Here is a 71548-nt window from a genome sequence, read left to right as displayed (position 1 = left end):
TGATGGTAGAGCATGAAGCCCTGAGTTCAAATCCTAGGGCCACCAGAAGAAGATAAAAGGAGAAGGAGATGGAGGAGAGGAATAAGACGATGATGTTGGACTAGTGTGTAGTTTTTGTTGTGCCAGTATTGGGGCTTAAACTCGTGGCCTTGTGCTTTCATTCAACCTTCTTGTTTTCAGCTGGCACTCTACCACTTGGACAAATCATCCAGTGAAGCATTTTGCTGGTTAATTGAAGATGGAATCTCGAATTCAATGCCTGGACTAACTAAACTGAAGTCCTCTGGGTCTTAGCCTCCTGAGTAGCTAGGATAACTGATGCTTGCTCCTTTTCTTTTCTTCTTTGGTGTTTAGGTTTGAATCCAGGCATCACAGGCTAGTACATTCCAGTACTAAACTGTATCCCAGCCCTGAGCTTACAGTATGTACTTGCTGAATTCTTCCCTCTAAGAAAGTTTAAAGGATCAGAGCATGAGGTCCTAATGTAACTCCACAGGTGACTAGTGGGGTGTATCACGTACAAATTTTCACACTGAGTCTTACAAGAACTCAGCACTGAGGGAGGCAATCCCGTATACTTAATGGATGACCTCACTTCCTGTCCTTGCAGTGGTTATTGAAAATGGGACTCCTAAACACTGGATAGGAGCCCTACAGTTCCAAGGCTTCTCTTGTCTTTCATGTGCTCAGATTGAGGAGTGTTTGGTTTAGTGACGCACTATACTGTTTTTCTTAGGATATACTCACATAGGCTCAGGTATTTGGTTCCAGTGGAGACTAAAAGCAACAGGGAATTGGTTGGGGGTGGGGAATTTCCATGCCGGTGTTCTGAGGAGAGTTCAATCCAATGTAATATCCTTAGTCTGGGCACTGACAGTGGAAGCTGGTAAGAAATGACTCTGTAGATGGAGCCTAAATTGGTCTTGTGACTTAGGAGGTGTTTCCCATCTGTCACCCCAGACCTTCCCAGCCGTCCACTGATGAGGGGGACTTGGGTGCATGCACGAAGTTGATGGAGCTCCACATTGAGGACAACACAGGTGACCTTCAGTGTTGCACCTGCGCGGGGGCCTGCGCTTCAAGGTTGCCACTTGGGGACAGAAGCACAACCGTAAATGTACAGAGAAGCAGGTCAGGGTGACGCGGAGTGGCTGAGGTCACACGCACCAGCGTGGGCTTCCCTTTGTGAAGTGCTCCAGACTGTTGGTCTTGCTGCTCAGGAGCTGGGGGGCTTCCCTGTCGGGCTGCTGCGACCTCATCCTTGGCCTTGGCTGAGGGACCGGGGATGGGAACCTCTGACTTGCGCCCGTGAGTCTCTTCTTTAGATACGTTGGTTCTGGGATTGCAGACTTCTTGAGGTCAAGCCATCTTGCAAGACTCAAAAGCAACATGCACAGGGTCCACCGGAGCCCTGCTTCTCTCTGGTGGGAGGCAGGAGGAAGCTGATACCCAGAGAGGAATCAGCGATGGAGTTCTGGTGACTTTCAGGCCTCAGAGCCCCAGCTGAACCCCTTGCCCTGAACACTGTTTCCCCTAAGCTGACTGAGGTTAGATCTGTGCCAGCCCAGTGGACACCTGGGCCCCCTTTTGCCTACCCCTCATCATAGCTTGTGCCCTACAGGCTAGAAGGGGTTGCTTTAAGCGAGGCCCAAAGGACATGTCAGTTCTGGGGTTGGAACTCCCCAGCTTCTTTGGCCTTGACCACGGTTGCCCACACCCCCAAATTCCGCTTGTTCATCCACTTTGGTTCCCGATGGCCTCCATCAATCCTTCATCTCCAAGAAAATGGAAAGTTCCAGTTCTGTCTCCGTTGTCACAGAAACATGTCAGTGCGGGGCCCGGCGTGCATGCACGAGGTAAGGACTCTGCGTGCCCGGTGGAGCGCGTGGGTGAGCTGCGTGCAGGGCTGGATGCACAACCCGTGCTGGCTTCAGAAACCACAGATAGAGAGAGCCGGGGGGCCGGGGTGTCGCCGAGGCGCAAAGGTGGGGGGGGGGGGGACGGAAGCGGAGCCCTGGAAGGCAGCAGCAATTAGAAGACGACGTCGGCTCGGCCTTCGGAGCTGCCTGCAGGTCAGGGGTGCTGGGCTGGCGGGGTGGGGCGGGGTGAGCAGGAAATGAGGATGGAGGTCCTGCGGTGCAGAGCCAGGGTAATTGGACGGAGACCAGCTGCTGGTTGCCCTGGTAACAGCCAATCAGTGAGAGCCTGCGAGGAGTGAAGGCTTCTAAAGAAGGGGCTAAAAATGCTGCCTTTGTTCCCACGTTGAGCAAGTCGCCCTCAAACTTCTGTGGGGGTAATGCAGCTTGGGGACAGATCCACCACCGTGAACCGGCCACTGTGGCCGGGAGGAAGCCCCATGAGGGCCCCCTATCCCCCCATTCCCCCTACCCCACCCCACCCCCCCGGAATGGCTGGGACTGGAGATGGGGAACCTCCAGATTTCACCCTGGGTAGCAAATGTGTGTGCCTCGGCCTACGGAGCAGAGGCTGATGGCTTGAGTTTTAGCATGGACACTTGCAGGGTTCAGATTATGGGGGGGGGTGTTGGGGGGGTGTCTCCGGCTGTGTGGCCCCCAGGAATGATCAAGCCTCAGTTTCTTCACACGTTAGCAGGCATTAGTAATAGGCTAGATATACAAATCGACAGAAAAGATGCATGGCAGACGTTCACTTAGCAATAAGTAGATGCTGTTGTCATCATTTTGACAAATGACGGTAGTTGTCCCAAGGGTTCTAGGCTTCTGGGGAAAAAAGCTAGATTTTGCTTCTTTAGAGTCACCAAAAAAAAAAAAAAAAAAAAGTAGTTCAGAGAGGCTCAACAGCTCCAAGAAGTGAAGCGGTAAGAGTAAGAAAGTAAAAAATCTAAAAAGAAGCTAGCCCCAGGCCGCCTTGAGAGTTGTGAGGGACCAGAGAGTCCTTTCACTCTTCTGCTGGGTTAGTGCCCCTGGACAGAACACAGAGACCAAGCCGTCCCTCCCCTCCCCTCCCCTCCCTTCCACGGGCAGAGCAAAAGCAGAGAAAAGCCCGAAGCCAGTGCTTGCTCAGCTCTTCCAGGAGGAGGTGAGGCGGGGTGGAAGGGCGGGGGGGGGGGGGCACTTAGCGACAAGGAGCGACGAGGACAGGCCCTCGGCACGAAGGGCACTCTCGCCCTCCCCAGCCAGAACCACCAAGAGATACAGGCGTCTCTATTTGGACTCTGGTGCCATTCTCTGTTGCTATGGCAACGCAGTGGGCTGTGTAGTGGGCAGAAGAAGGCTGCATCTGGGTAGAAATCAGCCTAGGAGGCCGCAGCTCTGCCCTTTGCGGGGGCCATCAAAGCTTTTCTTTCTTTCTTTCTTTTTTTTTTTTTTTTTGGTTCTGGGCCTTGACACTCGGCTTGGGCACGGTCCCTAAGCTCCTTTTGCTCAAGGCTACACCTTGAGCTACAGCACCACTTCTGGCTTTTTTTTTGGGGGGGGGGGGAGAGTGATTAATTGAAGATAAGAGTCTCACAGACTTTCCTGTCCCGGCTGGCTTCAAACCACAATCTTTAGATGTCAGCCTCCTGAGTAGCTAGGATTCTAAGCGTGAGCCACCGGTACCCGGCCCATGAAAGCATTTCTGAAAGGGGTAGAGGCCTGAGGGGAGGTGTCCCTTTGACATCTCAGGAGTCCATACGGGAGGTCCCTGGGCTTCAGGGTCTTCTTGGCTCCTGGCTCAGATCTGCGTCCCATTCACGATGAGGAGATAGACTTCTGTACAGAGGAATGGCTTTGGGACCCCTATGTTGGAGTAGACCTTCAGTTCCCACGTTCACTTGGGGTCTGCTCTTCATTTTCCTCATTGACGCAGTCTTTTTTTTCTTTTTACTCAGTAGGTCCATGTGGTGCAAGGTCAGAGCAGTGAGGGAGACAGGTAAAGCTGTGCATTCCTGGGGGAGAAGGCAGTAAATGGATAAATCCACAGAGACTGAAGGAAACACAGAGGACTGGAGGGAGGGCCCAGCGGAAGTGGAGGGCCGGTTTGGATGGGTGGTCAGGGAGTGTTCTTCTGAGGGCAGAAGGGAGGCAGGGGAGGAGCGATGGGGAAGAGCAGTGTCAGGACCGTGTGCTGGCTAGCGGCCCTTGAGAGCAGCGGGAGCCGGAGCTGGAGCCGCGAGGGCGGGACCTGGAGAGCAGGGGCGGCCTCCCCGTGGAATCTGGCAAGACTCCCAGGCTGTCCAACTCAGGGAGAACTTGCAGAGATAGCAGCAGGGCTTGCTGGGGACCTGCCTGAGTGAAAGGACCATCGCCGAGCGTCTGGTGTGAACCTTGTGCGAGTGGAAGTGCCACCCGTGAAGGGAGACCAAGCTGTATTCCAGGAGGGCTTACTTATACTGTCTCTCAGCTCTGGCTTGGAAAACAAAACAAAACACCACCACATTAAGTTGGCCAAGAGCCTCTCCATGTTCACCAGGAAACCCCTGAGACCTGGAACCATTCTAAAGTGGTAAGCAGCATTTCCAAGGAGTTAAACCCAAAGGAAATTTCCATAAGCACGTGGCTCCTGTCTGCAAATCCCAGCCCTTCAGAGGCTGAGGCAGGAGGAGGAGGACGTGGAGGCCAGCATGGGCTATGTAGTGAGTGAGTTCCATAAGTAAATTAATAAACAGGAAAGGAAAGAAGGAAGGAAGGGTTGCAGGAAGGGACGGAGGGAGCGAGAAAGGGAAGGAGGGACAAAGGAGGAATGAGCCGGAGTTGCTGGGTTGTCTAGGCACAGCGGTGGGGAAGCTTTATTCTGCCAAGGGCTGTTTGGCACGTGATATTAGTGGATATGGAGGTTTATGTTGCTATGATAAAAAGCTCCCAGATTGGGCTGGGGATATGGCCTAGTGGCAAGAGTGCCTGCCTCATATACATGAGGCCCTGGGTTCAATTCCCCAGCACCACATATACAGAAAATGGCCAGAAGTGGCGCTGTGGCTCAAGTGGCAGAGTGCTAGCCTTGAGCAAAAAGAAGCCAGGGACAGTGCTCAGGCCCTGAGTCCAAGGCCCAGGACTGGCAAAAAAAAAAAAAAAAAGCTCCCAGATTATTGAATTTCAAGCCATTCTAGTGGTTGCCAAGGTCTGAAGGCCATTCCCATCCCTGGCAGCTGATAGCAGAACCCTCTTAGGTGACACATGGATGTATCTTTCCTAAGGTGAAAGTGGAGATCTCTAGGACATAAGAACTAACTTACTGAAATCATGGTTTTAGACCCCAAGACCTAAGTTTGGGAATCCCAAGTTAGGTCTAGACACTCATCCCCACGTGTCAAATAAAGAGACTTGATGAAATTCAGGGACAGGTGTTTTTTTGTTGTTGTTTTTTGTTTTTTTACTATAGCAGCCATGGGAAGACAGTACTTCAGTACATCTTTAGTTGTCTTCTGGGGATACAGACATTGGCTTCGCGTTAAATAGGAGGAATAGGGGTAGGGAGTGAGAAAAGGATGCATGGTTGAAACAGGCTCAAGTCAAAGGCACAGGCTGGTGAGTATTATTAGCTCAGTCTTTGTCTCCAGAGGAATTTCAGAGAATTTTTTAAACTGTTTTTATCATTGGAAATTGAATAGGAACAGGTTGCCTGGCAGGTGGTTTCTGAGTTTTGGGTTGTTACCTTTAAGATGATAAATAGATGGTATTGCTTGTTAGAGGGGGCAGTTTTCTCTGTTACAAGATGCTTATCCTGTTTTTCTTGGAGCCCAAGGTGGTTGCAGCAGACAATAACAGACAATAACCCAGACCAGAGGGCACAGATACCAAGCAGAGAGGGTGGGGGGAAGAGTCCAGATTTTAGGTAATTCACAAGGCCAAGGAAAGGCTTAGGTTCCCTTTTACATTACTCTCTGCCAGGCCCCGTGCTCGATGCTTTAAATACATTCAAACATAACTCCTGTTACATGGTAAAAACTGGAGCTTTGAGAGGTTGGCTTTCAAAGGTCACACAAGCAGCAAGCAGCTGAGCTCACATTCAAACAGATGGAGCTTGTTCAGAACTCTACAGTTCCAACGTAGTTAAATTGCTGGACAAAATAAAGCTATAGGAATTTAGGAACTGCTCACTGGGAAACGGCAAAGGGCTCTCAGGAGAGAGGTGACAATCCAGCAAGCTGCCACAGGCCAGGCCTTGCCAAGGCCCCTTCTTTTCCCACAAACCTCGTAAAACCGATAGGTAGCACTTAGCCACGAGTGATGTGCGATGCAAAGGGCACCTAAAATGGAGAACGAGGTGAAGGGAAAAGCCAGTTGCTGGCTGCTCACTCCTGTAGTCCTAGCCTCTTTTAGGAGGCTGAGATCTGAGGTTCAAAGCCAGCCCAGGCAGACAAATCTGAGAGACTCTTATTTCTAGTTAATCAGCAAAGGCTGGAAGAAGAGCTGGGGCTAGCCTTGAGTGAGAACGTGGAACAAGTGCAACCAGGGCTGCATGGAGCCCTCCTGGGGTGGTCCTTACAGGGACCAGGCTCTTAAGGGGTCTGAGCAAGGAGGCAGAGGTTAATGAAAGCGCCACTAGGTCTAGGAAGTTGGTGGCTTTGCTATTGGGCCCAGAAAGGACTGTTTACAGCTGGGCCTAGGTGAATTGCCCTGCCTGCACATCAAAGCAGGTTCCCCTGAGGTTTTGCCTGGTGTCTGGATGCTCCTGGGGCAATAGGGTGTGTATGGGGGGGGGGGGTCATTCCTTCAGAGAATATCCAAAAATCCATGTCACATCACCAATCCTCCAAGCAACAGGGAGCGACTTATCTCCTCTTCCCTCAAGGGATAAAGCAGTAACTTCTCCTGTATTCCTCCAGATGCAAGGACCACATCTGTGATGGGATTCTTTAATCACTGTACACACTTCTCTCTCCATGCCCTGAGTTCATGTCCGTACCCTGAAGATGACTGAAGATGTACTGAAGTACTGTCTTCCAGTGACAGCCCGTGACATGTAATCAACTCCCTTTCTCCTCGGCCTTTCACAAATATCTCTTTATTTGGAGTACAGGGTAATTGGCTGGACCAGACATGCAGAACTCCAGGAGTTTGGGCCTGAGGTCTAAAAACTCCAGTTGCAACACTACGGGAATGGCTCTTCTTTTCTTGCTTTCTTTCTTTTCTTTTTTTCAAGCTTTGAGCTTGGGTCTGGGTCTGGGCTTTGTCCCAGAATTCCTTTTGTTCAAGGCTAGTGCTCTACCACCGGAGCCACAGCGTCACTTTTGGCTTTTTCTGAGTGGTTTATTGGAGATAAGAGCTCCATGGACATTGTTACCTGGACTGGCTTCAAACCTTGATCCTCAGATCTCAGCCTTCTGAGTAGCTAGGATTACAGGCGTGAGCCACTGGCGCGCAGTCAAGACTGACTTTTCTAAAATGTAGCTGAGAAAGCTTCTTGCTGCCTGCCCAGGAAACATAATCTTCCATACTCAGCCACTCCAATTCCTTTGTGGCTAAGCCGGACCCAAATAAACATGCATAAATAAATAAACACAGCATGCTGTGTAGCAAGTAGAGCTTTCTTACGTCACATTCCAACTTAAATGCTGCAAATCATTGTGCGTTGCATGCACACACACACTTTGTCATTAGTAAGTGCTCTTCCCACCCATACTACAAGCTCTTGAAAGTTCTTGAAAGGTTTTTCGTGAGGGAGCGGCCTGGCCAGATCTGCATTGTTTAAAGCTCCGTGTGCAGTGTAGTCAGTCCATGGAAAGACTCCGGCTCTTCAGGATGATGCAGGAGAGTTGCTTACCACATAGATGCAATTAGACAGAGGGAGGTTATGGGTAATAAAAGGACTGCCCTTGTATTCTCTGTAGACTCTCTGTGACCACCTTCTTCCAGTGTCTGCCCTTGGCTTTGCCACCCTGTATGCTAGTCCTGGTAGAGATGACAGACTTTCCTTAGGAAGAGCCGAGGAACGAAGCGGAAAGGGTCATGCTCAAGTTGTTGCAAGTCTGGCAAAGCAACGTGGAAGAAGAAACTTGAGCCTACACTGGAGTCCTGCGCACTCAGGGTTACAGACCTCTACTGACTGTTAGAAATGATGTTGGGGAAGACGGGTGGAATGCAGACCAAGGGAGAGAAGAGCTATTCCTTTTTCCTTGGCAATCATTTCATCTCACTCTCTTCAGAAGCCTGTGTTCAGCCCGATAGTAAGCTCTGTGGAACTAGTGAGGTCCCAGCGGCTCCCTAGCCCAAGGAGGCCAGAGGACAGTTCTTGACATCACCGTTCATCTGTCGTGAGTCTGGGCCTCGTTGCTTCATCTCTTTGGGCCTGTTTCTGCATCTGGAAAATGGTGATTATCTTCCCTCTTGTGGCATGTCATATGCACAAGTGATCACTTGCTGTCCTTGACCCATGAAGAGCAACAATGTCACAAAGCAAAGATTTCCCTGGCAGGGTCCCTGGTGGTGTGGAGGAGGGTGAACTGGTAAGACACTAGGTCCCTCAGTTCCCTGATTGAACAAAGACAGCTGTACTCTTTCGTACATTGGAATTCTGAGGGAGACTGCGTGTGAACAGACGCGTCTGTTGATAAAATACTTTGAAAACCATTGCTACAGAGCATTTCTCCCTGGGCAGTTTTAGTAGCTGATCTTAACCCAGGAGTAGCAGGTAGTCAACCATCATATACTATACCTGGGGCAGACATCACTAACCAATCATAGGCCCTTTGTTGTTGAACCATAATAAAGTGGTCAGCATTATTAGCAACACAAGAATTCTAGTAGCTAGTTCTTCAGTGGCCATGTGTGATGAAACCAATTTTCTAGGAAGAAGGGAGAGTAATAGAGGGGGTGAGACTGATTAAAACATATTGTAAACACTTACAAATCTAGCAAGGAAATACCCCTTTGTGTAATATAAGATAAGGGGCTGGGGATATGGCCTAGAAGTGGAGCGCTTGCCTCGCATGCATGAAGCTCTGGGTTCGATTCCTCAGCACCACCTATGTAGAAAAAGCCAGCAGTGGCGCTGTGGCTCAAGTGGCAGAGTGCTAGCCTTGAGCAAAAAGAAGCCAGGGACAGTGCTCAGGCCCTGAGTTCAAGACCCAGGACTGGCAAAAAAAAATAATAATGTAAGATACTTTAAAAAAAAAACCCACAATATTCTACTCCTTTCCTACTCCCTTTTATTCTAAATAATTTTTTAAAATGTAGTCAAGGTTGGCCTGGAGCTCACTACAGTGCTTTGTGTTTCTGAAGGATAACAAAATATGTACCCAAAATAGGTCACTTTGGCATAGAGTTATTTTGAGCTGAAGGCTACTGAAAGAAGATACAAAGACAGCTCTCTGTTCTCCCCTTTTGCCTAAAAGCAAGATATAAGTTTATAAAATTCCTCCTCTCCTCTCTACTAGGAGGGACGGAAGTTAGTCACCAGAGACAGCTCTAGCCCTTTATCCCAGAAAAGCCACCAGAAAACCCTTTTTTTGTTGTTGTTGTTGCCAGTCCTGGGCCTTGGACTCAGGGCCTGAGCACTGTCCCTGGCTTCTTTTTGCTTAAGGCTAGCACTCTGCCACCTGAGCCACAGCGCCGCTTCTGGCTGTTTTCCATATAGGTGGTACTGGGGAATCGAAGCGAGAGCTTCATGTGTAGGAGGCAAGCACTCTTGCCACTAGGCCATATTCCCAGCCCACCAGAAAACTCTTGACAATAAATCTTACTAGGTAGTCCCTTTCTTTCCTTAGTTCCTCTACGTTAATCTTTCTTCAGTTTACTAGAAATTCAGAATCCTTTCCCTTTTCTTGTCATTTCTGAAAACATGCATTGTTCTTTCCTTAAGATTCTCTACTAGGACTGCCTAGCACTTGCCTAGCAAGCTCGAGGCCTTGATGTCAAGCCACAGTGTTGCCCCCAGCAAAGATACCCTAGCAGTCTAGGTTCTGACTCTTTCTCCCTCCCCAGGCCCTCATTGCTTAGCACTCCCGTGGCTATATGTTAATAAACTTCTGATTAATTTTCTCCTGATAATATGTCTTTTATCAGATGCAGGGCCTCCTGGTATTGAAGCAAGGGATTGGGGAGGGTGGAGGGAAAGAATTTTTCTCACCTACATTCTCTCCTTTACATTCCAATCTAGACAGTGAGTGCATGATACCCAGTACCTCCATATTACTCCAAAATAGCCCAAGAGTTATTCAGTAAATACTCGCTGACAGAATTATTCAACGTAAGTTAATCAATCTAAGAGCTATCCCAAATGGTTATTTCCTTTAACATTTTTATGTGTTAGCAGTACTGTGGTTAGAACTCAGGGTCTTGAGCTTGCTAGGTATGTGTTCTGCCTCTTGAGCCACGCCTCCAGCCCAGCTACTTCCTTTTGTCTAGCTAGAACGGGAGACCTGTTCCGTTGAGGTGGTTCTCTTGGTGAATCGAATCACTCACATTTAGATTCTAGGAAGGCAGGTGATATTTGTTTTGTTCATACTTCATGCTTCAATAATGCCTAGAACAATGCCTGGCACAGAGTAGACCCTCCTTTTGTTTCAGTTACAGGAATGGAAGAATGAACGGGTGAATCACAACATGAGAAAATAACCATCGGCTGGAAAGGACTTCTGGTGGATCCTGTGAGGTTAAAGCACTAAATGATTAAAGGCTCAGCCAGATTTGAAATCAGCTGGACAATTCCCTCAACATGTGTACAGAGACCGCCACATGTCATGTTTGCACACAGGTCAGCACTGGTGGGGACAGTGACACAGTGACATGTGACTTTGCCATCTGACTGGTAGGTGGTTCACTTACTCTTGCTTGCGGAGACTTGAGTGGATAGGGCCCATGGAGAAATGAAAATATTCTGCAACACTTTTCTATCTGTATTTGTGATAAAAAATATCTCTCAAAACTGTTATTCACCTTGCATTTGGCAACTGAAGATTCCTATCTTCCATGGTCATTCTGTTCAGCAATTGTTGAAGTTTTGATCCCTCTTTGCTGTGAGCCGCGTAGTTTGCTGTAGGCAGAATTTTTCGGTCACTTGGTGGTTGGTCTTACAGCTCCTTGTGCCCTCGTAGGTGGAGAAATCTACATTCAGAGTGTGTGGTAGCATCCATAATATGCCTTGAAGCCAAATATTGATACCGGAGAGGCGGCTCAATAACGTACCCACTACGTGCCACTGTCTGGTATGTAGTAAGTGCTGAAGCAAACATCCAATTCTTACATTTAGCCATTCAACAAATATTTATTTACTGGCTACTCTCTACAATTTAACAAGATGAAATTCAGGTTCTAACAGCCTCACTGGTGCTTCCTCCTAGAGTCAAGTTGGCTAATTAATGTGGCGTGCTGTTATTTATTTATTTATTTATTTTGTCTGGCCTAAACTGCCAAATAGCTCAAAGAGAAAAGTTATCATTCACAATCAACAGGAGGTCAGTTTATTTAAGGCCTAGGTAGAGGTTTTATGGGACCCCCTGCCTTATCAAGCGAGTATTAACCATTGACCGGTTAATCTAAATAAGCCCGTAGGGAGGCTTGGCCAGTTTTTACTGTGCTGGCAGTCAGGGCTGGTTCGCAGCTGCTCAGTGATATCAGAGCTGGTTTACCATGAACTTGAGTCCAGCCCTGCTGTGCCAGGATTGATCAACCGCTTCCCTCCCCTTCTCAGGCACCTGAACATCGATCTATATTTTTCTAATGAGGAGCCCCATTTTGCTGCTTTCCAGCCATTTTCACTGGTAAACTGCTTCCCTCTCTCTTCTCTTCTCAGACACTCTGCTCCTTCCAGAAGCCCTCTGGAGGAAAAGCTAGTCCTGGAAAGCTACGCTTGATGGCCTTAGATTTCAGCACTTATCCCAACTTTCATGCAAACCTTAGCAAACAATGCTTTGGACTCAGACAAATCTTGGTTCGGTTGCTTAGTCCATGTGATTTGGAATGTATCAGTTAATCTTTTGCCAACCTCAGTTTCCTTCTCTGGGAAATGGGGGTGCTAGCCATCATTTTTACCATGGCATTGTTGCAAGAGTTAAGTGACATGATATATGTAATCATTTTGTGTCATTCTGAGGTACAATAGGTGCTCAATGAACAGTGGCTATCAAACCATTAGGCAATTATTACAGCTTTCCAGCAGAAGGAAAATGAAGAGGCTTCTAAACCAATTACATATGACATTTGCAATAAAATTCGTCTGAAAAATCTATAGGCATTCTATGACTTCTGCTCTCAAAATGAGAGAGATTTTTGTTGTTGTTTTGTTATGCAGCTCAGGCTAGTCTTGAACTCATAACTCTCCTACCTCCATCTGCTGAGTTCTAGGATTACAGGTGTGCACCGCCATGTCCAGTGGAGGGCTGTCAAACTTGGAGGCAGGGGGAATGTATGCATGTATATATAAACAAATCCATGCAATTATGCACACATTCTCTCTATTCCTACGAGAAAGGAGTATGTCTCCTAGAACATATTTGCCCGAAAGCAGCTAGCTGAAGAGAAAGAAGATATACTTTGTAGAAATGCATTTGGGAGACAGAGCTGAAGTACAACTGAGCAACTAGTACTTAAACATTTTTTTTTTCCTAGTGCTTTACGGGCTCCATATAAAGCCAGTCTAATGACCTTTCCTCCAAGCTTGAACAGTTTGCTGATGGAACTGTAAGTTCCCGTGGTCTTTGTGTATCCGGCCTTAATTTCATTTCTGGGATAAAGGAAGTGCATGTTAACGCTGAATCCATCAAAAGAAGAAGTCCGTAATTGCAATTTGGCATTAAGTGTGCTTATACTGTGTGCCTTGTGAAAGCCAACGATGATTAATTCTGTGCATTTACCTGAGTCCAGGAGCAGATGCACAATAATGACAACTGCATTAGGCAAGAGAATTGTATCTGATCACTGCAAGCTAGCCTGCTGTTTTGCACACTGGTAGCACTATCAAGCAGATTCCAGCCAAGAAATCTGCATATTCACTGTAATAACCACCAGCTAGCTGCATGTGGCCACTGAGCACTTGAAATATGGTTAGCCCAAATTGAGACATGCTGCAGGTACAAAACACACTGCATTTAAAGTATACAAAAAAATGAATGCAACATATCTAAGTTTTGGACCAAGTGTGGAGATATATGTCTATAATCCCAGACTTGAAGCAGCAGGATTGAATTTGAGACCAGCCTGGGCTACATAGCAAGCAAGGGCTTCATCTCAAACAACAAGCAATTCAGTTTTGTATTGAGAATATGTTGAAAATACTGATATTTTTGATAGGTTAGGAATAATAAAGCATCATTAAAATTAATCTCACCACACTGGGTGTCAGTGGCTATAACTCTTAGCTACTCAGGAGGCTGAGAATCATGTTTTGGAGCCCGTCCAGGAAGACAAGTCTGTGACTCTCTAATTAGTGCTGGTTAAAAGCTGGAAGTGGAGATGTGATTCAAGTGGTAGAGTGCCAGTCTTGAGTGAAAAAGAAAAACACAGAGGAAGAGCTTGTGTCTGTGAGTTCAAGCTCCAATAAGGGCACACATAAAGATAATAATCTCTCTGGCGGTGCACACCCATGGTTCTACTAGCTATTTGTGAAGAATAGGGAGACTGAGGTCTGCGGCCTGCCCAGGGAAATTGCAAGACCCTGTTCCAAATATAGTTTAAACCAAGGCTGGAGGTGTGACTTAAGAGGTATAGAGCCTGCCTACCAAGCATGAGGCCCAGAGTTCAAACCCCAGTACCGCTTTACCTCCACAAATTAATCTTGTTTCTACTTCCTTGTCTGACAGAATTTTTAAAGTGACATGAAGGGCACACATCTCATTTCTCTTTGGCAAACCTCAGATATAGTAGGAAGCTGACAGGTAAGACAGACAATTCCTGGGTGTGCACCCTGGAGTACAAGGATTCCTTTTATCTGTGCGTCTGCCTTTCTTCTGATACTAAGGTTAACTGGCCTCCTGGTTGCTATGGTGATGGCCTCTTGGTTGCCATGGTACTGGCTTTTGACCGGGGAATGGACTTACGACTTAGGCTTGTCAATCAGAGTGCTTCCTCTGGTATTTGCACTAGTGATTGGAGTGGTAACCTGCTCTCCCTGGCTGGGGCTTTCTGTCCAGGGCACAGGAAAACACATGGAGCTGATTTACAAAGAGAGACAAGAAGGAAACACATGTGTAGGTTTAAAGAGCAGGGATGGAAGACGGCGGGGGGGGGGGGGTCCTGGAGGTGTTTGAATCTCTGGTTGCAGTATGTATTATAGTTAGTTCTTATCCTCAGATCTTATAGGTCTTATGAAATCACACACACACACACACACACACACACACACACACAGAGGCATGCCCTATGTATATTATTCAATCTAACTCCTCTAGGGCTACTGAAAAAGGCTGTAATTAGTACTTCAAATTTCTCTTTATCACTGTAAATGTAACAGCAGAACATTTTCTCTGAAGTTCTTGAAGCTTAGGCTTAAAGGCCATTACTTGCAAGGGCTCCTTAATCCCCTATCGCATTTTGTGTTTGTAATTTTGTGGGACTCTTCTCTCCTACCCTTTCCCCGCTTCTCTCTCCCTCTCCCCGCTCTTTTCTATACTAGTCCTGGAGCTTAAACTCAGGGACTCGTGCTCATGCCCTCACTGGGCTTTTTTCATTCACAGCGATGCCACCTGCACTACACTTCCACTTCTGGCTTATTGCTGGCTCATTGGAGATAAAAATCACTTGTCACATGTTTGCCTGGGTTGACTTTGAACCTGGATCCTTCAATCTCAGACCTCTGAGTAGCTACGGTTCTAGGGATGAGCAAAAAGAAGCCAGGGACAGTGCCCAGGCCCTGAGTCCAACCAAGCCCCAGGACTGGCAGAAAGAAATCAGGAAGGAGTAGCAAATAGTGTCATGGCTTTCACTGGCTGTGACTGTGTTAAGAAAAACCCAAAGGCCCTCTTGGGCTCAGCTGGATTGCTGAACCCCAGCTGCCATGGGAGAGAGTGGATTTCCCTGGTGTGGAAGGCAAGCACCGCGTGGGTGGCGGCTGCCGGGGACAAGTTCTTGGGAGTCAGTTAGAGCCTCCCTCGTTTCAGTGTGCCATCCCACTGTCCTGACTCAACATCTGAGGCGGGGGGAGGTGCGGGGAAGCAAAGCCTAACGGAAACAAGAGAGAACAGGAAACCCAACAGTGCGTGAAATGAGCAGTGCACGCTGGGAAACGGGTCACAGTTCTGTTCTGGAGAGGGTGGAAATCGCAATCATTTTATCAGGACAGAAGCTAAACGGGAGGGCAACGATGGGCAGCTGGGCACAAGCAGTGCCATCACCCTTTCAAGGGGTGGCCCTGCCACCTGTCACCTTGGAGGTCTCAGGACGGTGAGGGGAAGGGGACTCTCCTCTCATTCTTCTGGTACAACCACGGTAGCGCTAACGAGATATCATCTTTTTCCTCTTTTCAATTTTTGTGTGTTACTGGGGCTTGAACTCAGGGCCTTGAGCTCTCGTTTAGCTTTTATGCTCAAAGCTGCCATTCTGTTACTGGAACTACATCTCTTGTGGCTTGAGCAAATGAACTCCGTTCTCCATGACCACCCCACGGCGCCTAGGGTTCTTCACATCTCAGCCTCCTGAGTAGCCAGGGTCACAGGCGTGAGCCCTGGCGCCACACAATATCTTTTTGTACCTAGATGAAGTCTGTCCGCCGTCAGACTAGACTTCGTATGTGGACAGAAGCGGAAGGCTATTTTGTTTTGTCTAGGAGACGGGAACGTTCGAGGATGAACTAAAGGCCTTCGGAAAGCTAAACGCTTTGAAAGTGGCGTTTTTAAACAGAGGAAACTGCTTGTCGAGTAAGGATTAAATATCTATTTGTTGAACATGGGAATCCAAAAGAACTGCAAGCCCCCCTAACGGAACAAGGTTCCACAAGCGGAGGCGCTGCAAGGTCGTGGTAAGGAAGCCAACAGAGAAGCCCCAGTACAGCGTGGCCATAGCCTCCTTCCACGGCTGAGCCAGGTCCGGATCCTAGCTGCTCAAGCCCGTGGCTTGCTCGAAACCCCTTTTAGCTGGCGTGAGCTCCGTGTAGGGCTGAGTTCTGGATTGCTGCTCATCTCAGTACAGCAGGAGTTATCCACAGAAGGCCCTGGCCAGGGAGAGTCCCTAGGATGGATGCCTGGGAAATGGGCGTCATGTGAGAAATCACTAGTGGCATTTCCTGCTCACGATGACTTTGCCCCCCAGGGTTGGGTACGGAACCCGGCGTCTTGCACGTACTCTGCCCTCTACCTAGCTGTATAACGGAGCCACACTCCCGGCCCAACTCACTAACATTTTGGAAATGAAGAAAACACCTGAGATTTTCAGTTTTATAGAGGCTGTCCCTTTTAGGTGATTGTATATGAGGGAAAAGACTGGATTGGAGACTCAGGCCATTCTCTTTGAAGTCATTCTGCTTTAGAAGGAGCAGATCCCAACCCCCCCCACCCCCCACCCGCCTTTCTGCCTGGAAAGAAATATTTTTCTCCTTAGCCCAAGAAGGAAGTGGAAGGAAGCCCGAGGAGATGGTGGACCCAAGAAGGAGCGCTTTTAGGTTACAAATCTCTCCTGGGAGTGTTAGTGATGAATCTACTTTTAGATATGTCCTCCAACATCTGCAAAGAATTCCAAAGGTAACTGAGCGCCCAGCGGCTCCTGGAGAGCAGCATTGTTGTTAGGGGCCCGGGAGCCTCTGCTTGTTCTGAGTCATGGCATTTGAATTTGCCAGCCTGATGCAGAGTAAGCATAATGCCTTTTGCTTTGATTTTTTGTTGTTTTGTTTTTTTGCCAGTCCTGGGGCTTGAACTCAGGGCCTGAGCACTGTCCCTGGCTTCTTTTTTTTTTGCTCAAGGCTAGCACTCTAGCACTTGAGCCACAGCGCCACTTTCGGCTTTTTCTGTATATGTGGTGCTGAGGAATTGAACCCAGGGCTTCATGTATACGAGGCGAGCACGTTACCACTAGGCCATATTCCCAGCTTTGATTTGATTTTTTTTTTAATCAAGGGCACAATCCTCAAATTATAAAAAGCTAGTCTATTCTCTGTGGGCCGGTGGTGCAAACTAACCTTTAGTGACTTCCAAGTGTATGGTTATGGTATGGTATGGGTTAGCCTCTCTGAACTGAATTTGCTTATCTATAAATGGAAGCTCAAACCCAATCATTTACGTTTCCCTCCCGTCTTCCTTCCCTTCCTCCTTCTTATCTTTATGAATATTACCACTATCATTATCATTATTATAAGATAGAATCTCACTATGTAGCCCAGGCTGATCCTAAACAAGAGATCCGAGTTTCTTAAATTTTAGAATTATAGGTGTGCTCTACCACTTTGCTCACTTACTTTTTTTTTTTTGCCCGTCCTGGGCTTGGACTCAGGGCCTGAGCACTGTCCCTGGCTTCTCTTTGCTCAAGGCTAGCACTCTGCCAACTTGAGCCACAGCACCACTTCTGGCCGTTTTCTATATATGTGGTGCTGGGGAATTGAACCCAGGGCTTCGTGTATATGAGTCAAGCACTCTTCCCACTAGGCCATATTCCCTGCCCTTCAAATACTTCTTTAAAGTTCATTTAAGCCTAACCTCTCTCTCTCTCTCTATCTCTCTCTCTCTCTCTCTTCCTCTTACACACACACACTTCCATATTACCTGCTTCCCGAGACATAGGATGAGATAGAAAATAGACTTTCTCTTTTAGGTTATTATGAGTAGTTAAAAACAAAGAGGGGGGGGTACCATGTGTATGAAAACTGCCCTGCAGAGTCCTTGGTATAAAGTCAGTGTTGTCTTCATGTCTTATTAAAGCAGTGCTCTTGGGGCAGTGACATCAAGGCACTTTTTCTAGGTCAGTGGACAATAAAAATGTGCCTTCAAGCTTTTGATGGAGGAACCTGGGGGCAATGGGCTCCTGGATGAGCTGTGAACTGGCATCTTGATCTTATCTATTTATGGGGTTATGACGGTCCACCACACAAAGGAGAGATGGCCAGAGGGCTTTGGTATTCCCAAAGCCAAGAACGCGCCCCCATGCAGCCACTAGGCAGGTGACAGTGGCCCCATCTGGTGATGACACCAGGGGTTTGTGACATGGTTTGTCATAACCAACTCTGGAAAGGCCTTATTTCCAGGGTGCTAGCCCCCCTTGTACTATCACCTACGTTAGTCCACTTTCGTTACCGTAACCGATAGCTGAGATATCTCAAAAGGAGAAAACACGTATGGTGGCTCACCATTTTAGAAGTTTTCAGCTCATTTTTGGTTGGTTCTGTAGCTTCTAGGCCTGCGGAATAAGGCAGCATGCCATGGTAGAAGCACATAATAAAGCAAAGCTTCTAATTTTGTGACTGAGACTCAAGAGAAAGAGGAAGAGATCAGGGTCCCCTAATTTCCTTCAGCAGCACATCTCCAATGACCTAAAACCTTCCACGAAACCCCATCTCTTTTTATATTTGGGAACTGAGCCTCGCTACGTTGCCCAGTCTGGTCTTGAACTCTTGGACTCAAATGGTTCTCTAGACAGCCTTCTATGTGTCTGGAACTGTAGGTGTATGCCATTTTGCTTAGCTGGTTTTTGGGTGGTGGTGGTGGTGGTGGTGATGGTTCCTAAGGCCCTGCCCCTTCAAGGCTTGACTACCTCCTAATGGTGCTGCACTGGGGACCGTGCCTTTTCCACATGGGCTTCTGGGGGACAGTTAAGATCCAAACTACAGCACCGCTGCTTACTCCAAAGGGGCCATGTGACATGGAAGGGACCGTCTTTGGGGGTCTATGTTTGGACTTTGGTTATTGAATCTTTTGGTGGATAATTTGATTCCAACACCACCTTAAAAAACTAAGGTATTATTTCCTAGCCCTCATGTATTATTTAGAGCTGAGGAATCTATTATTATTGTGTGTGTGTGTGTGTGCACACGCACACACACACTGGTCATGGGGCTTGAACACATAGGCTGGGCACTGCCTCTGAGCTTTTTCACTCCAGGCTAGTGCACTGCCACCTGAGCCACAGCTCCACTTCTGGCGTTTCGGTAGTTAATTGGAGATACGAGTTTCGTAGACTTTACTGATAGGGCTGGCTTCAAGCTATGATCCTCAGATCTCAGCCTCCTGAGAAGCTGGGAGGACAGGTGTGAGCCACGGGTGCCCAGCTGGCTCTGTTATTATCTTCCAAGTAGCTATACAAAGGAATCTCCCTTGTACTTTGCTCGAGGCCTGCTCTAAGTCACCTGGGCAGGCTTCCCTGGAGACCTACAGGAACCAGTGAATCCCCACAAGCTGCTGCTACGTTCACGCCAACATTAGCTCCTTCCGTTGGGGGCCCCCGCAGGTGGCTTCCCTATGTGTCATAATTAGCACGTATTGCTTGTCCCCTGACACACCCCAGGCAGAGTTCCTAGCTTTATCATATCCCTTGTGTAACTGTGTTTCTTATAATACTCTCTAAACAGAACAAGAAAACTACCATCCTGGGAAATGTGAGAAGCCCTTGATTTACCCTAACAGTCAGCCTGAGGGCTTGGAGAATTAATCATCTCTCCTACTCTTGGTTCTTTATTCAGGGCACTTAGTTAGCTGATTGGAACAGTGTGTTCCAAGATGAGGTTCAGAGACTTGATTTCCTTGTAGATGGACATTTTGCTCTTCTCTAATTTTCTGGTTGCCCACAACCACTAGTAGGGAAGTGGAAAATAAGTTTCCCTATATGCTGCCAAGTTCTTCACTAAGATCCCTGAAATGAAAGAGTAAACAGTATCAATGTGTATACCTCATGTATAAGATACCCAGGTGAATGAGTAACCCTCACAGAGGTTTAGAATTCAGGTGGAAATATCATCTTCAGCTAACTCAATAAAGAAAAGAATTAGAGAGGAAGATGATGAAGTGAATAGGAAAAGTAAAGGAAGGAAAGGTTTGTTAGGTAGTTGGTAAGAACCTCTTGTCACTTAGAACATTCTTCTCTTGCTGGTATAGAGAGAAATACTCTTACAAATCGACATTTCCTTTTGTCTGAATGAAGTCATGTCATCAACACGGGTGTGTTTTTGTATTACCACAATGACAAATATATTTAACAATAAATAAGCTATGTCAATGTTACCATCTTTTAAGGTACCAAGCATCCTTGATTTCATTTTGAATTCATGACCATTGTGGCACACAAGTTCTTTTATTCCATTGAAGTCTTAACTATTGTATTAACGTTCAGGTTGCTCATACTTCCCACAATGACATCTGAGTTAACAGAGCAGGAAGTGTTCAAGTGGCTGGCTATCCCCATCGGCAGGAAAGGCTCATAGGGGCCTGCTGAAGACAAGGACAGAAAGCTGACCCAAAGGCAAAGCAAGAGTTGTTGTGGTGATTGAATGTGAATACAACGAACCCAGTCACAGAGATGTTCCGAAATAGGGCTACTACAGCATAGCTGGGTTTGAGACATGGGGCTGGATCAAGGCGCAGAGAGTTCAGACAGATGGCACGTTGAGCAGGTGTCAAGAGGGAAGATCATGCTGAGCTCAAGTCTCTGGGACAAATCTGGGACTCTGTCCCCCGGGGATCCCATGACATAGACACGGAATGGCCAGCTGGTGGACCGGAGGACGTCACTGTACCCCGGTGCTCGGTGCTCTTCTGTATTCATTATCCAGGTAAGGGGGCAGAAGCAATCCTCCCTCTTTGTCTTCCCCCCTCCTGTCTACAAGCTCACAAGCCTGGCTTATCTGAAATGGTGCGCGCACACGCGCACACATGTGTGCTTGTACGTGTGTGTGTTTGTCTGTGTTGGTACTGGTGCTTGAATCAGGGCCTGGGCACTGTCCTTGAGCTTCTTTTTGCTCAAGGCTAGCACTCTACCACTTGAGCCACAGTGCCACTTCCTGCTTTTCCTGTGTATGTGGTACCGAGGAATTGAACCCAGGGCTTCAGGCATGCTAGGCGAGCACTCTACCACGAAGCCACATTCCCAGCCCTGGTTTTTGTTTTTTGCTATGTCTATCAGGTTTGCCTTGAAACTTGGTACTACGCAGTTTTAATGTACTTCTGTAGCCTGCTTCAAGGAAGTGAAGTTGGGGAACAGACTCAGACTCTAGCAATACCATGCCAATTTAGTATCGTTTATGGCTGATTTGCAATACAATGGCAATGTAGAGTGATGGAGAGCTCATGGTTTACAAATTCTAAAATATTTATCGTATATCCCTTTACATAAAGGTTTGCCTGTGCTAAGCTTTATCCAAACCCACAACTTGATATGCTTTCCCCTCTTTCCATCACAGCAAAGCCTCATTAAAAACTCACTCTCCCGATTATTCCATCTGGCAACTTAATTCTCATTATCTCTCAGCATTAGATAATACAGGAACCTAGGGAACTTAGGGTCAACCTCATGCTAGGCAAGTGCTCTGCCACTAAGTTACGGTCCCAACCCCACTTGAAAAAATTTTTTAAAAATGATTATCTTCAAGTGGTTGTACAAAAGGACTTTAAAATGTCCCGTATATGTCGACAGTGCATTTTGATCAGTGTCAGCCCTTCCACAACCATTTTTATATTAAAAAATCTTGACCATATGTGTCTGTATTCTCTGTTTCATAGTGAAGACCCAACGATTGGCCCTTTTATAGTCCTGTATTTCCACACAGATAGTAGTGCTTGCATTTTTGAATTTGCATCCAAGTTGGGGCTCTGTCATTCCCTAGCAGTATGGGATTCCGAGCATTAAGGAGATGCTCTATGACAGATTCCAAGGCCCCAAAGGGGCCTTACCACAATAGTGATTACCAGTGGATCATTCCTTCTTTGTGACCTGAGGAAATTACCTGTTGCCCTTAATAAAACCTCGGGTAATAGAATGAGAATTAAAAGAAGCGGTAAGACAATAGAAATGAAATTGCATGGCTTAGTTGGGGCTCTGTAAATATTAACTGAGACATTCACGGTTTCAGACGAGAGGTTAGACTAATGGGACTTCGAACACACTTTGAAGACACTTGTTGGTTACCAAGTACCACCTAGGTCAAGGCTGGTAAGGGTCAGAAAGACAGAAGACCACATTGACTCTGAAGATTCTTCTCTAAATTCAAGGAAAAAAGTTATGTTCTTACTTGTCCACAGTGTTTCCCTTCTCTCTCAGAATGGATAATTCAGCGTCAGCAGTTCACATAAAAAGTATTACACATGGAAAGTATTACTGTTACTCTGTGGGGAAATAAGTTTCTAAGTGCGGCAATCTGAGATTAATAACTTTCTCAGTGGAAACTCTCTTGACAACAACTCAAGATGAAGCCAGAGGGTAATTTTTACAGTCTCAGCTTGATTATCTTCCCTGTCTGCTTGATTTGTACCAGGCATGGATCCACAGGACAAGAAATTCAGTTTCCACTTTCCTTGTACACTTGATTTGCCAACGAGAGGCTTTAGACAGTGGTGACTCAAATGTTCAATTTCTAATCTATCCACTTATTAAATCCAGACAAATAATCTCTATTTATTTATTACAGGATTTGGGGAAGAGAGAGGGGGTAGAGAGAGGGAGAAATAGAGGGAAAAAAGAACAATGAAGAGGAGGAGAGATAACCCCTTAAATCTTTACTATTAATAGAAAACATTTTTATTGAGGATATCAGAAAAGGAATAGGAAAAAGATATTGGAAGTTGTAGATCAACTTTCTTTTTGCTTTTGAGAGACAAGATTCCTGTAAGAAAGGATTTTATTTATGTTGCACTAAAGACTTGTGTCCACATGCAAGCAGTCTATAGCTATCAAGAGAAAAGGTAATTTAAGAAATAAGTAGGCAGAAAGGAGAGCAATTATCTTTGCCAGAGAAAGCCACAGTGCAGCAGACATGCAGAAAGATAACAGATGTTCCAGCAGCCATATCTGGCAGGATCGATATATTATTTTTCATTCCTTCCATGTAAATTTAGATAACATAGCCCGATTTTCTATTTTCCACCAGTGATTTTTTTTATAATTTTAAATTAGACTTTTTCCCCTTTCTTATATAAGGCATTATGTTTGTTCGATTCACAGTACCTTATTACATTAAAAGGCATAGACTTTCTGAGCTGGGGATGAAGATGGGTGGGTGGGTGCTTGCCTTCCACATATGAGGCCTTCCAGGTATAAGGCCACACAAAAAGCAATGCCAAATAGGAAACAACGGAGGGAAAGTAGACCTTCTAGCTTGGCTGAATTTGTTGGCTCTCCAAACAAGACTATAGGAGGCTAACACAGAACAGGGACAGATAAGATGAAGTTTGGAGGGTGATAGAGATCTCAAGGTGAGAAAGATAAATATCTAGAACTTTTAAAAGTGGATTTCAATTTGATCCTTTATAGGACCATTTCAAAACATGGCTATGTTGATGGAGTGCCTGCCTGGGCAAGTGTAATGTACCCCGAGTTCCACCGTAAACATAATAATAATGAATTTAACCAAACTTAACAAATGAGGAGCTCAGATGTTCTTACTGAGAGTATCAAGAAGATCCGGGAAATGCAACAAGCTTCAAAGACCGAGGCTGTCCCTCTTGCACTGACTGGTCAGGTAGAGAGACCCAACTCCAGATAGCGGCTGGCTGTGATCTAAAGAAACAGACTTGGAGTAGCTGCCGTGGGAGATAGATTTACAAGTTAAATTCCCTCGCCTTCACCAAGCTTCCTTTTCCGTTGTGTGGTAATCACTAAGCTGGCTTAGCTAGCCGGCTGGCACTGCAGATTTGCCTGGGCCCAGCTCTGTGTCACCGGGTCTCTCCAGGCACTAGGTTTCCATCTGTGAGACAAACCTGTCTCCCACACACTTCGATCATGGCCTTTGTGCATTTCCGGATGCCTCTGCTCCACCCGCATTTGGCTGTCACGTCACTTCCTCTGAGAGTGTTCTTGAGGAAATGGACATATCTAGTGTCTATATGTAGTGTCTATACATAGTGTCTCTCTCTATAGTGTCTATGTAGGGTCTATACATAGTGTATGTGTGTGTATATATACACTGCCTCAGTATCCACAGGCCAAGCTGTTAAAACACTAAGGAAATGTTTGCACGTGGAGCTGCTGTTACCCACCCGTGGGGAGGATAATCGGGTGAGCAAACCTTGTGTGTAGAAGGTCAGGAGCCAGCGCTCAGGGCTCGCAGGCCCTCACTGGCCGGTACGGCTGGGCTCCCCATAGAACTTTACTCGTGGCCCCTAGGATCTCGCCGAGCCCCGGTGGCGGCCCTACCACCGGCTGACCCCTGACCCCCGGGAGGGAATGGAGGAGAACCCCGATCGGGTGGTGGATGGGCCCGGGGAGCGGCCGGCTCTGGTTCCAGGGCCGGGCGGGGCGGCGCGGGCTGGGGGCGGGGCGTCGCAGGGCGGGGCGACGCGGGCTGGGGGCGGGGCGGCGCGGGCTGGGGGCGGGGCGTCGCAGGGCGGGGCGACGCGGGCTGGGGGCGGGGCGTTGCAGGGCGTCGCGAGCTGGAGACGGGGCGTCGCAGGGCGGGGCGACGCGGGCTGGGGGCGGGGCGTCGCGAGCTGGGGGCGGGGCGTCGCGGGCTGGGGGCGGGGCGTCGCAGGGCGTCGCGGGCTGGGGGCGGGGCGTCGCGGGCTGGGGGCGGGGCGGCGCACCGCGTCGTCGCCGTCGTCCCCGCCTCCTCCCCCGGGGCCGCGGTGGAGCCTCGGCGGCGACGGTGCTGACGACCTGAGGAGAGCGTCTGTCTCTCCCCGAGCGGCGGCGGCCCCCGAGACCCCCCGCGCGGCGCGACCCCCGAGGCCCCCGCGCGCGCCCCGGCCGCAGCGCAGCGCCCGCGTCCCTCCGGCCCGTTCCCGCGCGCTCCCTCCCCGCTGCGGGCTGCACGATGGCGTTGGCCCTGGCGGCGCTGGCGGCGGTCGAGCCGGCCTGCGGCAGTCGGTACCAGCAGGTGAGTCGCGCCGAGCTCCGCGCCGCAGCCCGGACTGGGGACCCGGGCCCGGCCCGCCCCGTCAGGCCTCCGCGGGGCCGGCCCTCCGGGCAGCCCGACGCCGCGGCTGGGCAGGCCGCGCCGAGCCCGGGCCGTGTGGGGCCTCGGCCTCGGTTCCAGGCCGCGGCGGGCCCGGAGCGTCGTCCCCCACCCACCCCCACCTCGCGCCGGCGGGCGGGCCCCGCATTCCCCCGGGCGGGCGGGCGGGCGGGCTCGCGGGAGGCAGCGACCTGGGGGCCTTTCTTTCTCTCCCTTCCACCTTGGCTTTGATGTCACTGGAAAAAGACGGGGGGGGGGGGGAGGACCGTGAAATGCGAAAGGAAACTGGGTGCGGGGTGGGGGGGGGGTTGGGGGAAGCCGCGGGCGCTGCGGCGGAGGCGGCGGCGGCTCCTCCGGGCTCCGAGCGCCGCCCGCCCCGCCCCCAGCCTCGCTTCCCACCCCGGGCCGGCGGGCGGGCGGGCGCGGCGCCGGGGCCCGGGGGCCGAGCCGCCCGCCGACTGCGGCCGGGCGGGGGGGGGGGGCGAGGGGGAGCAGGCCCGGGGCGGCCTCGGGGGCGCGCTCATCCCCGGGAAGTGACGTCTTAGGAGCTTTAATAACGTGTCTGGGGAGGAAATGTATGGGGGCTGATTGCATGAGCATCTCCGGGGCGATCTGTAAATCGAGGCCCTCGGGGGGGGGTGGGGGGAGGGAGGGAGGGAAGGGCTGGACGGTTCCTACTCGGGGTCGGTAGCTGTTTGTCTTGGGGAACGTGGAGACTTTCGGCCGAGGTTGTTGCTTTTTTGGGGGTGGTGGGGGTGCTTTTTGTTGTTGTTGTTTTAAGAGATACGGATCTAACATCATGATTGTGGGAATGGAACCCGGTAGTAACTGATGTTCATTGGAACCGCAGATCGCTGTATTTTTTTGTTCTGTTTCCTAGTGCCTTGGGCCTAATTCTCAAACGAACGTCCCGCCTGCCTTTATGAGATTAAAATATTGCGGTTTACAATAGTCTACCTCTTCTGTATTTTACAAATAAGGAAAAGCCCGACACCTCTGAAATAAATGCATAAGGTTAAAACCCAGGTGCGGTCAGTTCCGGGTTTGTTTGGCCGTCTTTTGTTGGGTGTTGTCACCGGCTCCTCCACCCCACCCCACCCTCCACCTCTGAGCATGACGAGGAAGAATTTAGCTTCGTGGCTTCCTAAATATCCCCCAAATTGTGGCCTTGTAATCTAACCCACGAATCTCTTTAACAGCCTGGAGTCTAATAAGTGCATTTTGGTATGACCTTGGACCAGAGTCTAGATTCTTCTCTGCATTAATAAAATTCGAGTTCCCAGATGTCACTGTCACCAAAATGTGTTTGCAAATCACCTGTGTCCTATAGTGTCATCTGATCCATTATCTTCATCCTGACTTGGATAAGGCAAACAAGCAGAAATGCCTTGGGTTTTCCTTCTACTTCCATCTTCTTGGGTAATGCTGATAGAGTGCTGGTAATAAGAAAATTTATTGGAGTATCAAAGTTATTCATTGCCCAGTCTAATGCTCAATAACTTTTAATTAGGCAAGATTGAGATGTGTCAGAGAGGGGCCATCTTATTTCATTCTTTAAAAAAACAAACCCTCAGTAAAAACGTAAAAATATTCTTCCTAGTCCTAGAAACATTGTAAAATATAAACATAAACCTTACCCTAACAAAAATCTTGCACATAGATAACCAGAGTCAATATATTGAAGTGTATTCTGTGATCTTAGAGCTGTATAAATATGCACAATGTTAGACCAGCATACCTGTGTAAAGATAAGGGACACTAATATTGATTTACTGCGCATCAATCAGCACTAAGTGGTTTGCATCCATTTTACAAAACCTTTGAGTCAGTGCGTTCTCACAGTGTAGATGAAGAAGTCAAGTCTCAAAGAGGCCCAGGAACATGCTCAAGGTCATGTGGTGGCTAAGTTGTGATTATGAGGCTATATACGTACATACTTACTTAAATGGGGCTCACTGCCAAAAATAGGTCATATACATTAGCAGATATGCACAGTATGTGTGTGTATCTGCTCTCTTAAGCACTTATACAGATGTTTCCTAGCACATCTTTATATACATGCAGTTCTTCCGTGGACACATTTTGCTCACACATTCATGTGTATTATGTCAAGCATCTGCATTCACAAATTTATGTATCCTTGCACATACAATGTGCAAAGGCATTCAGTCTGGATATGCAATGAAATGATACATATTCTAATGCTATTGTTTTTTCACATGATTGTGTTTGGGATATCACCTGTATCCCTTTCTCTTTATCGTGTGTAGGACTTGAACACAGGCCTTGTGTTCTTGTTTATTAGTTTTTTTTTTTTGCTCAAGGCTGGCATTCTTTTTTTCTTTTGCCAGTCCTGGGCCTTGAACTCAGGGCCTGAGCACTGTCCCTGGCTTCCTTTTGCTCAAGGCTAGCACTCTGCCACTTGAGCCACAGCGCCCCTTCTGGCCATTTTCTATATATGTGGTGCTCAGTAATGGAACCTAGGGCTTCATGTATAGGAGGCGAGCATGTTTGCCACTAGGCCCTATCCCCAGCCCAGGACTGGCATTCTTGAGCTGTCCTTCCACTTCCAGCTTTTTGCTGGTTAATTGGAGCTATGTGTTGTGGATTTCTCTGCCCTGGCTAGCTTCACACCTCTATCCCCAGATCTCAGCCTCTTCAATAGGGAGGCTCCCCCCCCCCCCAGAGATATATTGCCTACTAGGCAAGCATTTGCCATATCCATAGCCCATATCAAATATTTTTGGTGTCTACAGATCACATACATATTTAAAAGACTTTTGAATTATAGAATGTTAGTGAATTGTCCCGGTAACTTGATAGGTGCATAATACTCTTAGGTTTTTTTCAAAAGGCTATTCTGACTTCTCTTGGATCTGATTAATCAAAATGAGATGATTCTCTAGCTAATGCAATGAAAACTATGATTCATAAATGCAAACATTTTTTCCGTTTTTTTTTTTGTACTAGGGATTGAATTCAGAACCTCACTCTTGGAAGGCATTTGGTTTGCCCCCTGAGTCATGTCTCTAGCCCTTTTATGCATTGATTATTTTTGAGGTAGGGTTTTGCTTTATGCCAGGGTCATCCTGAGCTTTGATCCTGTTAGTTGTGGTTCCTATGTAGCTGAGATAATGAATGCACACTACTGTGCTCAACCATTGGTTGAGATGGAGTCTTAACATATTTTTCCTAGCCCTCTGCCTTCCAATCGGTAGTATTACAAGCTTGAGCTACCATACCCAGCTGCCTTTATGGTTTTTATTGATGTGTACAACTTGAATTTGGCATAGTGACAGAGCTTCTAGAAGGGTGGGGCCTGATACTGGTAGCTGGTGTCTGTATAATTCTAGCTACTAAAGAGACAAATGTGAGGATCTGGATTGAGTCTCTAGCTGAGGGAGACAAATCAGAGACTGTTTATCTCCGGTTAACTAGCAAAAAGCCAGAAGTGGAGACATGGCTCAAGAGTGGAGAAAGTCAAGCTAGAGCCTCAGGCTCTGGGTTCCAGCCCCTGAGGTATCTTCCCTCCATGGCTGAACAAAAATAAAAGGCTGGGCTCACAGTTTCTCTGTGTTATGATTTTATTTACTCTTTTCCTTTTTGCAGTTTTGGGACTGAATTTGTGTATCCAAACATGGAAACTGTTTCAAGACAGGTCTAGGTGAGTCCATGCCCAGGGTTGAGAAACATGTCGTGTGTAACACTCAGACAGGTCTAGGTGAATCTATACCACTGTTGAGAAACCTTGTCATGGGCAACACTCAGGGACCCTCATTGTCTTTCTGCAATAGATCTTTGCTTACATCATGGATTTTTCCACTATATGCCGGATGTTTTGAGACATTTGGATCTTAACTATGATGTGAGTGGATAGTAGTATTGTCATGTAGGTAGAAAAACTCCAAACTGTTCAATTACCTAACTTCCTGCTATTTGTAAGCAACACCAGTGAGAGCACATCTGAGAATAATATTTTCCTAGATCAGAGAAATAATGTCTTTTAACAGGTAAAACTTTATTCATATTTAAGTGTTAGATGGAATCATTATGGAAGAAGGTCCATATCATTTATTTGTTTCTTAGTTTCAGAAGCTACATTACATTATGTCATATTACAGGCCTTTAATGTTAGTACTGGGAAAGATGTGGCAGGAGGTTTGTGAGTTCAAGACCAGCCTGAGCACTACATAGTGAGGCCCTGTTTTAACAACTGAATATATATCATTCATATATTGTGTATGTTGGTCGGTTCTACGGCTTGAACTCAAGGCTGTCCCTGAGCTCTTTTGCTCTTGAGTCATACTCTACTTCCAGCTTTTTGTGGTTAATTGGACTTTACTTCCTGGGCTGCTTTGAACCATGATCCTCAGAGCTCAGCCTTCTGAGCAGCTAGGATGACAGGCCTGAGCCACTGGTTACCTGGCCTTATATATATAATGTTACACACACACACGCACACGCACGCATACATATATGTATATATACACATGTATGTATTTATAGAGAGATAAAATGGAGAAATTGTTTCTTTGAAAACTTCTTATAATTGTGAAAAATAACCGTATTCATCTTTGGCTTTGTTTTTTGCCTTACAAGTGGAATCAGTATTTGTCCTTTTTTTTTTTTAAGTTATACAAAATTGTACCACTTTAAGGCTTTTAGTTTACATTTGGCCACCTCAAAGTAGTTGTAACATTAGGTTGGTCAACTTAAATACCGTGGCTCCCTGTTGGATAGACACACAACCTTTACACCCAAACGTTAATGCACACAAAGCAACAAGGCATTGTTAAATAAAACAGCAATAGGTACTGCACATTGGGCCTTGTGACCAGTGTTTGTCCTTTTGTATGTTTGTGTACTCATGGGCTCGTGTGACTCCTGGGGCTTGAATTCGGGGCCTGGGCCCTATCCCTGAGCTTTTTTTTTGTTGTTGTTCAAGACATGATCTGTCACTTGAGCCTCTCCTCTGCTCCCAGCTTTTTGGTTTTTTTTTTTTTTTTTTTGTGATTGTCTTATATTGATAATATCCCTTGTATTTTGTATTTTGTTACACATATTTTGTATTTTGTTACATATATTGAAACAGTTTGTGAATGTCTGGAGCTATAGTCTATTAGTTCTTTGCTGGATTTATTGATTGATTGATTGATTGATTGATTGATTGATTGTCTTTTCTTTTGTGGTACTGGGGATCAAACCCAGGATGTTGTACTTGTTAAGTAAGCGCTTTGCCACTGAGCTATATCCCAGCCCTCTGTAACTCCTTTGTATTTGTTGATTCATGGCAAGCCTTGTGCTTCATGTAGTTTTCATGTAGCCCTAGTGGAGTCTTACTCTCTTGCCTGCTTGCTATGGAGATTTGTTTGGCTTAATCATTCTATCCATGTTCTGGAAACAGGTCAGGACTTGTTGATATGAGCAGAAACCCAAACCCAGATCCAGCTTCCCTCAGGAATTCCGCTGTGAGGACTTAGGACGGCCCTGCATGCGACTTCACAGTAACTTCACATTACTTCCCCCGCATAGCAAGTGGGAATCACTATGCATTTTTTTTTAAATTTAAAAAGTAGAAGAATGTTGAAAGAAATTCAAATTATATCATCTGATTTATTTGTTCTTAGGGTGTAAAAATGATTCCTCTGGTTTCTTTATATTATCATTAAGTGTAGTTGCTTAGTCAGAACCATATTTATGTAGTAGTGGACAGTGGCCATTTAGAGAAAACAATATACTGCAATTAGAGATTTATGTAGACACTCAAGTTGAGGGTCTTGTCTTTTTTTCCCTCAAATCATTGTTATAAGTAGGGTAGACAGTTGGTAAAACATCATGTATAGAAATTTTGGGGCTTTACAAACTTCTTAGTTATAATTGTTTCTAGTGGCTTGCCATGTGGAAGTACAGTATGTCTTGTCATCTGAAAGTATAATAATAAAGATAATCAAACATTTAGCACATCCTGCTGTTATAATTAGGCTGACTTATTTTTCTAAATAACCTAATTTGTAATGGAAGTCTCATGCTACATTTACTGATCAAGTTTAAAAACACTGCTAGTGAAGTGTTTTCTTAATGAGTAAGCAGTTCCTTTCACACATACTAATTTTTTACACAAGCTTTGACAGCCTTTCTGCTGTTGCCTTTAAATTAATGTAATATAATATTTGGAGATTTTTCTAGAGATCGAACTGTTTATGAATAGAAATATAAAAGTTCATGGGTTGTCTTTGTTCAGTAGTGATTTCACTTTGTTATTCAGTGCTTAAATGTAACATGAAAATTAAACATTTCATGTACCACATGATACATAGATATATTCTTTTTTTTTTTGGCCAGTCCTGGGGCTTGCACTCAGGGCCTGAGCACTGTCCCTGGCTTCTTTTTGCTCAAGGCTAGCACTCTGCCACTTGAGCCACAGCACCACTTCTGGCCGTTTCTGTATATGTGGTGCTGGGGAATTGAATCCAGGGCTTCTTGTGTACGAGGCAAGCACACTTGCCACTAGGCCACATTCCCAGCCCCAGATAAATTCTTTACTTTGTTGTTGGTTTTGAAGTTTTCAACTGGTGTCAGTGGCTCATTCCTGTAATCCTGCCTACTCTGAAGGCTGAGACCTGGTGGATCATGTTTCAGAGCCAGCCTGGGTAGAAAAGTCCTTGAGACTGCTGGTCTGAAGATGTGGCTTGAGTGGTAGAGTGCAAGCAATAAGCAAGAAAACTAAGCAAGAGCGTGAAGCCTTGAGTTCAAGTCTCAGAATTGGCCTCCCCCCAAAAAAAGAATTTGGAAGTCTTTGTTGGCTTTCAAACTTTCCATATAAAATTTTTGTGTTATTCAGTCTCTCCTTCCTCTTCCATTTCCTATCTCCCTCCGCTTTTCTTTCGTCTTCCTTTTCTTCCTCCCTTCCCTTTTTTTCTTCCTTTCCTTTCTTATGCTGAGGATCACAGCTAGGGCCTTAGCTCTACAATGCTGCTTCACTCTATGCCACTAGCTGCTTGAAGACAGAAATTTGTAGAATCACCCATTGCAGACTGTCGCAGACCAAATACATTCTCAAGAATTCATTTCAGTGGAAAAAGCTGGGGTTAGTGGTTTGAGCGTGAGTGTAAAGTAGGAAGATGGCCGTCTGGGCCAGCCTGGATTGGAGGTAAGAGTGTGACTCTCTTGCCCAGGCTGGCTTCAACCTTCCATCCTCAGACCTGGCTCTAGTATTCTTTCTTCTTTAAAGTTTTAGCAAGGATTTATTTTACCATAACACCATATTTTTAGCACCACAGCATCAATGTAGGGAGAAATAGAAAAAGAGAAACATTTCCTCCTCCCCAAACAGGAAATGGAGTTAAAGGCCTCTAATTTCTAGTCTTCTTATCCACGGTTGCTAACAGTTTTTAAAGGCAAGTTTAGACTACCTGTCTCTTTTCAAACAGCATGAAGTATGCTTAGAATCTACAGTGGTGGGGCTAGAGAGGGTTGATAAGAGATCATTGCTTCCATCTTCAGTCCTTTGGATCTCAGCCTCCTGAGTACTAGGATTACAGGTATGAACCACCACCACCCGGGTTACGCATGACTGTATCTGGCCAGCATTGAGCAAGCCAGCGGAGCAAGAACACATGCCCTGAATTGAAGGCTCAGTACTGGTGTGCGTGTGCATCACAAAAAAGATCATTTTCACCACTTTTGTCTTTGTGTAGCTGCATTACATTTTCAGACATTGTATTTTATTTAATTTTGTGTCTATACTGGAGTGAATTCTCAGTGTTGTGCCATTTGAGCTATGCCTCCATTCTGTTGAACATGAAAGGTAACCATTGGCGTACGTTACTAGCATCTGCTATTGTTTGGAAGATGAAGACACCCTTTCCCTCCCCCATTTTAGATAGAGTTAATATAGTCTAAATGCCAAATGCCCTTGTCTGTTTAACATTTTACATTTAATGAGATCTGTAATTATTCTTGAAAGGATCTCAACAGTTACTAGGTTATACATTGTAACACTGATTTTTCTTTTCTTTTTCATATACCAGTCATAATCATTGCTCTTAGTTAATGTAGTTTAGATTTTAAAACTTTCTAAGAAATGAGCTTTTTTCCTCTTAAAAATATATCCTGACTTTCAAATACTACATTAATATGACAAAAATATTTGATGGAAAATTTTACCATATGTTAAGTGGAAAATATATAAACTCTAAAAGTTAGGAAGGAGTTATGGTACTTTTCTCTATTTTACATATTTATATCAGATTTTCGTATTGTAAAATTGCAAATTTTATTAAGAAAAAATTTAAATCCCCGTTGACTGTTTGCATTGTTATAAAAATGTTATATTCATCTTGGAATATGTAAATAAGTATAACATTTTTTCATTTTGAGGCAGAGCCCTGCTCTGTGGCCTAGATTGGCCTTGAATGTGTGATAATCTTGACCTTGCGTTTTGAGTCCTGGAATTATAGGGGTATGCCACCAAGGCCAGTTTACAAAATATTTTTTATTTTAAAAATTTATACACATTATTGGCCTCTAAAATGTCTTCATGTATGGATCATTCATAATTTGATGGAAAAGAGACACTTAAGAAGTGCCTATTTGTTTCCTTAAATATATGAGAATTCAAAAGTATGTTCAGTAAAGCCTTCTGAGAGAGTGTACGGTTTTCCAGTGGACTTGTGCTTGTTTTTCTTAACCTCCTTCCCTATCTTTAGCAATAGGAAACTCAGAACAGCTTTATGCATCTATTAAGTCGTCACTAAATGCCTGTCAAATGACTCCAGTCAATGAGAGTGGGTTATGGTATGATCTGGTCTTTTTGTTGTTGTTGGTAGTAGGGCTTGAACTCGGCCTGGGTGCCATCCCTGAGCTCTTCATCTGAAGGCTAGCACTCTACCACTTTGAGCTACAGCACCACTTCTGGTTTTCTGGTGGTTAACTGGAGGTAAGAGTCTCATGGACTTTTCCTGCCTGGGCTGGCTTTGAACTGCACTCCTCAGATCTCAGCCTCCTGAGTAGCTAGGATTATAGGCGTGAGCTGCCCTATGCTGGCATAATCTAGTCTTATACTGATCAATTTAGAGAATGAATTAAAGGCATCATTTGCCGTTGGCTATAGAGGAGGAAAAGATCACCTGCTTCTAGAGAGTTTGAGGAAAACTTCTGAGATGAACTTGAGCCTGGCTTTAAGGATGGTAAAATGTAGATGGGGCAGAGGTAGAGTTGTGCTGTGGAGCTGGGTTGGGGGCAGGAGGTAATTAGAGGATGACTTGGAAAGGAGTTGACTGTCATAATTTGTAGTTTGTTCACACTTGTTTCAGTTCCTAGTATGCATTGCTCATTGGAGGACTACTCCTCTTCCTCTACCTGGAGCACTCTCTTCCTCTTATCCCTACATGTTAGTTTGTCTGCCCTCTGTCCCCGGTTTAGGATGGGTTTTCCTTGAGCACAATAGATTCCCCTTTTGTCACACATTTTGTAGTTACTGGCCCTTAGCTTTTTTGTTCAAGGCTGACTGCCACTTGCACAGTTCTACTTGAAGCTTTTTGGTGGTTGATTGGAGATGGAAAGTCTCAGAGACTTTCCTCCCTAGGCTGGCTTCAAACCACTGTCCTCAGAAGTCAGCCTCCTAAATAGCTAGAATTGCAAGCCATGAGCCACCAGCATCTGGCTTTACTTTTTACTGGTTAATTGAAGATAAGCTCTATAACTAGGCTGGCCTCAAACTTGTGAACTTTCTGCCTCTGCTTCCTAAGTGCTTGGATTACAGATCAGAATTACCATGATCATTTAAGGTTTTGTTTTTGTGTGCAAGGAATTAAACCTAAGGCCTGTACATGCTAGCAATCATTCCACACTGTGCTCTGTCCCCAGCAAATGGTATTTTATTTATTTATTTATTTATTTATTTTGCCAGTCCTGGGGCTTGAACTAAGGGCCTGAGCAGTATCCCTGGCTTCTTTTTGCTTAAGGCTAGCACTCTACCACTTGTGTCACAGCGCCACTTATGGCCTTTTCTGTGTATGTGGTGCTGAGGAATTGAACCCAGGGCTTCGTGTATATGAGGCAAGCACTCATACCCTCAACCCATATTCCCAGCCCCAGTGATATCTTTTGAATGAGTAGAAGTTCTTAATTTGAGGAGCAAATGTGGATAAACATGTTCATGTTGTTGGATATAAGAAAACTAAAAACCTTAAGGAGTACCCATTTTTAAAGATAGACATATGTACTTTCTACAGGAAGATGAACATACATTCTTTTTGATAAAAATATGCTGCTGTGATAATCCAGAGACTCAGCTGACCAGAGGTAAATAATTTAGATGTTCATGGCTTCGGTGGTTCACTCTTGTAATCAATCCTAGCTACTGCAGTTAGAGGCCAGGCTGGGCAGGAAAGTCCATGAAACTCATATATCTCCAATAAACTACTAAAAAAAAAAAAAAAAAAGCCAGAAGTAAAGCTGTGGCTCAAGTGGTAGAGTGGTAGCCTTGAACAAAAATAGTCAGGGACAGGGCCTAGGAGGATTTCAAGCCCCAGGACTGGCACCAAAAAAGAACTTAGATATATGAAAAACAAGCATAGCTCAACAGGATCCATTTATTGTACCCAGGAACCACTTTTGATAATTTAGTACAGTAGCATATAGGGATAGTACTTTGTCCATAGATTAAATGAACGAACTAGTCCTTAATGATTGATCCTAGTTAGTTATACATGAAACAAAAAATATTGAGGAGTTACTAGTTAGTTAGTGCCAGTCCTGGGCTTGTGCTTAGGCGCCGGCGCTCTCAGCCTTTCCTGCTGGGGCTCTGCCACTTGTATTAACTCCTAAACCTCTAAAGATGCCAGCCATATTATTAAAGCTTAAAACACAACCAGACTTTGAAGTAAATGACTGAGAAAGTAGAGATGTTCTTTAAGGGATATGAAGGGGAAAATGACAAAATAAAATTAGTCTGATTTGGGCATGTAACAGTATGGTAAAACTTAGTTGGATTTAATACTGAAAGTTGTGACTCCCCAGGAAAAAGGTGGTTATGGGCTGTGGAAGAAGAAAATGCATGAGGGTATGAAAGGCTTAAACAGCCTATTCACAGTTGATCCCATTCCTGCAGGTGACATGTCTGCATTAATAGACTTCCCATTTTAGCATATGTAGTACAGTTCTTTTTCATACAGCTTGCACAAATCAACAGATTTAAGTGTATTGATAGGCACGTAGTTTAACAAAACTCTACATTTGATTGGCTTTTTAAAAAAAGAGTTAATGCCATTTATAATATTATATAATTTACTTTAGAGTTAAAATTTAAGCATATATCTGTATTTGTTATATGTCTTAAATATATTCATCTTAACATGTATGTGTGTATATGTGTGTATTGTATGTGTATATAAATTTTAATGGAGGTTAGAATGTTTTGTATACCAAGTCAAGAAATCTTTCAGCTCTATTATGAGTTATTGGAACAAATAATTTTAAACATTGTTCTTGAAATCTAAATTCTTGAACGATGCTGGTGTAGTTCATGCTCTGTTGTATTTGTATGTCTTTTTAAATGGGGAATAATTAGGAGATTGCTTTTGCTTTCATGTTCCTATTAGAATTTTAATGTATCTTAGTAGAAAACTACATAGGTGGTTTAAAAAAATAGAATGTACTTACCTTCTCACATTTAAATTACACATAAGATGCTACATAGATTACTTAAATCAAGGGCTGGGAATATGGCCTAGTGGCAAGAGCACTTGCCTCCCATACATGAAGCCCTGGGTTTGGTTCCTCAGCACCACATATATAGAAAAGGCCAGAAGTGGCGCTGTGACTCAAGTGGCAGAGTGCTAGCCTTGAGCAAAAAGAAGCCAGGGACAGTGCTCAGGCCCTGAGTCCAAGGCCCAGGACTGGCCAAAAAAAAAAAAAAAAAATCTAGCTATTATTTCTAGTATTTTTATATTATAAACAGTTTATCCAGTTGAATTCAAAGGCAACAAGCTAGGGGGCTGGGGATATGGCCTAGTGGCTAGAGAGCTTGCCTTGTATACATGAGGCCCTGGGTTCGATTCCCCAGCACCAAATATACAGAAAACGGCCAGAAGTGGCGCTGTGGCTCAAGTGGCAGAGTGCTAGCCTTGAGCAAAAAGGAAGCCAGGGACAGTGCTCAAGCCCTGAGTCCAAGGCCCAGGACTGGCCAAAAAAACAAAAACAAAAAACAAAGGCAACAAGCTAGATGCTTGGTCTCAGTTTGAACTTAATTTTTTTTTCCACATTGAACTGAGCATGACTTTTCATATGGGATCAAGTGGAGAAGAGGTAAGATTTAGGACAGTGTAAAGGCATGGATTGGTTTTTATAAACGGTTGATGTTGTTTTTTTAAAAGCTAGTATATTTTAGGGCAGAGACCTGTTTTTATCTATTTGACAACATTGGCTGTCCCCCCTACTTCTCCAAGTCTTTATAAAATAATAACCCACTGAGCGCAAGCTGTTAATCCATTATGCTCTTGGCTGCAGATTTCCCAAAGCTGGGTGTCATAAACCATTGGGGACCATTTGTTTGACCAGGTCTTGGTACAGCCACCAACACTGTGGAGGCCCCAAAGGCTGGCAGGTTCTTGACAAATACCAGATGCCTCTCAAATGTTTGTACTATGGCTAGTCCTTTTTCCCCCTGTGGAAAAAGACTGACTTCTGCCAGTGACTTGATTTCTAGAGGAGCACTCACCGCTGCCACCTTTGCTCTTCTCTCTTTACATGGACCCCCCAAGAAAAGAATGGAAGTTAAGAAGAAAACCATCCAACTGTTGACCACAGTTCACATAGCTAAGAGCTTACATTAATTCTGAGACTATTTTATGTTCTGCAGAATCAAATATTACTCATCATCTGTATTTTTGTCCAGTGGCAACCTCAAAATCTGTAAACAGAGAGAGCTTTACAAATTGATGGCCTTTCCAGAGGGATTACTGCGGCATTAGAGTGATGTCTTCATCTGCCACTACCCTTGTCTTTAAAAAAGTCATTATTCTAATCACTTGCGTTGGTGAATTTTTATTCTTGTTTTCTGTTTTGATATTAAGAGGATTTGCACTTACCTTTTCCTTCTGGCGTGAGAGGCTCGCAAATGCCAGGCAAGTAACTGTATCCTCTGAGTCTCGCCCTCAGCCCTGGGCTGGCCCCCTGCCTCCTGAGTAGCTGGGATTCTAGGTGTATTCCACTATGCTCATCTTCATTGCAGCTCCTGCAGTAGAAAAAAAAATGCTGTGATTTATAAGGATATTTATTTTTGGCCCTTTGGGGGAGGGGGAGGATACTGGGGATATAACTTAAAGGACATTAGCCAGACTACCTTTTGATGCTGTTTTTCCCTTTAGGAAAGGGCAGTGTTAAGGACATTTTTGTTTACCTCATTGGTTGGCAGTTCAGTGTGTTTCTTGGTCAGTTCCATCTCTCTCATCTTGCTTTGGTAAGCTCTAGGAATATCTATGGGATGAGAATCCAGCACTTTGCCTTGAGGGACATTGATATTGGATTGCAAGATAATAGTGGCTTGGAGGTTAATGTTGCATTTTGTTGTAAATAAAATTTATATAACAGACTTGCAAAAAAAAAGAAAACACTACTATATTCTTTTGAGATAAAATTCACATGTTTAGTTTTTAAATATATAGTTAATTTTTTATTATTTCTACAAAATGTGGAAATACCAATTTCAAAACATTTTTTTTTTAACCATCCCCAAAAGAAGTTAACCATTGGCAGACCAAAGCTACTCTTCTTTTACCCTCTTCAGTAGTCCTTTGCAGGAGGTTAATCCTTCTAAAGTTTTAACTTTTCTTGGCGTGTGTGTGTGTGTGTGTGTGTGTGTGTGTGTGTATAAGACCAGGACTTAAACTCTTTACCTGCCACTTTTGCTCATTGGCTATCAGTCTGCCAACTGAGCCACGCCTTCAACCCTGCCAATTAAAAAAAAAAAAGAAAACATAAACTATTTGGTGTTTTATTAGTGGTTTCTTTATTTCTTTCTCTCTTTTATCTTGTCATACCAGAGTTTGAATTCAGGGTTTCATGCTTGCTAGGCAGGCCACTGCACTACTTCAACAATAGACTTTTTATTTTTATGTATTTTGGGTTGAAGTTTAAACTCAGGACCTCACACTGCTAGGTAGGCACTTGCCCTTAGGGCTCTTTAACTTAGTGCAATGTTTTGAAAGTTCTGTTTTGTAGCATGTATCATCCTTTTCTTGTAATTAAGTAATATTTCACTGGACAGATATATCACATGGAGTTTGTGAGCTAAAGAATATTTTGGTTTTTATGTTGTGAACATTCATATACAGATTTAAAAAAATTTTTTTATTGTCAGACTGATGTACAGAGAGGTTACAGTTTCATACGTTAGGCATTGGATACATTTCTTGTACTGTTTGTTACCTCCTCCCTCATTCCCCCCTCCCCCATATACAGGTTTTTATGCGACATATTTTTCAGCTTTTCTTGGTAACCTGGGGGAATTGCTTTGACAGTTTGAGAACCTCCAAGTTTTTCTATAGTAGCTATGCTGTTTACATTCCATGTATGTAGTAGCACTTGTTACTGTTTGTCCTTTTTAGTTTAGTCATTTAGTAGGTGGAAGTGGTATCTCATGGTTTTCCTTGACGATTTTGAGCACTGTCTACTCGTCATTTATGTATTGTTTTTGGAGACATATCCACTCAAATCTTTTTCCCATTTTATTTTTAAGTAGTGGTACAGAGGGAGTTACAATTCCATAAGTTCCCTTGGCCATTTTAAAAAGAATCAGCCTTTTACTGCCTATTCTCTCCACTGTATCAAAATTATTAAAACAGCAATGTTATAATTATAACAATTGAGTAGAAAATTCTTGCACTTGAAGTTAGTAATGTTAAAGAGACACAATTTAGTTAGGTTATATACAGTAACAGAATTTACAGTCCTCACAAACTTTCATGCTGTTTCTCAGTGGTAGAGCAATACTTAGTTGTTTCCCTAAAGAAATGTGCTTGTTTACTTCCTGGTAATTATACTGTCTCGTCTGGTAGAATTTAGTGTATGTAGAAGTAGTGGGCTGGTAATGAGAGGTTTGAAAATTGCATTTTAAGGAAAAAGTTTTAAAAGTTGACTCTAGAATTAAAAGCGGTAAATAACATTTAAAGCTAGAATTTAGGTACTGATTCAGTTTTTTAAGGCACTGAATCTGAAATGATTAGTAGATGCATAAAGAGTGACTTAAAATTTACAGAAGTGGGTGTAGTGGGGAAAGCTGTCTTATTCCAGTGTTGTAGAAACAGGCAGAGCGGGAAAGCACATTTCCAGGTCTCGGAGCCATCCTTGTATGTGGAGCCTGCCTGGTCAAGTAGATGTTTTAAAATTTTTCATTTGTTTTTCCTTCCCGCCCCCCCCCCTAATTTTTGGGCAGTCAGAAATATACTTACATGATTTTAAAGTGAATTCTTTATCTGGTAATGTTCCTTTTTTTCCTCATCAAAGAGAAAACTGGGGTTTCTGTGGAGGTTGGAATTTCTTTTCTCTGTTATCTGTTACTGTGGTAACAGAATTTGATCTAACTGATCAAATTTGAATTTCCAGGTTACTAGGAGACAAGCAGCCTGTCTTACAGATACTGGCACACAACACCTCTTTATTCTTTTGAGTGTCTGTATTTCTTAGAATCGCGAAGCTTCCTCTCTGAAACATGTGTTATGTAGAGTTTCAACCAAACTCTGGAAATATAAAATAAGTTAGGAATGTCAAGCTGGGTTTAAAAATTCACCTTTGCTCTTTCTTGCTGCCAACTCTTGTCCTCGCTGTCCTCCCTTCCCCCAGTTGTCCTTTGGCGGTTGTGAAGAGTCTTAAGAATGCCCTTTTTAAGGTGTCCCAGGAACATTCAACTTTCCTGTAGCTACTTATCCCAGACGCTTTCATTTACAAGAAAAAAACTGCCTTAGGTTACAATTCAGTTGTTTTAAGAGTACTTAAGATTAGATTGCTACATTCAGGAAATGTGCCTTTGTTGGTGGTTGCTTTTGAGACTGTGGTACCAGAATTCACTTGAAGTTGAGGTTTGAAATAATAACCAGCAAACATTTGTGGGGACCTGGTTTTGAATTAGCCAAGGGATTTGGAGACTTATATGGTCAGTTAAAATTTAATGGATTGGGGAGCTCTAGCTTCTGTTATGACCCATCAAGCCCTCTTTTGTTCTGTTCATGATAGGGTCTTTGCAGCAGCATGGTTTCAATGGTATATATTTTACAAGTACCTCAGTGGATAACTATGTTAATACTGAAGCTACAAAGTGACCCTTAAATTGGTTACATCACTACTTATGGATTATAGACTCTGATTCACCACCACTTCAACTTTTAAACACATATGGTCTCTTGTCACTGGAAAAATGAAATATGTCTGTTTTATGGCAGTGACTTGACTTGATAGTCTACAGCATTAATAGCAGGCAGACATAACAAAGGAAAGAGCATGAAATAACTGAAGCTGTGCCACTAAGAAAGTTGCTGAGCCAAGGAAGTGGTGTACTGACAGGTTTGAATCTTAGGCTTGTAAAACTCATTTATTTCAGATTTAGTTTCTGTATATGCACAGAATTCTGTGTGTAAGTCTCGATTTACCAGAAATTTGTTTTTGCTTTAACAGATTATAAGTGATATTCATTACAGAAATGAAAATTATAACACACGTATAAATAAATATTCCCTTATACCTCCTCCATTGCCTAGAGAGAACAGTGTTGACTTGTAGATATCTATCATTCTAGATCACCTTTCCAGTTTTTTCTTTTTTTTTTTAAGTTTATTTTTTTGCCAGTCCTGGGGCTTGGACTCTGGGCCTGAGCACTGTCCCTGGCTTCTTTTTGCTCAAGGCTAGCACTCTGCCACTTGAACCACAGCGCCCCTTCTGGCTGTTTTCTATATATGTGGTGCTGAGGAATCAAACCCAGGTTTTCATACATAACGAGGCAAGCGCTCTACCACTAGGCCATATTCCCAGCCTCACCTTTCCATTTTATGTCTTGTTAAAACAAAAAGTATATGATATATACTGTTTGTAAAATTCAGCTTTTTTCAATTGCCATTTCACCCAGAATATCTGTCCAAGTCATCATTTTTTTCATTTTTGTTATTATTTATTTTTGAGCCAAATTACATTTTTTTTTTGTAGCCCAGACTGGCCTTTAACTAGGTCCTCAGCCTCCCAGCTGCTGGGATTACAGGTGTGTGCCACAACACCCAGCTTTAAACAACATTTATATCTATTTTTTCTTTTTGTCTGATTATTTTTATAGAACAACTTCTTGGGAATAGGGTTGTTTTTTTTTTTAACAGGATTTAGGCATCTGAAGACTTTTAAAACATACTACCAAATAAGTACCTTTCCATAAAGGCTGTTCTAGTTTTCACATTCTCGCCTTTCTAATTGGCTTTTTTACATGCGTTAAGAGTGGAAACTTCTGTTTAGTTGCAGAATGAAGACGAGCCTGGGGAACCCGAGCAGGCAGCCGGCGATGCTCCTCCACCGTACAGCAGCATCTCTGCGGAGAGTGCAGGTAGGCCGGCAGCCCGCTGCCCTCCCAACCCCTTACCTCGCGCTCGCGGGCGTGCTCGTGGCTTATTGGTTATGAGTATCAGCTTCCATGAGCTGTCTTAGTTCTCATTTGTACTTACTGTTCTTCTGACCCGATCCCCATTTCCCTGTGACGTGTGTGTGTGTGTGTGTGTGTGTGCCAGTGAGCGCGCGTGCACGCACTTATGCCAACATGTGTGGGCACTCACACTCTGGTCCTGGCGCTTGAACTCGGGTCCCTAGTGCTCTGCCACTTGGAACCACAGCTCCATTTCTGGCTTCCTGGTAGTTGCTTGGACTCTCCTGGTCTCTCCGGCTCTGGCTGGCTTTGCACCATAGTCCTCAGATCTCAGTCTCTTCTGAGTAGCCAGGAGTGCCACCGGCAGCCAGCTTCCTTGCGACATTTAAGAGCTCACTTTCATTCCAGCCAACCCAATGTAAAGGAAGTTGAAATTCAGGAACCAGGCAATGACTTGAGTTTTCCTTTTTATAATTGTTTTATTTGATGTTGTGCCATTTATGACCCTGGGACCTATAACCAGGAATGTGGTAGGAAAGGTGAATAGAAATAGAACCCAGGATTTTTAAACATGCTAGGCAAAGTGTTCTACCACACAGCTATGTTCTAAGCCCTTTTTATTTCGAGACAGAGATTCTGTAGCCACAACTGTCTTCAAACTTGTCCTGTTGCCTCAACTTCTGAGTCGCTGGAATTAGTGTATACCACTATGCCCAGAGACGCTTACAAATTTTTAATTGAAAGAAAATCTCCCAACTCTTTAATCCTGTTCTTCATAGACTAAACTTTGGCCAGTCTCTTCTCTTCTCACTTTGTATCAGATTGCTTCATGGGGTTTTCATGAATATGTGTAGAAGGGATGGCGAAGAAGAAAGTAATGTCCGCAGAGTAACTTTTTTTTGGTTAGTCATGGGGCTTGAACTCTGGGCCTGGGTGCTGTCCTTGAGCTCTTCAGCTCTGCTACTTGAGCCACGGTGCCGCTTCCGGTTGTCTGGTGTTTAATTGAAGATAAGAGTCTCACAGACTTTCCTGCCCTGGCTGTTTTTGAACCAAGATCCTCAGATATCAACCTCCTGAGCAGCTAGGGTTATAGGCATGAGCCACTGGTGCCCAGCTCAGAGTAATTCTTTTTTTTTTTGGCCAGTCCTGGGCCTTGGACTCAGGGCCTGAGCACTGTCCCTGGCTTCCTTTTGCTCAAGGCTAGCACTCTGCCACTTGAGCCACAGCGCCACTTCTGGCCATTTTCTGTATATGTGGTGCTGGGGAATCGAACCCAGGGCCTCATGTATACGAGGCAAGCTCTCTTGCCACTAGGCCATATCCCCAGCCCCCAGAGTAATTCTTAATCACTAGAGTTTCCTCAAAGTGAACCAGTTTGCATAGAACCTCTTCTGTACCCTCTGAGTGGCATTACATGGCTACGTGCTGCTACTGAACTTGGCCTACTTCCAGGATAAACAGGCAAGCTGAAGCAATTATTTGTTGCTGGAGATCCCTAACAGCCTCCAAATCCTTTTCCAAGACAGCATATGTTCACTGATAGGAGATTGAGCCTATTGGTTGGTAGTCTTTGTCTGAGGCTGCCATTATAATTAAGTGGAATACAAATCAGAGTTTTTACCTCCATTTTGGCCTCTATTTACCTGAACTCTGCTATTAGTCTCCTTATATTTGTCTCACTATACTGGCTATGAATGCTTTATTAGGAATATCTGAAACTAAGTCTGCTAATATAAATAAGGTTTTGGAAGAATTCTAGGTCATCCGTTAGAATCTAAAACAAAACGTTTTCTAGCAAGTGTAAGGCCCTGGGGTTAATCTCTAGCACCAAGAAACAAAATACTTGAATACTAAGACTTGAAAAACAAATCACAATTTACTTATCTTTGTCCAGACTGTAATACTGGCCTTCCATTGAATGTACAAAGTGAAAATTACACCTCATTAGTAAGAATTTGGACTTTTTTGTCAGAAATGTTTGCTTGTATCTGTGATGAGTGATTGTGTATCAAACCAGCCCAGGCCAGAAGTTCTGAGCATTGGTGGTCCACACCTGTCATTCCAGCCAGGTGGGCAGTGTAAATAGGAGGGTGGGCGATGATCTTATTTGAAAAATAAGACCTTATTTAAAAAGTAACAAAAGTTAAAATGGTTAAGTGTATGACTTAAGTGCCCTGAGTTCAAACCCCAGTACTTTAAAAAAATTGGATTTCCTGATGAGTGATAAAAAGGTGTTGGTTTTGTTACATTCTTTGCTGTCCATTAGTATGTAATGTAATATTTTTCCTGGATAGTATCTTGAGTTTCTATTGTCTATAATTGTAAAACTTTTAATCATGTGAACAGAATTTTTTTTCAAACATTTTTCTGCCTTATGTACTTATATCTGATGCGCTTTTTTTCTTTTTGACTTAGGGATTACAGCTAGGAATAGTTTCTGGTAGATATCTTGTTCAAAGATTTACGAAGATGCCTTCATTCATTGAGATCTGCAGTGCTAGCTCAGTTTTCGTATCCATCCCACCCTTCCCCTGTCCTGGGGTTAGTGTACCCTGTTTCTGCCAACATGCTACCCTTTTACTTTTTCTTGGCTTTGTCTTGCTGTGGCCGGAACAACAAATATAAACTCATGAAAACAGATATGAATGTAAACTGTTGCTGGAATACAGGTCTAAGAATTGTCTCTTGGATAGAGTCTTTGGGATTTATAGTATTCCATCTTAATATTCAGAGGCCTTGGAACTAAAAAGAAAAAGCAGTTTACTTCCTAGTTCTCTATTGAGCTTTTAGCATTTGAAATAAGTGACATGCCAGGAAAATGGGTTTTTATGGATCATATATTACTGGCAACATGAGTGGCTCATCACTGTAACCCCAGCAACCTGGGAAGAGCAATTTGAGAACTACAAAGGCAAAAAGTTAAGTGAGATTTTTTTTCTTGTAATACAGATCAATGAGAGTGGAAACACAGTGATTAAAGAGGAAGTGAAAGATTAGAGATAAATAATTGTTCTGTAACTAAATCCGTTACCTTGAGTACATCAGATGAAAAAAATATATGGTAATAAAATGAGTTAAAATGTCAACACAAACCTGTAAGAAATTAATTTAAATGCCTTTACCCCTCTTAAAGTTGATTTCCATGTTTATTAATAGAAGAAAACTACAGTTCATATTTACATGAATACATATGAAATAGTTGTGGAGTTTTTTAAAATTGTTGTTGTTGTTTGAGATGAAATCTTACTATGTTGCTAGGCCTGAACTACTCCTCTAGCCTTAACTTCCCAAGCATCTGAATTACAGTTAAGAGCCACCATTCCCAATGTAAATGTGAAGTGGTTTTAGCTTAAATGCTTTGCATATCCCATTTTTAAAATTAAATGGATTTTTGAGAACTCACAGGATTTTTAAAGTATTAGTGTTTCAAAACAGGAGCAAGGATACAAAGTCTGGATTGTAAGTATCAAGAGCGTAAATTAGAAACAAATGGGTTTTAACTACCTTTCCTTCAGTTATTCTGTGTGTAGTTTCAGTTATTCTGTGTGTCTGGGTGTGTCACATTCAGCTACTCATCAAGTAATCATGACTTCGGTTTTTCTGCAGTATATTTTGACTACAAAGATGAGTCTGGGTTTCCAAAGCCCCCATCTTATAACGTGGCTACTACGCTGCCCAGTTACGATGAGGCCGAAAGAACCAAGGCCGAGGCCACGATCCCCTTGGTTCCTGGAAGGGTGAGTATAACTTGCCATCGGCAGACATCACTTCCAGTGCCCAGTCTGAGGTACTACGTAGGTTTGTATTGATTAGGAAAAGTACAGCTCGTTTTAAACAAATACATTTTCTTCTGTGAAATAAACATTTTCCCCCTGAAAAACGAAGAAAGGGTTATAAAGTGAACAGAAAATCGCTAGAGGAACCTGCTTGTTTACCCTATATTTTTACAACTACTACACCACTTTTTTTTTTTTTTTTTAACTTGGTGCCAATTCTAGGGCTTGGAATCGGGGCGTGGGTGCTATCGCTACGCTTTTTGTTTAAGACTACTACTTGCCACAGCTCCACTTGTGGATTTTTGGTCATTTTTTGAAAATAAGAGTCTCACTGAGTTGCCTGCCCAGACTGGCTTCGAAGTGTGATCCTCAGATCTCAGCCTCCAGAGCAGCTAGGGTTATAGGCGTGAGCCCCTGGCACCTGGTGATAGCCACTTTCTGAAGTCTTGGTTTGGCTGAAACATCTTGGGGGCTGAGTTAGGAAGCAGTGACCTTGTATTCATTCCGTACACTTAATACCGCGGTGTTAGGTGAGTAACTTCTAGAGAGGCCTGTGGAGAGAAGACCTATATATGTGACTTCATAGGATGAAACTTAGAAGAGAGACTTCAAATCTAGATGAGTCCCTTCAGCATAGTAAATTCAGATCCTATCTAGCCTTCTGCTAATTTGTGGGGCTGGGAGTGAGTGAGCCAGCCAGTAAATTTTAGGGAACTCTTGGCTCTTGGTGTTAGTCATAGATTTGATTTGAAAAATAATCACCCAGCTTAAGATTGGTGTAGTTAGGGCCTTGGGAGGTATTGAGAGAATACATGCAGGATGCAGTCTGCAGGAATGTGGAGGCAGTCAGAGCTTTTTGCTGTAGTCCTGGCAGGAAATGAAGTAAGTGATAAAAATGAGACCAGGCCGGGTGCCAGTAGCTTATGCCTGTAATCCTAGCTATTTAGGATGCTGACATCTGAGGATTGAGACTTGAAGCCCAGGGAAAAATTGTCTGTGAGACTCTCTATCTCCAGCTAGCCAGCAGAAAAGCCAGAAGTGGAGCTGTGCCTCAATTGGTAAAGTGCTAGCCTTGAGCAAAAAAAAGCTAAGAGTAAGAGACAGTGCCAAGCCCTGAGTCCAAGCCCCAGTACTGGCACCTTTTAAGACACTTAGTACTGTGTTCAATTGTTTGCTACATTTTGTATGTTTCCAATCCACAAATGTTGGGTCTCGTTCCAAGTTTTATATCTTCAGTATTCTGTTTTCAAATTAGGATGGAAATATCCTATCTACCAGTAAAATTGGAGGTGAATGTATTCCACACCGTTACCAATACAAATGCTTCCAGATCTGAGCCGTGGGCAGCTCTATAGATTGATATATAATCATGCAGTCCTTTCTTTGTGTGAGCTGGTTGACTATCTCAAGAGGTAGACCCTGGATTACATTCTAGAGTTTAAGCTATATTTTCCATATTATTTTTTTCTTTTATTGATAGAGCTTGTGCTTAATTAGTATGTGCAAGGTGCTGTATTTAATCCTGGCACCAAAAAAATTAAGTAGGTAGGTAGAAAGAAATGAATTCAGGTTATAAAATGAAAAATTCATTTAGAAGACTATAGATAGAAAAAATTATTTCTGGGCTGGGAATATGGCCTAGTGGCAAGAATGCTTGCCTCATATACATGAAGCCCTGGGTTCGATTCCCCAGCACCACATGTATAGAAAACGACCAGAAGTGGCTCAAGTTGTCAGAGTGCTAGCCTTGAGCAAAAAGAAGCCAGGGACAGTGCTCAGGCCCTGAGTCCAAGGCCCAGGACTGCCCCCCCCCCAAAAAAAAATATATATATTTCTGATTTTAGATTTTTTATATACAATGCGGAATGAAATTTTTAAAAATATTATTTGAACCCTTGATGCTCAGAGTTTTTTTTTTTTTTTTTTTTTTTTTTTGGCTAGTCCTGGGCCTTGGACTCAGGGCCTGAGTACTGTCCCTGGCTTCTTCCCGCTCAAGGCTAGCACTCTGCCACTTGAGCCACAGCGCCGCTTCTGGCCATTTTCTGTATATGTGGTGCTGGGGAATCGAACCTAGGGCCTCGTGTATCCGAGGCAGGCACTCTTGCCACTAGGCTATATCCCCAGCCCCAGATGCTCAGAGTTTTAAATTGAACCAAAGCAATAACTTTTCTCCTTGGTATTCCTATTTATTTCTTATTTTATTTTTCTTGATATCAGTTATTTGCCTAAAAGCCATTCGAACTTACCTTCCTCTTTTCCTTTTAATTTAGGATGAGGATTTTGTGGGTCGGGATGATTTTGACGATGCCGACCAGCTGAGGATAGGAAATGATGGGATTTTCATGTTAACTTTTTTCAGTAAGTATATATGTACACAGAGCAGAGTTGAGTGCTTTGGGTCTGTCTGGGGAGAGTACAGTTCAAGCAGTTGTGGGAATGCTGCATTGGCACACGAGCTAAGCCTTGTCTTCCAGATCTCCAGGACCCCTTGGCACACACAGTTCCTGCTTATGCTCAACCTGGACAACAGGAATGAATTGTCTTGTCTGATGAATTTTGTTCTGCAAGTTTCTATTTTCTGACATCTCAGAGTCAGCCAGGTTCTTCCCACTTGGATGTTTGACCCAATTATCTCACTTAGAGCTGAGCAACTACCTGGGCACTAGTGGCTCATACCTATAATTCAAGAGGTATGAGGATCACAGTTGAAAGGCCAACAGACTCTTACTTCCACTAAGTACCAGAAAACCAGCAGTGGTGCTGTGGCTCATAGCTCAGTGACGGCACCTAGGCCCTGAGTTCAAGTCTAAGACTGACCAAAAAAAAAAAGTGGCCAGCTATGTGCCGTATTGAAACATCAAGGAAAGTGGCCACGTATGGTGGCTCATACTCCTCACTACTTGGGAGGTAGAGACAGGAGGGTGGAGGTCTGGACAGCCTAGGAGGGGACCTTATCTGAAAAACAGACTAAAGCAAAAAGGATTTGGGATATGGTTCAAGTGGTCCTAATTCCAAACCCTAAAACCACCAAATAAAATAACCACCAATGACCAAGAACTATAAAGAAACTACAGTACTTATACAGACAATATTTATGTAAATTGTCAATTCATAGAGCAGGAGGACGAGTAACTTGAATCAATTTTTTAAAGAATGTCTGGTCTTTCTCTGAGCCTCTTTGTGCTCAGGGCTAGTGCTCTTCCACTTGAGCCACAGTGCTACATCCACCTTTTGTATGATTACTTGGAGAGAAGAGTCTCCTAGGGACCTTTCTGCCCAGACTGGCTTCAAACTGTGATCCTTAGATCTCAGCCTCCTGAGTGGCTAGATTACAGGTGGGAGTCACTGGTGCCTGGCCCCCAAGTCATTTACTGAATATGTTACTGAAATATGTCACAGCAAATAGCAGAGGTCATATGTCTACAGTTTGGTGATGGATAGAAGTAATGTAATAATGAAAAACATGATATTCACGGAGGACATTGTTGCTTCCAGGGAAGGCAGGAGGGAGGACTGTTTGGGGAGAGGTGCAGGAAGGGTCGTGAGGGCTGGCTATCTTTGATCCTAGTGAATGTCTTAAGCAGAGGCAGTGTAGAGCACTTGAGTTCTTTGACTAACGGCCTCCTTTTCCAATCTGTTTTTCTAGTGGCATTCCTCTTCAACTGGATTGGCTTTTTCCTGTCCTTTTGCCTGACCACCTCAGCTGCAGGAAGATATGGGGCCATCTCAGGATTTGGTCTCTCTCTAATTAAGTGGATCCTGATTGTCAGGGTAAGTGGTATGATGGAAATGATAGATTGCAAATGATTTCTGACTCCAGGGTATGTAGTCAAAGCTAGAGAATATTGGTCTGTAATGATCCCTCACCTATCACGGAGCTGCATTCCAGAGAACCCTCAATAGGTAAGAATGTGGAAATAGCAGCGTTGTATAGTTGTTCCTGGCTGTATTGCGGTTGACTTACTGCCACGTCAGGGATTTTCAGCTATCTCGAGGGTCTCTGGAACATAACTTCCACAACAGATGAGGGATCACTATTTATAACCTGTGATACAGTGAATCTATAGTGAGCCGAGACATCGCGAGGGATGACTGTATTCTACTGGATGTTCACCAGCTGCTTTCCCTGCTTCTAATGCTTAAGATTGACAGTGGGTACATTCTGGTTAGTTTTTATAATTAACGATTACCACCTCGCTGGCCTCATAAAAAAGCAAGCATCCTCTCACTAATTCTAAAGTTAGTCTAGATTTTTCTGTCCTTTCCTTTTTTCCGATTCCTTCCTCTCCCTTCCAGGATTGGTTATGCTGAAATAATACGCTTTAGGGGAGGCAGAAGTGTTTAACACACACCACTCCATTAGGGATCCACCTCCGAAATAAGTTACAGAAGAGTGTCTTCAGGGATGTGGAAGTCCCCAGTTAAAGTTGCTTGTAGTGATTTATGTTCTAACAGGTCTGGACCTCTTTGTCCAAGTATTCATTGATCTCAGGTTAATTTATTCCTATTGTTAACCATAATTATATACAAAACGAATGTGTCAGAAGTTAGTGTACTTTAACTATTTAAAGGATGTTGATTGGCCACTGCAGTTTTTCTAGTAGTTCTGCCTTATTTTTCAGAAGCACTTTTTAGGGTTCCCCAATCTTCTGATCATCTCATCAGATTTCCCCTAGACATCTAGTATGTATTTATCTAACACATAAAACTGTAGGCTAAGAAACCAAGCCCTTAAGAAATTTTTATTTCATCTGCAAATTTTAATTGTTACTGTATTAAGAAATAAAATACTATTTTGTAGTTTTCCCTTACCGTCTTTTTGTTTATTTGTTTTGTTTTTGTTGCCAGTCCTGGGGCGTGGACTCAGGGCCTGAGCACTGTCCCTGGCTTCTTTTTGCTCAAGGCTAGCACTCTGCCACTTGAGCCACAGCGCCACTTCCACCTTTTTTTTTTTTTTAATATGTGGTGCTGAGGAATTGAACCCAGGGCTTTATGTGTACGAGGCGAGCACTTTACCACTAGGCCATATTCCCAGCCCCTCCCTTATCGTTTTTTAAAGTTTCAGTTATTGTGAACTTGATTAATTTGAAAACATGGAAGTTTCAGAAATAAATTATAACTTTTAAATTATATTCTAATATGATGTATTATTATTATGCCAATCCTGGGCTTGCTCAGGACCTGGGCATTGAGAGTTATTTTTTCCCTAAGTCCTGGGGCATGGTACTCAAGGCCTGAGCCCTGTCCTTGGCTTTTTTTTTGCTCAGTCTGCCTCTTGAGCCACAGCTCCACTCCCAGCTTTTATTTTTAATTTTTAAAAATTGTTCTTGGTAGTTAATTGGAAATCAAAGTTTCATGGACTTTCCTGCCCTGGTTGGCTTTGAACTGCAGTCCTAAGATAAGCTTCTTGAATAGCTATGAATATAGACATGAACCATCAGCACACAGCTTCAAATAATTCTTATTTTACCTAATAGTGGTCCAAAGCAAAAAGATAGTTATCTTGGCAGTTTGGATATGCCAAAGAGAAGCTGTAGAGTACTTGCTTTTAGTGACACGGTGAAACTTTTGGCTTAATAAGGAAAGAAGAGAAATTTTATATTGAAGTGTGTGTTGTGGGGTTTTATTCTTTGTTTGTTTTGCAGTATTGAGGTTTGAATTCCGGACCATGATTTCTAAAATATATAGTACAGTAAGATATTCTGAGAGAACAACATATTTGTATAATTTAATGTAGTGTTACAATTATTTTATTTTAGTAGTATTGTTGTTGCTCTTTTATGCCTAGAGTTGTTTTGTTTTGTTTTTGCCAGTCCTGGGGCTTGGGACTCAGGGCCTGAGCACTGTCCCTGGCTTCTTTTTGCTCAAGGCTAACACTCTACCTTTTGAGCCACAGTGCCACTTCCAGCCTTTTCTGTTTATGTGGTGCTGAGGAATTGAACCTAGGGCTTCATGTATACCAGTCAAGCATTTCATCTCTAAGCCATATTCCCAGCCCTTATGCATAGTTTATAATTTAAATATTGTATTTACTTTAGTTACTAAATTTTATTCTAGGAAATAGATTGACCATCATAAAATATTGTGTTTAAATTATAAAAGTTTCTAGATTATCACATAAATTCATTAATATTTTTACCTTGTTTCATAATTATTCATGGCTTAGTCATACTGGGTCATCATTGGCCTTGTGTCCATATGACAATCCCTTAATATTTTAATTATAATAACAAACACTAAAATCACATGTACATATTTCACATTAAAAAGAAAAAAACCTCAGGTGAGCCCTGGTGGCTCATTCCTCAACCAAACCAAATACTCAGTGACAGTACTCAGGCTCAGACTCTGAATCAAGCCCCAGGACCAGCACAAAAATAAGTAAATTATACATACATACGTGCATATGTATGTGTATATATATATGAACAATTAATCATTGATGTCAAGCAATGTGGATTTTTTTTTCCTCCCAAGTAATTAAAATAGGATTTGGCATTGTCTGTAGTTTGTCATTGGAGATCTTGGAAGTTGCCCTCTGAACAAGGAAGGGCCACCATATTTTAATTCTCAAGCTGTGTTAAACTCTTGACAAGAGTTAAAAATTTCACAAAGTTGGCACTTTTTTTAAGTTGAATCATATGAATTATATTAGTTAGGAACTACCTTTTTTGTTTTTGTTGTTGGTGGGACTTGAACTCAGGGCCTTAGCACTGCACTATCCTGAGCTTCTTTGTGCTCAAGGCTACTCTCTACCACTTGAGCCACAGCGCCACGTCAGGTTTTCTGCCCAGGCTGGCTCTGAACCACATCTTCTTGAATAGCTAGGATTACAAGTGTGAGCCACTGTCACCTGGCAGGATATACTTTTGAATGTAACAAAAACATAAGTTGGCTAAGGGCTTAGAAAATTAGAAAAAACAGTGGGGGAAAGCCTATATCTCCCACGAGAACAAGTCCTGACTCAGAGGTTAACTGAATTCCTCAACATCATCAGAGACAGCGGACAGTGGATTCCTCTCAATCCTGTTCCCTCAGAGTTAAGAGTTGGTGTTTCAGGTATCACACTGAAACACAACAGCACTCCACAGAAAAGTGAAAACTACAGATGCTCCTTGATTTATGCAATGGGGCCATGACTTAGTAAATGCCTTGTCAGCTGAAAATATTGCATTGATCATGCAACCCACTGGGCATCCTAGCTAGTACTACTGTCCCCTGAGTGTACAAGTTGTTTCCTCTGGATTTGTATCACTGACTGCAGGCTGTGGTTCACTGTCGCCCAGCACCACGAGAGAACAGTCATACCACGTGGCACTATCCTGGGAAAAGGTCAAAATTCCAGGTATAGCTCCTGGAAAATGCACATTGCTTTTGTACTGTTGTAAAAAGAAAAAAATCCTGCCCGGGGCCATCTGTATTCCCCTTCCTCTTTAAGAGCAAAGAAGTGTCAGAGAAGCCTTCATTCAAATTGGTAGCATTGACACCTGGTACTCATTCCTAAGCCCAGATACTAGCATGGATTGCTGTGATGTACATGATAAAGTTTCCAGGTCAGGCCATGAACAAAATGGGGCCTTGTTAGAAAGGAGGTAGTGGTATCAGCCAAACAATTGTCTTATTCAGTTGTACTGAATAAGCAAAGTAGAACTCTTACACATACTTTTAGGAGAGCAAATACTACATGGTCAATCAAAAAAGGGGCCTAGGGATGTAGCTTGTGGTAAAGTATCTGCCCAGCATGCTCAAGGCCTTGGGTTTGATCCCCAGGACTGCAGAAGGAAAAAGAGAAAATGATTTGCATGTGTTTAGAACCAAGAATCCATAGCTACTCATAACGATCGCCTTTCTGTGAAGTATTCATATTTGTCATAACTTTAAAAACACTTTAACTTGTAGTTTAAAAAATTTTTTGTAGGGCGTAAGTAATAGTAATGGTATAACAACTCAAGCCTTGTAACATGTACTCCTTATTTTGTGAAATTATGCTTGTTAAGCTGCTATAAAGTGTTTGCCTTGTCTTTTCAGTTTTCAACCTATTTCCCTGGATACTTTGATGGTCAGTACTGGCTCTGGTGGGTGTTCTTGGTTTTAGGTAAGTGCTTTTAACATAAGAAAATGAGAGAGGTGGTTTTGTTAAATGTTACAATTAAAATTATTACAGTACACCTATTTCTCTTAACGTAATCATCAATTAAAAGTATAATTTTGGGGGCTGGGGATAAGGCCCGAGTGGTAGAGCACCCACCAATAAGTACAAAGTTCAAACCCCTGTACTACACCCAAAAAATATAATTTTTAAAATGTTTCTTTCTTGCAGAGTAAGGTATTGTCACCACCTGAGGACCATGCATGTTAACGAAGTCTGTTAGGTTTTACTAACCTATTTATATATAAGTATCTCCAGTTTGATCAGTTGGGCATACTGGTAAATTATTAGTAAGTTATTACTACAGACTCAGCCCTATATTGCTTATTGACATATTTCCAACAATTGAAGTAGCTCCTGAGTACCTAACCAGTCATCTCTGCTTAGATCTGTAGTAGATAACAGAAAAAGCAAAAGCTTTTGTTAGACTTAACTTCAAGTTATGCCTAAACCAGTTTAGTTTTGGAATTCTTGGAAAGAATAAGAATTTTATTTTGTGGGCTGCTTGCTTTTTTTCTGTACTGGGGATCAAACTCAGGAGCTAGCACACAACTAAGCAAGTACTTTACCACTCATACCCAGCCCTGAGATTAAATAAGAATTGTTTTAGGCTGGGAATGTGGCCTAGTGGTAGAGTGCTTGCCTCGTATACATGAAGCACCACATAAATAGAAAACGTCCAGAAGCGGCGCTGTGGCTCAAGTGGCAGAGTGCTAGCCTTGAGCAAAAAGAAGCCAGGGACAGTGCTCAGGCCCTGAGTCCAAGGTCCAGGACTTGGGGGGGGGGGGGAATTGTTTTATAGTGGGATAGGTTTAGAAAACAAAATACTCTCTCCCACTCCTCCTCTCTTTGTGTCTCTCTCCTCTCTGTCTGTCTGTCTTTCTCTGCATTTCAAGTTGTCAGTCTTCAGATTATTATTTTTTTTATCCTAAGTTGTAGTCTCTCTAGTAAGACAAAGAAATGGACAGTGGAGTAAATTGTTTTAATGTGGTGTCTTCGTTACTTAGAAAGACAAGCTATATGAAATAACAAGAGATCACTGCCCTAGCTCTCCAAAGCGATGCGCCAAGGATCCCTCCTGTATGGCGGTTACAGATGATGTGATGGCCTCACTGTGCATCTGTGGCACTGCTTCCTGTATGAAGGCGGTGACGCCCCCGCCGCGCAGGCGCCTGGCTGGCCCAGCCTGGGCCCATGCCCAGCAGAGGCTCAAGGCAGTCAGGACCTGCCTGGCTCAGCCCACAGAGTTCTGTGTTTCCCATCCTAAATTTGACTTAGAAATATAAACTCACTCATCACATCGTCTCTGCCCGCCTCCCCCAACCAGCATCGTCCGTCCATTCTGCTACAGGTCGTTGAAATGTCATTGGAGAAAGAGAATGTAATTACCTTCCTTGATTGATTATTCAGAAGTATAGCAATAAAAAGTACTGACAAGCATTATTTAGGGAGAGTAATTCCTCGCCTTGTTTATTTTCTGTGATGTATTTTAAGAGAGAAATCTGGGGTTCAGGGTTACCCCTGAGGTAGAACACTTCCTTAGCATGCTCATGGTACTAGCTTTGATTCTCAGCACCACCAGGGGAAAAAAAAGTGGGAGATGCTGAGCCTAAAGTTAAAAAAAAGTCCTAAATGAGCCCAAAAGGAGACAGTAAGCATATTTTCAGATTGTTTGTGGCATAGATTACTTAAAAAGTGAATGCATTGATTGCTGTTAGTATACTGTATGAATGTTTCGACTTAAAAGGTGAAATGCATAGCAAAATTGTCCTGAGCCGAGCTGGCTTATAGCTGATTCCACGTGCCCTCCATATCAGAAGGCTCCCCCTGATCCATTGTTTTTAGGGATAACCCTTGTTCTACAATTTGGTGTTTTTGCTGCAAAACAGAATGGTGTTAGGTGAGCTTGGCACTGTGACTCTTGGTTATTGCCCCCAATCCTTCCTCCTGTCTGGGTAGAGAGTTTTCACCCTGAGTATATTATAAAAAGCACCCAAAAGTGCCAAGGGTTGGAAAAGAAAGGAGGGAGCAGGTGAGTGGAGTTGACTGTTAAAGACTACAGGTGTTTTAGGGGGATTATTGTGGTTATCTGTAGCTATGCGGAGCTATAAATACATTGTTATTGTGCATGCTGTTTAAAGCTGCTGAGACTCTTGAGTCCATCTCTCAAGGAAGAGGGTCAGGCGTGCGTTTTCATTGGCGGGGCACATCATTACCCTCCAGACTTTTAAAAGGTGCAAGCTTCTGTAAATGTGTGCACTTATACAAAGTCAGCTTTAATTAAGAGGGCCTGTTTGCTGTACTAAGGTAGGGGGTGCTGACATCTAGTGGACAACATTATGTACTGTTGGCAGGAGAAGAACTCTCAAGAATGGCTAGGGGTTGTTTTTGTTGGTGGTGGTGGTGTTAAAGAAAACCATAGTTGCTAATTTGGCCTCTTTTCTGAAGTAATTGCACTGCTTTTCTGGACTCCATAAGACCTTCAAAGGTGAACATTTGTTCTCATTTAATTTTTACTTTGTTTTTAGACAGATTTGATTTTGAATAATCAAAAAAAAAAAAGGACATTGGCTCTTGAGATTATGCTTTCTTATTTAGGAATGGAAAGTTTAATACAGAGATGCCCTGGAGATTCTGGAGGAAATTGTTCATATTTTAGTAGCCTGTAGCGGAAAATGTAAAAACTATTGCTATCAAAAGGGTCATTTCTGGGGAGGGGACGTAATATGGAAATCATAAATTCATTCTTTTCTTTTTTTTTAGGTTTTCTCCTGTTTCTCAGAGGATTTATCAATTATGCAAAAGTTCGGAAGATGCCAGAAACTTTCTCAAATCTCCCCAGGACCAGAGTTCTCTTTATTTATTAAAGGTATGTAAAAAAAAGAAAAAAGCCTTCTGTTCCCAGTGTGCTCCCGTGATGCATTGCAGACTTCCATTCCGGTTTTGAGGAAGGACCTGTGGTGGGGTGTACAGGGAAGATAAGAAAGGCATCGTCTGCCTTTTTGCAGTTTTTAGTTTAGTAAGGGGAGAGAATTACAAAAGCTAGTTTATAAAGGCAAACGATTTCATGTTTCACAATGGGAGAGAGGCAAGGGTCCTAGTAGTCACCAGAAGGTCTAGTACCTTGATTGCTTGAATTAAATCTTGAACCTCCAGCCACGTTCACCATAATAACTGATCCAGCGGACAACATTCAGAAGGAACTCTCCAAGCCTATGTACTCTTCTGTCAGCACTCAGAGCCCTTTAACCCCTCCACGGTCAGAAGAGACTGCAAGTGTACTTTAGGAATTCCCTTTATTGGGCAGCCCATCAAGTCTTCATCTCTTAATTAATGGAGCCTTTCTTGGCACCTCTCTTCATGTTTATACCCAGGTAGTCACCCTGATGGTGAGGGAGGTCAAATCCAGGGGAAGGGAAGGGAGAAAGAAACTCTCCATGCCTGAGACAGGAAGAGTAAGCTCTGCCCAGGTTTCTCTGATTCACACATAGCTTTCCCTAGAGAGTGACTCCAGCTTAACGCCAATCCACAGCCAGAGTGCATCAGTTCTTTGGCAAGACAACTTAGGTCTTTTCATACCTGGTTCTTTGCTTCTTGTGCTTTTGGGGAGCCTCGAACACTTAAAAGACCAGTCCAGCAGAGTCCCAGACCAGGCTTTATGTTGCAGTTACACAGCAGTTAGGACAAACCTTAAAAGGTGGACTTTTTTGAGCAGGCCCTAAGCCACCCTACTACTAGAGGGAGAAAAAAAAGTAGAATTTTAACTAGTGGATTTCTGGACAGGTTTGTGGTGAGAAATTGGAGGCCAGATGAAGAGCAGAAATATAGAGGCGGGGAAGTACAAGGCCTTTGGGAGGGACTTAAGAACATAGGGAGTGTGGAAGATCAAGGCCAACACACCAGGTTGAATTCGTTCTTAAATGAGTACTGCTTAGCCCATTTGCAACGTGGCCATCGAGCTTATGGTGATGCCTTTTATCCTGGTGATATATATGTTGGCTCAAGGCTGCTAAAGCCCATGTGAGCTTTTTGCTGTTGGGCGTCATGATTTGTGTAGGTCATATATATATGAAGAGTACAGTTCTCAAGTTTGAAGACTGGTGGCCTCGGGATATATGATTCAAGAAGATAAAGCATATTTTATTTGCCAGGTAGTGGAGCAAGCGTTGAAAGCTTTTAAGCAACAGAATAATAGGATGACACCTTGAATTCAGCAAAAGTTTTTTTCAAGAAGGATATAATAAAAATAACACTAAAAGTTTTCCATGTGTCAGATACTGTATTAAACACTTTGTGTGTTTAATTAGATAACTAATTAGAAGGTGGTTTCTTCAAGAGAATTTATACTTTGTGCTTATGACTTTTCTACACTTTTTTTTTTTTGTTTTTGGCCAGTCCTGGTGCTTGAACTCAGGGCCTGAGCACTGTCCCTGGCTTCTTTTTGCTCAAGGCTAACACTCTACCACTTGAGCCACAGTGCCACTTCTGGCCTTTTCTATATACGTGGTGCTAGGGAATCGAACCCAGGGCTTCATGTATGGGAGGCAAGCACTCTACCACTAGGCCACATTCCCAGCCCCTTACGACTTTTTTAAAAAGTGGAGCTTACATGTTTAAACATGTGTGGCATGTCGTGAATTTGAGCTCAGTCACAGAGTCTGGACACAATGTACATCACCCCTGGTGTGGCTCCTAAGGCCTGCGGGTGTGTCTTTGTGTCAGAGACATACTGTCTTATCAAATGTTTTATGTAGATTTATTCACTTCTTGTCATGTTTCATCTGCATATCTGGTTACACTCAGGTGGGTAAGTAGCCTTAGGTTTCACTCTTAGTGACCAGTAATCAAAAGTTAATGCTTTGAGGTTACTGTGGATCCTCCTTACACGTCTCAAGATTTCCCCTAGCATTGCTGCTGCACAAAATATCCTGAGGGGACAGATAGCTTTCTTGTTACTCTATAGGGGAAGTAAATGGTAGCTCTGAACTTCTCAGTGGACTGAGAAAATCCCTTTGTCTATACTCTTCATTTTTAAGTTTGAAGGAAATTTGAGCCTTTACTAGGGGACTGTATACCATTTTCATTGTGCTTCTAATGCTTAACAAATAGTGGTCAAGTGAAGAAAAAGCCTGAGGGACTTGAATGGGAAATTTGTTTTGATTTCCTAAGGTCTTTTAAATATTTAAATGAGGGTTGTAAGTTTAAGACAATTCTGGGGCTGGGAACGTGGCTCAGAGGTAGGTAGAGTGCTAGCCTTGAGCAAAAAGAAGCCAGGGACAGGGCTCAGGCCCTGAGTCCAAGCCCCAGGACTGGCAAAAAAAACCAAAAAACAGAAACAAACAATCCAGTGCATTTATTTGTAGGACTATGATTTGAAGCCAGCAGTCCTTAGTAACAATTCTGTGGAAGCTGTTTGAAGTCAGGAGCCTGGTAACACAAATGCTGGGTCCTTTAGGTGTTGTAAAAAAAAAACATGTATGCACAGGTAAATCCCCTCAGTGGAGGGCATGATAGCATTTATTTGCTTTCCTGCTCAGTGTCCATACCCTCATTGATCTGGGACCATTCCTGATTTGCCCAGAGAGGATTTGGAGCTCCAGAATGAAGAGACTTGGGGGACTTCAAGCAGTCTTTACAACTCGAATGGCTTCCTTACCCATTCTCCAACGGGAACCTGATATAATTTCCATGGGATTGCATGTCCCTGGTCTGTTAAAGGGATGGATAAGACCTCTCCATCTAGATCCAGATGTAGAAGATTCGCTTCTGTGGTTCTAAGAACTTTAGTTCCGTTAGGAGAGGGGCCGGGTTTTGTAAGCTCACCCCTCAGCGCTTTCTTAGATTGACTCCTGCTTTCTTTGATTGTGATAGCCCTAGTGACAGCCTAACCATAAAGAAAGATCACAGGCAGGGGAGTTTTAAATTTATTTTTATGTATTTCTTTAAACAAAAAGCCAGAAGTAGAGCTGTGACTCAAGTGATAGAGTCCCAGCCTTTGAGCAGAAAAGCTCAGGGACAGCACCCAAGTCCTGAGTTCAAGCCCCCACACTGGCGCACAAAAAGTAAAAACACAACCAAACCAAAACAAACAAAAAGCTGGCAAGTACTGCAACTTTTTCTCCTCTGTGGAGGGAAAAGTTCCCTTAGGAATGCTGCCTTCCCTGACCTGCGAGGCGAGCGGGAGAGGTCACATCACTGCCTGTGAGGTGTGACGTGGCCGATCCCAGCACTGCTTGCCCTGGACCAAACGCTCTTGTAGATAGGAAGCAAAATGTATTTAGCCATATCTGAAATAGAAGGAAAAGATCTACTTAAAAGAAAGGTCTCTTGATGTAGTCTTAGTGTCACTTAGGCTCAAGACCCCATTGCTGCAGTACCTCCAGTGGCCGCAGGCGGCTCCACATGAGCCGCTCCTTGAAAAACAGTGTTCAGTAAGCTAGCACGGTTGTTTTTTGTTTGTTTGTTTTTCTTTTTTTGGCCAGTCCTGGGCCTTGGACTCAGGGCCTGAGCACTGTCCCTGGCTTCTTTTTGCTCAAGGCTAGCACTCTGCCACTTGAGCCACAGCACCACTTCTGGCCGTTTTCTATATATGTGGTGCTGAGGAATCAAACCCAGGGCTTCATGTATACGAGGCAAGGACTCTTGCCACTAAGCCATAGTCCCAGCCCCAAGCTAATAGTTCTAATCATTAAAATATGATCCTATATCCTAGTAAGCTTATTTTATTAAAGGAAGACATCCTGAAGGTAAAGCTTGATTTAGTGGACTGTGTTGTACGATAGCAAGACAGTTGAAATGGAATTTCCAGTGGACTTCTTAAATTAAAAAAAACAACAACCACAGTTTAAGAAAGATATCCACAGACTGTAAGTTCTATTAGTGGAAACTAGTAGAAATGAAATGTCTTGGGTTTGTTGGGATTCATTTGATAGCAGTCTACAGATCTTCTTTTTAATACATTAATTTTCTCCAGTATGATGGCTTCTCTGTATTTTGGCAGCCTTTAAAAAATATATGCAGTCGTCTTTAGAAGCCAAGTGCTAGTGGCTCACGCCTGTCATCCTAGCTACTCAGGAGGCTGAGATCTGAGGATCACAGTTTAAAGCCAGCCTGGGCAGGAAAGTCTGTGAGACTCTTGTCTCCAGTTAACCACCAGAAAACTGGAAGTGGAGCTGTGGCTCAAAGTGGTAGAGTGCTGTCCTTGAAGGAAAGAGCTCAGGGACAGCACCAGGCCCTGAGTTCAAGCCCCATAACCACCACCACCACCACCAACAAGAAGATGGAAAAAGGTTCTTGGTTCTAGTCATTTGCGGAGATGGGAATGTGAGGTAGCGGCCTAGAGAGGAGCCATGCAGCTGTAACTCAGAGCTGGGGATCACGAAGTCACCTCTTAGTAACACAGTCCATGTCTTTAGTGTTCTTTTTTGCATTATGGTAGAGAGTTACTTGTAATTTTTCCAAGGTATGTCTTTGAGAACTAAGAAAGTCATGTGTGTATAGGGTAAAGGATGTGTGTCAATGGTAGAGCACTTGCCTTAGCCTGATAGAGACCCTGATCCAGTTGCAGGCACTGTGGGGAGACGTATGGACATTACTTTGAGAGTATGTACTTAAGTCATGCGTATTAAAATTAGGGGCTAAATGTATTTGTTATTTTCAGAGAAACCTGCCCTCCACGTGCATTGGCTTTCAAAGAAAATTTTGTTCTAAAAATGTATGCATTTGTGGAATCTCTGAGCTTACAGTCATCTTTTTTCTTTAGTTTTTGGCCAGTCCTGGGGCTTGAACTCAGGGCCTCGGCACTGAGCTGCTTTTGCTCAAGGCTAGCACTCCACCACTTGTCTTAGCTCCACTTCTGGCTTTTTCTGTGTATGTGGTGCTGAGGAATCGAACCCAGGGCTTCATGGATGGTAGGCAAGCACTCCACCACTAAACCACATTCGCAGCCCCTTTTCTTTTTCTTAATCTTTGCTATGGTCTGTTAAGTACAGCATGAGATCATTTGCTTCCGCTGGATGTCTTGTCTGGTTGGTAAACAGTAGCAGAGTTGTCTGATTGGTAAACAGTAGCATCAGGTATATTTGGAAAATTACCTGTGCACTTGAGTTCTGCCCAAGTTTACAGGAGTTAAATGTAAGGTGAAGAATAGCTACTTCTATTCTTTTGTTAGAAGAGAGAACAGAGTGAACTTTGGGTCTCATGGGATTTGAGAGAGAGCATACCCATTCTTTCTATTTCTGGAGGCCTTGATAATGTTAAGAACTGAAAATGGAATGTTTATTCAGTACTATGAGGTCAGTGTATAGTAATCTTAAAACTATGTTAAATGCACTTCTCGTATCTCCAAACATCCTGTCTTCTTTTGTGACTACATCCTTCTCTTAGCCAAAATAACAAGCTAACTAGAATTTCACTACTCAATATCCTTTTCTGGCAGATGTTTTCTGGGAAGGGCCTTCCTGCGTTTATGAATTCCCTCTCGAGAAGCAAGAGAACACCTGCAGGAAGTGAATCAAGATGCAGAACACAGAGGAATAATCACCTAAAAAAAAAAAGTACTGTCAAAAAAGATCATTTCTCTCTATTTGTTCCTAGGTGTAAAATTTTAATAGTTAATGCAGAATTCTGTAATCATTGAATCATTAGTGGTTAATGTTTGAAAAAGCTCTTGCAATCAAGTCTGTGATATATTAATACTGCCTTCTATATTGTTTGTAGTCATTTTAAGTAGCATGAGCCATGTCCCTGTAGTCAGTAGGGGGCAATCTTGCTTTTTTAATTTTCCATTTCAAACTGAATTTGGGACTAAAGATTTTAGTGTAAGATATGTATAAGGCTGATTGTTTAAAGGGGTTTTCTCAAAAGTTAAGACTTCGGTTATGACTACATTTCTGCACATAATCCATGTTTAATGTTAATCTAGAAATGTATTCAGTTGTATTGTGTGTAAACACCTGAAAGCAAAATCATAGTGCAAAATACATTAAGGTGTGATCAAAAACATACATTCTTAATTGGTAAATAAGCATCCTTTTTTTTTATAGTCTGTATTCGAAACTTTGCAATACCTTTTTGTTCTGTGGTATGTACCTAAGGAATTTTAAAGTGTTGTCACTGTATAAAATAGAAAGAACAAAGGTAAGTGCAGCTTAAAGTATAATTCTTGACCTATGTATGATTAGAATTCCAGTGGATTAGGTACTAGGAGTAAAGAAGGAATTAGCTTGGAACTTTTGAGATGATCCCTAATATACTGTACTACTTGCTTTTACAATGTGTTAGCAGAAACCTATTTGTTATAAATGTAGAATGATGTGCTTTCTGCCCAAGTGGTAATTTACCTTGGTTTGCTATATTAAAACTGTAAATATAACAGAATATTAATAAATGTCTCTTGTGTAGCACCTTTTACTGTATATTAGTGCTTGATTTTTTGGTTTGCATTTGTTGATTGGTAATAACAATCGGGGCTACAGATTTCTCATTCCTCCTAATCTCTTGCTTGTCTTGGTTGTTTTAAATTTAGAAGCCACTGGTTTATTTTAAAAAATCATTTGATTTATTCCATTTTCTGCTTACTCAAATGAAATGTATTGACACAATATAGCAAGGCAGTCAAATTACTGCATAAACCAGCACTAGCACTTAGTACCATTTAAGTAAGAGCACTAAGACCTGTAATTGATCACTCATCTGCTGCCTGTGAACATCTGGAATCAGCCTAAGAATTCTGTTTGGAGTTATATACTACACAGAAAGGTAGCTTTCTTGGAAGCCAGACAGGAACACCAAGAGCCTCCTGCCTTGATAATAAGCATGCTGACCTGTTTATTGCTTTAAGGCTTTTTGTTTGTGGAGATGGCCTCACTGTGGCATTTAGGCTGACCTTGAACTTAACGATCGACCCCAAGTTCTGGGATAACTGGTATGTAAGCACACTGATTTGTGTATTGTTATTTAAAAGTTAACATGCTTTGCAATAAAGGAAAGGTGTTTATGAAAGTCTCAGAAAACTTTTTTGGGTCAGGTTATACCAGTAGGGTTTGAAATTTTTTAGTGGCTCATAATGGAATGAAAAGACCCCTAACAATCTGAATAAATCTGGAGACACCCCAGGGGCCGTAAGTTATCTGTAGAACAAAGTAGAAAGGTCCTAAATCTTACAACCTCCAATACTATAGACCAGTTTTGTGTTTATTCTTTAGGTCCTTGTGTCTTGGCTTTCTTACATTCGGAGAACTGAAATATTTAGAATTCCTGTTTGTACACATGTGGCTGACTTTGTCAAAGTAAACATACAGTTTGAAAGGCTTTTAAGACAGTCAAGGGGATGACTTCTCTTTATCCTTTTAAATATTTTTAAAAGTTGTTTAAGGTATGGGAAATTGGTGCCATGTGTTATCTAGAATCTTTACTGTTCCTGCAGTGTTTCTGCTCATTCATTCCCTCTCCTGTTGGTAGGTTCGCTGTTGTTGAGATAGGCTCTTACTTGCTGTGCAACCTGGCCTTAACTCAAGTGATTCTCCTTCCTCCACCTCCTTAGTAGCTGAGGCTCTTAACAGTTCAGCAGTGCACTTGGAATGATCCCTTATGAAGAACAACCCTTTTGGCTAACGAGTGGGTCTTTATAATTATCCTGCAAGAAGAAACAGAGGAACCACTGTGAATTGCCAAAGGTTTTAGACTAAACTGGCTGTCTGGACCCCCTGGGCCTCTCGTGTGTCTTTCCTTGTTGCACTTGTGTAATACATGCTTATATTTAATAGTTTATCTGTAGCCAATTGCTGTTGCTTTTTCCCCCAGAAAGCTATATAGATTGTTTTGTGTTGAAATAAAAAACATTAAGATGTGCTTATTAAAAAACAGTAAGAACAGGGCTGGGAATATGGCCTAGTGGCAAGAGTGCTTGCCTTATATATATGAAGCCCTGGGTTCGATTCCCCAGCACCACATATATAGAAAATGGAGACCAAGGCCCAGGACTGGCAAAAAAAAAAAAAAAAAAAACAGTAAGAACAAATATTTTTGCTATTTTTGAGTTTTTCTCTAAGAAAGGAATATTTTATTTTGTAGTGCTAGGGGTCGAGCCCAAGGCCTTAATAACCGTGCTAGTCAAACATTAGTACTGAGGTACAACTTAAACCCCAAGATTTTTAGTGAGGAAAACGATCCTTCTTTTCTTACTTTCTGTGCCTGTACTAGAGCTTGAACTCGGGAGTCTCGCACTCAGTTGTTTCTGCTCCTAGCTGGTGCCTTACCACTTGGGCCACACTTCCACACTTTGGCTTTCGCTGGTTAGTTGGAGCTTAAAGTCAGATTTGTCTGCTGGGACGGGCTCCTACCCATGATTCTCAGTTCTCAGACTCCTGAATAGCTAGAATGATAGGAGCGAATCAATGGTGCTTGGCTGTCTTTACTTTGTTGTGAAGTAAATCTGACTTGAGTTCTGGCCCACCACAAAGTAACACAGATGAAATCTCTTTGGCTTTACTGTGGTCTTACACTAAAAAATATTCTACTTAGCTATAGTAAGTTGTTTATACTTCATGATAAATGATAAATCAAGAAATAACTACTGACATGGAGTATCAGGGCCAATAAAAGTGATAATTCAATTGGTGTGGTTGCCTGAGGTGACAGGGTTCTAGGGTAAGAGTCATCAAAATTAGACCCCAGGAATAGAGCCTTGGCCTTAGCTTGGATCCAACGCTACCTATTTCCACCATCCCGATCTTCTTGAGGTTTGGCACAGTAGATATTGACATGAATGGAAAAAGACTTGGCTCTGATTCTTGTAAACATGAATGATCAAATATTAAACATAAAGCATGCCAAGAATAGACATAGAACTGTTCACTTAAGTAGGAGATCATAGGTTCTGAAAAAATAATCATGCCCTATTATCTACTAAATCTAGGTTCTTGGTTAAACTTTAGTGGTGAATCCAGTTAAGTCCTATAAAGAATAAAGAAATAATTGGTTTCTCAAGTGCAAGGCCCTAAGTTCAGACCTCAGAAAACATTTTGCTGGTGTTTAGTTGGTCCTCATTTTTCAGCTTGTTACAATTTTCACCTTTCAGGTTTGTCTGTTTGTTTTTGGTGGTGGTAGTAGTTTGTTTTTTATTTCAGGCCTTGCCCTAATTTGGCTTGCTTGCTCAGCTAGTGCTCTACCACTCAAAATCTGCCTACAGCCTGATTTTTTTTGCTGGTTGTTGTGGAGATGAAGTCTCACGGACTTTCCTGCTCTGGCTGAATTCAAACCTCAATCTTTCAGATGTCAGCTTCTTGAGTAGCTAGGATTATGGTTGTGAGAGTCATCAGGATCAGATATAGGCTTTCTGAAGGTGATTGAAGAATAGAGGGAGCAGATCTAACAGAATGCAGACTGTATTTCCATAGGTAGTTTGAGATCGCTTATATATATTTTTGTTTGGTTTGGGGCTGGTATTGGGGCTTGAACTCAGGCCCTGGAGCTGTCCTGAAGCTTTTGTCCCTTTAAGGCTGTAGCATTCCACCACTTGAGCCATAGCGCCACTTCTGGCTTTTTTGGTAGCTGACTGGAATCTCATGAACTTTTCTGTCCGGGCTGGCTTGATACTGAGATCTTCAGATCTCAGCCTCCTGAGTAGCTAGGATTACAGGTATGAGCCACCAGTGCCTGGCTTAGTTTGACTCTTTTTGTTTGTGTTTTAGCTGGACCTGAGAGGTTCACTCCTAAATGATAGAATTCTAATTATTCCCATTCCTGCCATTCTAAGTGGTCTATAGACAGGATTTTAAGGATCACAGCAGGTCCCTTCAAGACCCCGTCCACAGAAAAGGTGGTATATGATGGTACACACTTGTCATCCTAGCTTTGGCAGAATACATAAATAGAAAGACCGTGGTCTAGGCCAGCCTAGACAGAATCCAAGACCTAATCTCAAATAGAACTAATGAGGAGAGGATGTTATTGGAGAGGAGGGGTCATGGCTCAAACCATAGAGTGGTACCTTCCTAGCCAGCACAAAGACAGGACTGAAGACCCCCACCAATAAATTTGTGTTACACAGTTTAAACCTACATTAGATATTTTTATAGTAGGTAAAGGTAGGTTGAGTAAGAGCATTATTTCTTAAGCCATTTCTTGACTTAGTTTCCCATTTGGCCTTACACCTTACCTTACACATACTTCCTGAATATGTATGTCGTTGAAATTCATGTCAGCCACCCACAGTGAGTGCTTCTCAACAAGGGGCCTCTGAATATGTGTTCTTTGTAGACTCTACCGCTAAAATGGAAAACATCTCAGAGAAATAGACCAGGAATTCCCAAAGGGGAGCAGACGTCTAGTGTGAGAGCAAGGAAGTTCTCAGGAGGAAGAGATGATTACCAAACTTGATTTTTAATCATTGCATTCAGGGAAGAGATGATTTTACAGCTCTGTAGATGATGGGTTCCATCATCTACAGCTTCATGGCTCCAGAACCAGCCACTTTTCTGTAGAATAGAGGATGGAGAGCTGTTTTCTTCAGGCCAACCTCCCTGTTTAGAAAGTGTGAGATGTGGGCTGGGAACATGGCCTAGTGGTAAAGTGCTCGCCTCGTATACATGAAGCCCTGGGTTCGATTCCTTAGCCCCACCTATATAGAAAAAAGCTGGAAGTGGCGCTGTGGCCCAAGTGGTAGAGTGCTAGCCTTGAGCAAAAGGAAGCCAGAGGGGCTGGGGATATAGCCTAGTGGCAAGAGTGCCTGCCTCGGATACACGAGGCCCTAGGTTCGATTCCCCAGCACCACATATACAGAAAACGGCCAGAAGCGGCGCTGTGGCTCAAGTGGCAGAGTGCTAGCCTTGAGCGGGAAGAAGCCAGGGACAGTGCTCAGGCCCTGAGTCCAAGGCCCAGGACTGGCCAAAAAAAAGGAAGCCAGGGACAGTGCTCGGGCCCTGAGCCCACGCCCCAGGACTGGTAACAAAAACAAAACAAATAAAATGTGAGATATGCCATCCACATGACATTTTAATGCCCACATGTGTATAGTTACTCTCAGAATTTGTGCTTGTAGAATCAACTGAGACTTCAGTTTAATTTGGTACCTGGTTTTACTCAATCTTGGGGTTTTTATTCTTTATTCGATTTCAAGCGTTTCAATTCCAAGTTCATCATTTAATAAACTAGTAAAATTAAGTTTAAATGCAAACCTCTTAAACCTAAACACAGACTATATGAACTGCAGAGGACTCTGGCATTGGTGTAGTTCAGAAGCTGAGGTAGTAGTTGTGGGAAAATAGCAACATTTGGCTGTTTGTGGAAGCTGTTCAGCCTGCTCTAAACACAACTAAAAACAGTAGTAGAGTGCGTGCTTAACATTTACACGACCTCGAGTTCAATACCAGCACCTCACAAAACAAGAACCCAGTCCCTGATTTCCTTTAAGTCTTGGGGAGACTTTGCTTTAGTTGTTTGGAAGGTCCAAGAATGATAGGCACAACCTGGCAAGCAAGAAAATGGGACAAAACAACAACCATAAAAGATCTAAAAAAAAATGGCTCGCTGAGAAGCCGAAACTTTTAGAGAAAAAAGTAGAACCAAGGTTGTCCTGCTACCTTTTGACTGCAGGCCAGCCTGACAGCCTGGCCCTTCTGAAATTCATCTGAGAGTGCACAGTTGCAATCTGCATTCTTGTCTCCTGTTGAGAGATATTTCCCTGGATTATTAACCCTCTTCATTTGCAGAATATCAGCAGTGCCCACACTGTTCTTAAAACCAAGTATTAGGAAGAATTTTGACATCTACTTCCTGATTCTGTGTTGTTGTTGTTGTTGTTGGGTTGTTTTTTTTTCTTCCTTGTTCTGGGGCTTGAACTCTGGGCCTAGGCCTTGTCCTTGAGCCTATTTGTGCTGAAGGCTAGTTTTACCACTTGAGCCATAGTCCCACTTCCAGCTTTTTTCCTGAATGGTTTATTGGAAATAAGAGTCTCATGGACTTTCCTGCCTGGGGCTAGCTTCAAACCGAGATCCTCAGGTCTCAGCCTCCTGAGTTGCTAATATTACAGGTGTGAGCCCCCAGTACCTGGCTTCTGTATGTATTTCAACAGAACATTTCATAGTCTGTTCAGCAGAATGTGTGTGTAGGCATCATTGAGGTCATTTTGGTGTGTTGCTTTCTTCTCTGATTATCAACGTAGGAGTTTTACATATCTGATTCATTAACTGGCTTTGCAGATCATTGAGCCACATTTTCACCATACCTTTTATTATTAACGTGGTTTGGTAACTATGTGGTTGTTAAAATAGTGGGCATTGGTGGCCTAAAGAAGCAAATAAACAGGTGTCGTTCCTCCCCCCCCCCCCCCGCCCGCCAACATTTGACCTAGTAACTAATGCCCTAACTGTACCCATGGTCAGATATAAGACAAAAACAGGTGTTTTTTTTGTTGTTGTTGTTATTCCATCTCTGATTAAGGTTTTAATTACGTATACAACTGAGGTCTTACGTTCTTTTGTGAATTAGGAGTGCCTAGATTTAGGTACTCAGGTTTTGAGTTTCTGTTTTCCAAATGTCCGTCTGTCCAGTTATAAATGGCCACACGTAGTTTCTGTGGCACTTCATAGAGCTTCCAAATAAGACGATGGGTGAGCACCCTTATCTAAATATCACCTCCATAGAAGAAGATTGACTGGAAGGAGATTGCAGAACCTGCGTTCCTACACTTATATGTTATGAGTTCTTTTTTGCCAGTCCTGGTGCTTGAACTCAGGGCCTGAGCGCTGTCCCTGGCTTCTTTTGCTCAAGGCTAGCACTCTACCTCTTGAGCCACAGCGCTACTTCCAGCCTTTTCTGTATATGTGGTGCTGAGGAATTGAACCCAGGGCTTTGTGCACGCTGAGAAAGCACTCTACTGCTAAGCCACATTCCCAGCCCATGAGTTCATTTTTATTAGGATATTTTCATGTCATTGATTGATGGGTAAAATTTGTTTTGTCTTGGGGTTGTGGGTGTATAGCTCAGAGGCTCCGAATTTGTTCTCCAGCACTACAAAAAATAATAAATAATACTAACTTGTCTTTCTGTAGGTCTTCCTAAATTCATGGCCGCACCACCTCCTCTTCTGGATGGCAAGATTATGGGAGGAATGTGTCCACAGCAATGGGGAAAGGCCACGGGGAAGCTATTTCTAAATATTTGGCTAAAAGTGGTGGTGGACTCTTCCTTGAGGTCTTTAAGAAGACGGTAGACTGCCCTCTGTCTGAGATGGTTGAAAGGGAAGGGAGGGAGTAGGAGAGCGGGCCCTCACGGGGTCTGGAGGCTTGTAAGGGGGTGTCAGTGACACACGGAACAGTCGGTTCAACAGATGTCAGGTCTGCCGTTCCCGGGCTGTGCTTCCCTTCACGTGGGGACCTTCCGAGAGCGCTGTCCTGCGTTGTCTGCACGAGATAATCGAGTGCATCTCCGCGTTTTGTAGGCCGGATTCGGGTGACTTAGTCCCTACTGCTCACTTTATTTTTAAAGATCTAATGATTCAGGACAGTTGTGCGTTGCCTAGAATTCTGAAGTGAGGAAACCAACAAGAACACTCAATTCTAGAGCCATTTTCAAACCTGGATCGGTTCTGAAGGGATTTTAAGTGGATTCCTTAATATTAAGAACCCTTCCCCTGAGGGACTCTGCTGCGGAGAAGAAACTGGGTGAGATGGGATGAGCCCAGCCCGGAGGCTGTCAGGAGAAATGAAGTCTGATTGGCTGAGGAAGGAGGGTGGGGGAAGGAGGGAGCAGCAAATCAAATCTGCACTTTGTTCTTTGCCCCTGCTGTGATCCTCCAGACCCACGGGGTGAGCCTCCTGCTAATTGTGGGGGGGGACCCCCCCTCTAAAAAGGAGCTAGCTGAGATTGAAAGAGTAAGGATTAGGAAGAGAAAATAGGATTCCTGCCCCTTTTCTTTACATAATGCTTATGTCTCCCAGAAGTGCTGGGAGACCTATTTGAGGGGTTCTTCTTTACCAAAGGAAAGGAAAACATGTCTGTGAAGTTCCAGACTGCTACCACAGCACTCAGGTGGGATCCTGATGAGCTGAGTCCACTAGACTGCAGCTTAGACTTACCAAACAAAACAAA

General features: G+C 43.5%; 1 protein-coding gene across 2 annotated transcripts; it reads left to right on the top strand.

Annotated features, from left to right (window-relative positions):
* Nucleotides 1-24663: 24663 nt before the first annotated feature.
* Nucleotides 24664-63866, top strand: Ndfip1 (Nedd4 family interacting protein 1). 2 transcript variants are annotated; one of them, XM_048331135.1, is made up of 8 exons: nucleotides 24664-24837; nucleotides 42409-42496; nucleotides 46139-46269; nucleotides 48579-48666; nucleotides 49955-50079; nucleotides 54337-54403; nucleotides 57221-57326; nucleotides 62895-63866. In XM_048331135.1, the coding sequence occupies exons 1-7, from the start codon at nucleotides 24775-24777 to the stop codon at nucleotides 57322-57324; spliced, it is 666 nt and encodes a 221-aa protein (XP_048187092.1). In that variant the 5' UTR covers nucleotides 24664-24774; the 3' UTR covers nucleotides 57325-57326; nucleotides 62895-63866. The 2 variants fall into 2 exon arrangements, with proteins under 2 accessions (XP_048187092.1, XP_048187093.1); XM_048331136.1 differs by lacking the exon at nucleotides 24664-24837 and adding an exon at nucleotides 37178-37224.
* Nucleotides 63867-71548: the final 7682 nt, after the last annotated feature.

This window comes from Perognathus longimembris, chromosome 22 (genome assembly GCF_023159225.1).
Source record: "Perognathus longimembris pacificus isolate PPM17 chromosome 22, ASM2315922v1, whole genome shotgun sequence".
In the NCBI taxonomy this organism is placed as follows: domain Eukaryota; kingdom Metazoa; phylum Chordata; class Mammalia; order Rodentia; family Heteromyidae; genus Perognathus; species Perognathus longimembris.
The sequence above is the reverse complement of the archived record's forward strand: the minus strand, read 5'-3'. Positions and strand labels throughout refer to the sequence as shown.

What these genes read in the sequence shown, in the direction of transcription:
- Ndfip1 (XM_048331135.1), top strand. Translation starts at nt 24,775, where the DNA reads ATGGCGTTGGCCCTGGCGGCGCTGGCGGCGGTCGAGCCGGCCTGCGGC. An exon ending in AGTGGATCCTGATTGTCAGG is followed by an intron (nt 50,080 to 54,336) that starts GTAAGTGGTATG and finishes TTGTCTTTTCAG; the next exon opens with TTTTCAACCTATTTCCCTGG. An exon ending in GTGGGTGTTCTTGGTTTTAG is followed by an intron (nt 54,404 to 57,220) that starts GTAAGTGCTTTT and finishes CTTTTTTTTTAG; the next exon opens with GTTTTCTCCTGTTTCTCAGA.